Source organism: Sciurus vulgaris, assembly GCF_902686455.1.
Source record: "Sciurus vulgaris genome assembly, chromosome: 10".
NCBI classification, from domain to species: Eukaryota; Metazoa; Chordata; class Mammalia; order Rodentia; family Sciuridae; genus Sciurus; species Sciurus vulgaris.
This window is the reverse complement of record NC_136470.1, coordinates 47,258,774-47,319,721: the sequence shown is the minus strand read 5'-3', so window position 1 is coordinate 47,319,721 and position 60,948 is coordinate 47,258,774. Positions and strand designations below refer to the sequence as shown.

General features: G+C 37.7%; 1 protein-coding gene and 3 pseudogenes across 4 annotated transcripts; all 4 read left to right on the top strand.

The window, feature by feature from the left end:
- Positions 1-2,269: 2,269 nt before the first annotated feature.
- On the top strand, positions 2,270-3,199 carry LOC306637617 (olfactory receptor 5K3-like; annotated as a pseudogene). Its single transcript has one exon. The product of its transcript is annotated as an olfactory receptor 5K3-like (transcript).
- Positions 3,200-5,362: 2,163 nt separating this feature from the next.
- LOC306637616 (serine/threonine-protein phosphatase 1 regulatory subunit 10-like) lies at positions 5,363-8,617 on the top strand (the record flags this gene model as incomplete). Its single annotated transcript, XM_079100417.1, is given in 4 exon segments — positions 5,363-5,388; positions 5,612-5,685; positions 5,688-6,795; positions 6,797-8,617. Coding segments are annotated over 4 exon segments (1,932 nt in total). The 3' UTR covers positions 7,521-8,617.
- A 15,656-nt stretch (positions 8,618-24,273) lies between these two features.
- Positions 24,274-25,217, top strand: LOC306637615 (olfactory receptor 5K3-like; annotated as a pseudogene). The gene has a single exon. The product of its transcript is annotated as an olfactory receptor 5K3-like (transcript).
- A 15,643-nt stretch (positions 25,218-40,860) lies between these two features.
- LOC306637779 (olfactory receptor 5K3-like) lies at positions 40,861-41,690 on the top strand (annotated as a pseudogene). The gene has a single exon. The product of its transcript is annotated as an olfactory receptor 5K3-like (transcript).
- The last annotated feature ends 19,258 nt before the right edge of the window (positions 41,691-60,948 follow it).

Genomic DNA, 60,948 nt, shown 5'->3' with positions numbered 1-60,948 from the left:
CAAAGAATTATGATCGTGATCCATAAACTGACTTTACTCATGGCCATTTGATTTAACCTCAGAAACTCAACATGCATCCCTCTAATTAATGTTGCTTGGCCAACATGTTGTGGGAACCATGTCTCTCAGATTGGGAATCTGTGCAGAATTACCCCGATGTCAGTGCCAAGGAAATCCCTTTAGAATTAATGGACAACTTTACCTGAGCCCTATGGCTAACCTAATTGCTGTCTCAGACCTATGAATAGAGAAACTTTCCTAGATTTTCATAATTTATTCCCCAATGTTTTAAAGACCACATTTTAAATCTTGATTGCCCTGAAAATATAAACATCAGGTGTCCAAGAAGCTATGATAAAATATTCATCAGAGAGCTCAGTGTGAGAAATGGATAACTAATGTATTTATAATATGAACTTGAACATATTTCTTGAAAATTCTTCAGTATTTTTACTGTGTTGTCATTTTATCCACTTAATTTTTTATGTTTGTCTCTAAATTTAAGACACTATGGAAAGAGCTAATGACACACAGTAAGGAACTCATTCAGAGTGTTCTGAGTGCAAAAGTACCATTGTTTTATCACCAAAATACAGGTAAGTCTATTAAGGACCCTGTAAAATAATTCTGGCTTATCTAGTAAAGTAATTTCTGATTCAGAGGAATAATTACACTGTGCATTGGAGAAGAGAAAATTTGTTTTCACTAAGTGTTTTCTGATAAATTAGCTCCTAGATTAAATAACTTTTGAAAACTAAACCTATTTTTCAGAATACAGATAAACATTGTCAGTTTACTTACAATAAGTGTTGCTAAGATAATGACAGAACAGCATTTTATATTTTCACCATTTTTTTGAAAATAATAAAATTTTGAGGGGTATTTTAAAAGCATAGTGGCCCTCAAATATAATGGGCAAATTATGCATTGATTATAAGTGTCTAGTGATAAAACTCTAGCACCTCACCATATTATGTGAGCAAAACAGTTAATGAAATTCAGTGTAGATGAATAAGAGCACAAATACTTTTAAAAATTTTTAACACAATGCATATTTTGAAAACTATTTTGACTCATCAATAAAGAGATAACTTAAACATGCTGAATCCAAAGACTTATAGAAATTTCTGGGAGAAAAGATAGCTAATCTTACAATTTTTTTTAATTTATTTATTTTGATTCATTGTAAAATGGGGTAACATTTCTCTGATTGTACATGAGGTAGAGTCATACCATTTGTATAATCATACATGTACATAGGGTACTGATTTGTGTCAATCTGTTATTTAAAACTCATGTTGCTTCCGCATTTGAAACAGTTGTCAAGCAGTAGTAAATTTGAAGTAAATTGATGTGAGCATTAAATTCCAATAAATACACAGCAGATTGGGAGTAATTGAGTTTGTAAATTTAAATAATCAAAAAATATGAAACCTCTGGGGCACTCAACACAAATATAGACATTAGTTTCTAGACAAGTTTGAGAGTGCATGAGACTATATATGAGATAATATTCATTAAGTATATGTACATTATGAATGGAGACATTCTCAACAATTCTCACAATGTTAAATGTGCATATAGTACACTTAAAACTAGAGAAAATATTAGGAAAAGAGGATAATTAAGAAGGATTTGGCAGAAAACAATGAGGGTAGGGTACAAAATGGATTAAAATGAAATAAAATAAACTTTACAACTCATTATGAAATTTAAAGATCTTTGATGTTTCTACCCTATTGCAGTAGACAGAGCTATCTATAAAATATTCCTAGATAATATTATCTGGTAAAGCTTAAGAACTAGAGAAACTTTCTCAAACTCACTCAGATTTTAAACAGTTTTTCAAAAGTAGGCCAATTGACTGTTTAACATATCAAAGAACAATTACCATAAAATAGTTCATCAATCCCATAAAGCAATATTTGTATTATTTTTAATTTATAAAAAGAAACTTGCCATGAGAAAATATATTTTAATTTGGAAATGGCATGTTAATTAAATAAACTAGGAGTCATTATATAGACATAGGACAACTGATGTAGAAAGAACTTTTTCACATAATGAATTCATGCAGACATTTCAAGGCAATCCTGTGTGAGAAGACCATCCTATATGTCACAGACCTATTTTCAGGGAGAGCACAGGGTGAGTTGAGGAGAGATGCTACTCTTTGACACACATGACAATTAGGGGAGGTGAATTAGACATTTCTATTTACTGTATCAATTCAATTTCTTTACAATTTATCTCATCAGAGAAGCCAGGAATGCCTGAGGCAAATCACTCCACAACAACTGAATTCATCCTCATGGGACTTACAGATAACCCAGACCTGAAGGCCCTCCTGTTTGGGGTGTTCTCTGCCATCTATCTGGTCACCATGGTGGGGAATCTAGGGTTGGTGGCCTTGATTTACATGGAGCGCCGTCTTCATACACCAATGTACATCTTCCTGGGCAACCTGGCTCTCATGGACTCCTGCTGTTCCTGTGCTGTCACTCCCAAGATGTTAGAGAACTTCTTTTCTGAGGACAGAAGGATTTCCCTCTATGAATGCATGGCACAATTCTATTTTTTCTGTTTTGCTGAGACTACAGACTGCTTTCTTCTGGCAGCAATGGCCTATGACCGCTATGTGGCCATATGCAGACCACTGCAGTACCACACCCTGATGTCAAAGAAACTCTGTGTTCAGATGACCACAGGAGCCTACATAGGTGGAGTCTTGCATCCCATGACACATGTAGGACTTCTATTTAGGTTAGCTTTCTGTGGGTCTCATGAAATCAACCACTTCTATTGTGATATCCTTCCGTTATACAGACTCTCCTGTGTTGACCCTTCTATCAATGAATTGATGATACTTATCTTGTCAGGTTCTATTCAAACTTTTACTATTAGTGTAGTGCTAATCTCCTATTTCTGTATCCTTTTCACTATATTCACAATGAAATCTAAAGAGGGAAGGGGCAAAGCTCTATCTACCTGTGTATCCCACTTTCTCTCTGTGTCAATATTTACGGTTCTCTGCTCTTCATGTATGCTCAACCAGGTTCTGTTAATGAAAGTGATAAAGATATACCTGTGGCTATTTTTATACTCTAGTCATTCCTTTATTAAACCCTTTTATTTATAGTCTAAGAAACAAGGAAGTAACAAATGTTATGAAAAGAATTATGAAGAGGCACTCTTGTAATTTTCTATAACAAGTATCATCTCCCTAGAAAGATTGATTTTGATTTGATAGTCCTTTTTCTAAACCTCCAAATACTGAGAAAGTAGACAAGTCACTTCATAATAAAGTTTTAAATTGTTAAAATATTAACAGCATTTGAGTGGAATTACCTACATCATAATAAGTTTCAGGTTGGCATAATCATACACACATGGAATACAATTTGGTCAAATTCAGTCCCCAGTGTTTCTCTTTCCCTTCACTCTGACCTGCCTGTTCCCTTTCCTCTGTTGTACTGGTCTTCTTTCTAGTTTTTCTTGGTTAATATAAATTAGTGCTTTACAGGTATACCTAAAAGTGGAATTCTTGTGTTATAAAATGTTATAATATCCAACATAATCTGGTCAATTTCATTCTGTAGTTCCTTCCTTTTCATGTCCCACCTATATCTCCCATAGTCCTCGCCTTTTCTCCACTGCTCTACCCTCTATTTTTATGGAATCTATGCTTCCCTGCCTTTTCCCTTTACTTTCCTCTAGCTTCCCCATAAGAGAGCAAACTATTGACTCTAGCTTTCTGAGTCAGGCTTAGAATGGATGTTCTTCTGTTCCATCCATTTACCAGCACATGTCATAAATTTATTCTTTTTTTATAAAAGAGGAAACCTTCATTCTGTACCTATACTACATTTTCTTGGTCCATTTACCTATTGTTTGATACCTGGGCTGGTTTATAACTTGGTTATTGTGAGTTGTACTTCTATAAATATCCATGTGCCTATATCACTAAAGAATGCAGATTTTAGTTCTTGGGGAAAAATAGGAAGGAGTGGGATAGCTGTATCATACGGTGGTTCCATTCCTAGTCCTTTGAGGAAACTTCATACTGCTGTCCACCACACTCATTCTAATTTTCATTCCCACCAACAATGTATGAGTGTACCTTTTCCTTGACAGCATTTATTTCTGTTAGTATTCTTGGTTGTTGCCATTCTCACTAATGAGAAATAATACCTTGATATAGTTTTGATTTGCATTACCCTGATTAGTAGGAATTCTGAACATTTTTTTTTCATTATTTGTTGGCCATTTGTATTTCTTCTTTTCAGAAATGTCTGTTTATTTCTTAGACCATTATTTGGGTTGTTTGATTTTTGGTGATACTTTTTTTTTAGTCTGTGTACATCCTGGATATTTAATAAATATACAATATAAAAATCATATGTGATACTGTAATATCATGTCATGTTTGAATACATGTATCAATTGTATGTGATAAGAGTTTCTTGGATATGTACTTATCTCCAAATTATTCAGATGGATACAGTAAACATTTACATGCCAGTCATACTTGAATAAGTAGTTTTTTCCCTAGTTGTCTTGTGATGCATATGCTAAATAAAGGAATGTAACATCAGAGTTTCAGAGAATCAATTTATAGGATTGGTCAGATTCATTGGAAGAAGTAAAAGAAAGGAAAGTAGCTTTGGTTGATCATACCACATTCTTCATGTTTCCAATTCTCTCTTCAAATCTCTCTTTTCTCCTAAGCATTATAGTGTTTATGTAAACTAGATTTGATGTAGAAAGACACTTAAGTGTATAAAAAATCAAGATGATGCTTACAGCTGACTTTATTTATGGTCATTTGGTTTAACTCAGAATCTCAACATGCATCCCTATTTAATTACTCTTTGGCTACTGGTGTTTTGGGAACCATGTCTCCAGGATTAGGAATCAGTAAGAATTCACTCTGAGGTTCATTCCAAGGATATTCCTTTAGAATCAATGGACAACTTTAACTGTGCCCTAAAGCTAACATAATTATTGTCACTGACTTATGAGTAGGAAGGTTATCTTAGATTTTCATAATTTATAACCCAATGTTCTAAAGACCTAGTTTTTCATATTCATATACCATAAAACAGAGATTCACATGTCTAATAAGCTATTAGAAGGTGTTCAACAGTGAACTCAGTGAAAGAATGGATTTTCTAATTTATTTTTAATAAAAATGTGAATATGTATTTCTTTAAATTATTTCAGTTATTTTTATTGTTTTGCAATTTATCTACTTTTTTTACTTTGTCACTAAATCAAAGATACTGTGGAATGACTAATGAGACACAATCAGTGGCTCTTTCAGAGTATTCTGAGTTCAAAGGTAACAGTTTTATCATCCAAAATGCAGGAAAGTCTTCAAAGGACCCTGTAAAATAATTATGTGTTGTACAACAATGTTGTTTCTGATTAAGAGGAATAATACTTCGAGTTTGGAAAGAGAAAGTTAATTTTTACGTATTTTACCTATTATTTTCTGATGTAATATCTTCTAATAAAATTACAATTACTAAAATTTAAGCATATTTTCCAGAGTCCATGTAAAGATTTTCAGGTTATATGTCAATAAGCATTGTTAAAATAATGACAAAAGCAGTAAAGAGATCAAAGTGAAGATCATCCCTCCACAGCCTATGGAGGGCCTGGGCTTTCTGGATGCTCTCAATTCGGCCCTGTTCCAGGCATCAAAATTAAAAAGAAGAAGAAGGTGCTGTCACCTACTGCTGCCAAGCCCAGCCCCTTTGAAGGGAAAACAAGCACAGAACCAAGTGCAGCCAAACCTTCCCCAGAACCAGCGCCCCCTGCTGAGACAATGGACATAGACCGCCCAGGCACCCCAGTGCCACCTGTTGAAGTCCCTGAGCTCATGGACACAGCGTCTTTGGAACCAGGAGCTCTGGATGCAAAGCCAGTGGAAAGCCCTGGAGATCCTAGCCAGCTGACCCGGAAGGGAAGGAAAAGGAAAACTGTGACGTGGCCTGAGGAGGGCAAACTGAGAGAATATTTCTATTTTGAACTGGATGAAACTGAACGAGTAAATGTAAACAAGATCAAGGACTTTGGTGAGGCAGCTAAAAGAGAGATATTGTCAGACCGACATGCATTTGAGACGGCCCGGCGTCTAAGTCATGATAACATGGAGGAGAAGGTGCCCTGGGTGTGCCCTAGGCCCCTGGTTCTGCCCTCACCTCTTGTCACCCCTGGAAGCAACAGCCAAGAGCGATACATCCAGGCTGAGCGGGAAAAAGGGTTACTTCAGGAGCTCTTCCTGAACAAGGAGAGTCCTCATGAGCCTGATCCTGAGCCCTATGAACCCATACCTCCTAAACTCATTCCACTAGATGAGGAATGTTCCATGGATGAGACCCCATATGTTGAAACCCTGGAGCCTGGGGGGTCAGGTGGCTCACCTGATGGGGCTGGAGGCTCCAAGCTGCCTCCAGTTCTAGCCAATCTTATGGGAAGCATGGGTGCTGGGAAAAGCCCCCAAGGGCCTGGAGGAGGAGGCATCAATGTCCAGGAGATTCTTATCTCTATCATGGGCAGCCCAAACAGTCATCCCTCAGAGGAACTACTGAAACAGCCAGACTATTCAGACAAGATCAAGCAGATGTTGGTGCCACATGAACTTCTAGGTCCTGGTCCAATAGCCAATGGTTTCCCACCAGAAGGCCCTGGGGGTCCCAAAGGCATGCAGCACTTCCCTCCTGGGCCTGGGGGACCTATGCCAGGTCCCCATGGAGGCCCTGGTGGACCAGTGGGTCCACGTCTTCTGGGCCCCCACCCCTCCCAGGGGTGGTGATCCCTTCTGGGATTGCCCAGGTGACCCCATGAGGGGTGGCCCAATGCGGGGGGGTCCAGGACCTGGTCCTGGACCATACCATAGAGGCCGAGGTGGCCGAGGAGGAAATGAACCACCACCGCCACTTCCATTCCGAGGGGCCAGAGGAGGTCGCTCTGGAGGAGAACCTCCAAATGGACGAGGGGGTCCTGGTGGGGGTATGGTTGGAGGTGGTGGGCATTGTCCTCATGAAGGCCCCGGTGGGGGCATGGGCAGCAGCAGTGGACATCGTCCTCATGAAGGCCCTGGCGGGGGAATGGGCAGTGGCAGTGGACATCGTCCCCATGAAGGCCCTGACAGTGGCATGGGTGCCAGTGGTGGACATCGTCCCCATGAAGGCCCTGGTGGGAGCATGGGTGGAAGTGGTGGACATCGCCCGCATGAAGGCCCTGGACACGGGGGACCCAATGGCCACCGACCACATGATGTTCCTGGTCACCGAGGCCATGATCATCGAGGGCCACCTCCTCATGAGCACCGTGGCCATGATGGCCCTGGCCACGGGGGAGGAGGCCACCGAGGGCATGATGGAGGCCACAGTCATGGAGGAGATATGTCAAATCGCCCTGTCTGTCGACATTTCATGATGAAGGGCAACTGCCGCTATGAGAACAACTGTGCCTTCTACTACCCGGGTGTCAATGGGCCCCCCTTGCCCTAGGGACCACCTGCCAACCCGCCCACATGCCCCCCTGTGAACTGCAGCCTTGCTCCTTCCACCCTGTTATGGCTTCTGTGAGGCCCAATTTCCCCTTTCCCCAGCTGATGAGGAGCCGGCCCCCTCAGTTCCCACCTGCTTGGGTTCCTGAGGATTTTCTGATCACTGGTGCGCATTGATGTACATATTTTCTCCAGTCTGGGGAGGAGAGAGACTGGACACATTCTGTAACCTGGACTGCTGAAGAGGAGACCCAGTTGGCTTCACTTTATGAGGAGATTCGCCCTGTGTCCCAAACCCCATTCCAGTATTACCCCTAATGCCTGAGAACCTAAAGCTGGTTATCCTGGAGAACACCTCTACTCTCCTATTGTGGGTCCTCCACATGCACACAGAACTCAGACATGGGATCCGCTGCACTTAGGAATATATCCCAGCCAAGTTCATTATTCCTCATGGGGTGGGGAGATGGTAGGGGTATTATATATCCCATTGCACTGAGGGCTCAATCAGGCTGGATTTGAGTTCTGAAACACATCATCCCCATTCCTGCCCCAACTTGGGCTTTGTACTCTTGAGTTCTTTCTCAAGACTTTGCAACTTTCTTTCTACACCCAAGTTTGCATCTTGGGTCTGCTAGGTTTGATGATGGCAAATTTATATCTGCATCTATCCAGTGAAAGTTTTATCTGGCAGAGGTGTGGCACGTGGTGTCGGTCTGCCCTTGCCAACCTGCTGTTCTGGAGACTTCATAAAACACTTCAGTGAGACCAACTTTTCATCAATTTAAGCCCACTATGCTGGGCCCGACAGTCACACTACATGCACTGCCTTTGGGAGTTTGCTTGCTCCTTACCCCCACTTGGAACCTTGTCAGCTGTGAGACTTCCAGCAATCTTGCCCTGTCAGCCACCTCTGAATCCCCATCAGGTGCTTCCTGGGTGGATTCAATAAGATGATTTTTGCCCCTTCCCAGTCCCTCCCTTCACCTGTCTTGGCATCAGTTGTTTCTATGAAAACAGTGAATTGGTTGGGTTTTGTGCAGGGTCTTTGGTTAGAGCCACAATGGATTTGAGGATGAGTATTTCTTTTTCTTTGGTTTTGTATATTTTGTACATTAATAATAAACAGTGGAAAGAGAAGCAGCTTATTTAAAAAAAAAAAAGAATCTTGCATAAAAACATCACCACATTAAGCTGTTGTTCCTTTTACGCTGGAGACTTCCTTCCTGGTGCACTGTGTCCTCCTGCTGTAGTCCAGGCAGGCCTCTCTCTAGGTCAATGCTATCGGTTCTCTTAGGCTTTCCCTGGAAGATTTCCTGTGTGAGATACTTTTCAAGCTCTGTCATCCACTTAATGATTTTTACTCTCATTTTTTCTAAGGACTCTTGAATGCCTTTTGACAATCTTTCTTTATACATAATTAAGAATTTGGATTTCTAAGAATTACATTTTACTGAAATGTGACCACATTCTTCATTTATATTCTAGCAAGCTGTGTAACTTTTTAAGGAATTGCATGTTGTTGTTTTTTTCTCCATTACACTTTTGTCTCTCTGATGATTTTTCTGAAATGTTTCCTTATCCTGGTCTTGATTAGATTCAGAATGTATGCTTTTTTTGTTTTTTTCATTAATTAATTAATTAAGATTTTTTTACAGGCTGCATTTTGATTCATTGTACACAAATGGGGTACAACTATTTCTCTGGTTGTACACTATGTAGATGCACACAATTTATGTAATCATACATGTACATAGGGAACTAATGTCTGTCTTAGTCCACTATCCTTTCCTTCCCCCACTCCCCTCCTGCCCCATTTCCCTCTACACAAGCCAAAGTTCCTCCTTTTTTTCCTTTACATCCTTGACACCCGCCACCCCCCATAATGTATCATCATCCACTTATCAGAGTAAACATTTGACCTTTGGTTTTTTAGAATTGGCTTATTTCACTTAGCATGATATTCTCCAACTCTATCCATTTACTTGGAAATGCCATAATTCATTCTTCTTTATGGTTGAATAGTATTCTATTGTGTATATATAACACAGTTTCTTCAGACATTCATCAACTGAAGAGCATCTAGGTTGAATTCAAAATCCAGCTGTCATGAATTGAACTGCTATAAACAATGAGGTGAGTGTGTTACTGTAATATGCTGATTTTAAGTCCTTTGGGTATACACAGAAGAGTGGGAGAGCTGGGTCAAATCTCCATACTGCTTTCCAGAGTAGATGCACCAATTTTCAGCTTCACCAGCAATGTATGAGTGTACCCTTTTCCCCACATCCATGTCAACACTTATTGTTGCTTGTGTTCTTGATAATAGCCATTCTAATTGAAGTTACATGAAATATTCAGGTGGTGTTGATTGGCATTTCTCTAATTACTAGAGATGATGAGCACTTTTTCATATATTTGTTGATCGATTGCATTTCTTCTTCTGCAAAGTGTCTTCTCAGTTCCTTAGCCCATTTAATAACTGGGTTCTTTGTACTTTCGGTGTAAATTTTTTTAAGTTCTTTTTAAAATTTGGAGATTAGTGCTCTATCTGAATTGCATGTGGAAAAGATTTTCTTCCACACTGTAGGCTCCATTTTCACATTATTGATTGTTTCCTTTGCTGAGAGAAACCTTTTAATTTGAATCCATCCCATTTATTGATTCTTGCTTTGATTTCCTATGCTCTTGGAGAGGAAGTCCTGATCCTAAGCCAACATGATGAAGATTCGGGCCTACTTTTTTCTTCTATTTGGTAAAGGGTCTCAGATCTAATTCCTAGATCCTTGATCCACTTTGAGTTGAGTTTTGTGCAGGGTGAGAGATATGGGTTTAATTTCATTTTACTGCATGTGGATTTCCAGTATTCCCACACCATTTGTTGAACAGGTTATCTTTTCTTCATTGTATGTTTTTGACACTTTTGTCTGTATGAGATAACTGTACTTAGAGGGTATGTCTCTGTGTCTTCTATTCTGCACCATTGGTCTACCTGTCTAGTTTGGTGCCAATACATGCTGTTTTTGTTACTATTGCTCTGTAATATAGTTGCAGGTCTGGTATTGTGATACCTCCTGCTTCACTCTTCCTGCTCAGAATTCTTGTAGCTATTCTGGGTCTCTTATTCTTCCAGATGAATTTCATTATTGCTTTCTCTATTTCTATGAGGATGTCATTGGGATTTTAATAGGAATCGCATTGAATCTGTATAGAGCCTTTGGAAGTATGGCCATTTTGAGAATAATAATCCTGCCTATCCAAGAACATGGGAGATTCTTCCATCTTGTAAGGTTTTCTTTAATTTCTTTCTTTAGTGTTCTGTAGTTTTCATTGTAGAGGTCTTACACCTCTTTTGTTAGGTTGATTTCCAATTATTTTATTTTATTGAGGCTATTGTGAATGGAGTGGTTTTCCTAATTTCTCTTTCAGAGGATTCAGCACTTTTGAATAGAAAGTCATTAGATTTATTAGTGTGGACTTTATATCCTACTACTTTGCTGAATTCATTTATTAGTTCTAGAAGTTTCTTGTGGAGATTTTTGGATGCTCTAAATATAGAATCATGTCATTGGCAAATAGTTTGAGTTCTTCTTTTCCTATTTGTATCCCTTTAATTTCTATTGTCTGTCTGATTGCTCTGGCTAGTGCTTCAAGGACAATGTGGAATAGAAGTGGTGAGAGCAAGCATTCCTGCCTTGTTCCAGTTTTTAGAGGGAATGCTTTCAGTTTTTCTCCAGTTAGAATGATGTTGGCTATAAACAGCCTTTACAATGTTGAGCTATGTTCCTTCTATCCCTATTTTTCTAGTGTTTTGAGCATAAAGAGATGCTGTATTTTATCAACACTTTCTCAGCATCTATTGAAATAATCATGTGATTCATAATCTTAAGTCTATTGATGTGATGAATTACATTTATTGATTTCTGAATATTGATCCAAACTTGCATCCTCAGGATGAACCTCACTTGATTGTGGTGCACTATCGTTTTAATATGTTTTGTATGTGATTTGCCAGAATATTGTTAAGAATTTTTGCATCAATGTTCATTAGAGATATTGGTCTAAATGTTTCTTTCCTTGATCATCTTTGTCTCTTTGGTATCAGGGTGATACTAGCTTCATAAAGTGAATTTGGAAGAGTTCCCATCTTTCCTGTTTCATGGAATACTTTGAGGAGTTTGGTATAAGTTCATCTTTGAAGGTCTTGTAGAACTTGACTGAGAATCTGTCTGGTCCCAGACTTATCTTCGCTGCTAGGTTTTTGATGGCTTCTTCTGATTCATTGCTTGAAATTGATCATTTTAAACTATGTATGTCCTCCTGATTTTGTTTGGGAGGATCACATGTCTCTAAAATTTGTTGAAGTCTTTGAGATTTTCTATTTTGGTGGAGTATAGATTTTCAAAGTAGCTTCTTATTATGTTTTCTATTTCAATGGTGTCTGTCATGATAATTCCTTTTTCATCACAAATGTTAGTAATCTGTGTTTTCCTCTTGTTAGTGTGTGTAGGGTTTATCTATTTTGTTTACCTTTTCAAAGAATCAACTTTCTGTTTTGTCAGCTTTTTAAATTGTTTCTTTGTTTCAATTTCACTGATTTCAGCTCTGAATTATTTCCTGCCTTCCACTACTTTTGACATTGATCTGTTCTTCTTTTCCTAGAGCTTTGAGATGTAATATTAGGTCATTTAGCTGTTGACTTTTTATTCTTTTCTTGAATGTGCTCCATGCAATGAATTTTCCCAATAGTACCACTTTCAGAGTGTCCCAGAGATTTTGATATGTTGTATCATTTTTCTCATTTACCTCTAAGAATTTTTTATCTCCTCCCTGATGTCTGCTATTATCCATGCTTCACTCAATAGAGTATTATTTAGTCTCCAGATGTTGAAGTAGTTTCTGTTTTAATTGTATCATAATTTCTAATTACTTCCATTATGATCTGATAGAATACAAGGTAGTATCTCTGTTTTTTTCTATTTACTAAGGCTGCTTTGTGGCATAGCATATGGTCTGTTTTGGAATACAAGAGGCTTACAGAACACTAAATGCACAGGATTACAACAGATCCACATCAAGCACATTATAACAAAAGTGCCTAACATTTAAAATAAAGATAGGATTTTAAAGGCTGTGAGAGAAAGGCACCAGATTACATATAAGAGGAAACCAATACAGATATCAGCAGATTTCTCAGACAAAACACTAAAAGCTAGAATGGCCTGGAAAAATATATTTCAAGCTTTGAAAGAACATGGATGCCAACCAAGAATCTTATACCCAGGAAAACTAACCTTCATTTTTGATGATGATATAAAATCTTTCCATGATAAACAAAACTTAAAAGAATTTACAAATAGAAAGTCTGCACTGTAGAACATTCTCAGGAAAATATTTCATGAGGACAAAGTGAAAAATAACAATACAAGTCAGCAAAGGGAGGAACTTCCCTGAAGGAAAGCCAATCAAAGGAGAAACCAAGTTAATTTAAAAACCAAAAATAAGCCAAAATGACCAGGAATACAAATCATATCTCTATAATAACCCTGAATGTTAATGGCCCAAACTCATTAATCAAAAGACGTAGACTAGCAGATTGGATTGAAAAGAAAGACCCAACAATATGCTGCCTTCAAGAGATCCATCTCATAGTTAAAGACATCTGTAGACTAAAGGTAAAAGGATGGGAAAAATCATATCCTGCACACAAATTCAGTAAAAAAGTGGGAGTTTCCATCCTTATATTAGATAAAGTGGACTTTGAGTCAAAGTTAGCCAGAAGGACATTTCATACTACTTAAGGGAATCATAGATCAGAAAGACGTAATGATCATAAATATTTATGCCCCAAACAATGGCAAACCCATGCACATAAAACGAATCCTTCTTAATTCCAGGAACCAAATAGATCACAACACAATATTCTGTGTAACCTTAACACACCACTCTTACCACTGGATAGATCTTTCAAATAAAAACTGAACAAAGAAACTATAGAGCTCAATATAACAATTAACAACTTAGACTTTAACAGACATATATAGAATATTCCATTCATCAATGAGTGAATACACTTTCTTCTTAGCTGCACATGGATTGCTCTCTAAATAACTTCAGGTTCTTGAGGAAAGTCTCAGCATATTGAAGAGTGCCCTTAATTATAAAGGTGATCACACCCGGGCAACCTGTGCACTGACGCTTTGCCACCTCATGCTGTGGATGGGAGGGCAAACCAGGATAAATAACTTTTTCTACCTGGGGATTAGATTCTAGGAATTGGGCAACTGCCATTCCACTTTTAAAATGCTTCTCCATTCGGATTTGCAGAGTTTTCAGGCCTCGATTGCAGAGGTAACAGTCCATAGGAGACGGAACTGCTCCAAGAGCGTTTGGTAGAAGTCTATTATGGAGGTCTTCAGAATTAATAGACGCTAAGCCCATTACAACATCACTGTGGCCATTCATATATTTTGTTGCAGAAGACATACAAATATCAGCTCCCAGAGCCAAAGGTCCCTAGAAATATACTGACATAAAAGTGTTATCCACGACCAGAATAATGTCTCCATGCTGTGAGAGACACATTACATATTCTGTATAGTCATATGAGTAAGTAGTTCTAAGACGGCGGCTGGCAGAGAGCCAAGAGGTGGTGCATGTGTGGCCTTAGTAGGGCTTGCTTATATGTAATCTCTACTTTGATTGGTCAGGTTTCCTTCCATACTCGTGGACAACTCTTGCTCCCTATTCTTTCTTATATAGTGCCTGTGCTTGTGCACTGATCATGCGCAGGCTATTCTAAGAAGATTGACTGTGATTGTATATTAGACGCACCTTCCCTGGTGCAAGGGAAGGAAGTAACTTCGGGCTAAATAAATATACTGCTCATTCCCAGTCTGCCTCCGATTTTCAGTCTCGAGGGGTTGTTGCTGCGGGCAGGGACACCGTGCTTATGGACAGTATGTGCACAGGCTTCAATGTCAATCAGCTTCAAGTTAGGGTTTGTGAGGGTTTCAATCCAAACCAGCTTGGTTTCTGGTGTGATTGCTGCCTCCAGCAGTTTGGTTTTGGTACAATCAACAAAAGAAATCTTTAATCCAAATTCAGCAGTCACCTTCCTAAAATACCTGTTTGTACCTCCATACACATCATCCATGCAAATAATTTGTTCTCCCGCTTTTAAAAGATGAGTAATAATCAAGGTGACTGATAAACCCAAAGCAAAGGCCAAACTGCACTTGGCCCGATCCAGTGCTGCACTGCTTTTTCCAAGCACTTCCTGGTGGGATTTCCAGCGTGGCTGTATTCAAAACGCAAGTGCTGGCCAGGTGTGTTTTTATTTTTTAAGATGGTGATGGCTTACTTCTTTCCTTAGTTCCTTTCTTCCCAGTTGTTTTATCTTTTCATTTTACTTTTGCCTTCATTGTCTTCCTTCAACTTTTCTTCCTTTTATTTCTTTCTTTTTGGTCTCCCTTCTTCCTTCCTTAATTCCATGCTTTATCCTTCCTTTTTCTTTATTTTTTCCTTTTTTCTTTACTTTCTCTCTTCCCCTAATTCCTACTTCTTGTTTATTTTTTCTTTATTTTCTACATTCCTTTCATTTCCCTTTTTCTTTATTATTCTCCTAATCTTCCTTTTTTCCTTTCTCTCTCTAAATATTTAAAACTTTACTTCCTTAGTGAGAAAAATTCTAACAGTACAAAACAAATATGTTTTTACATAGAAAAAGTAGAATATATAAATCCATTTATCAGTTTTCAGAGTAAGTGTATAACTTACTATCCCATGAAAATCTTTAATATTTTAAAATTATCATGAATTTGGTTTTCAGCATATTTCCTTAAGTGACTTATAATTATTACTCTTTTACCAGTGGGAACTCCTCTCAAAATGTTCATGTTTGTTCCAGAATCTTTCTGATATCATTCCAGTAGTCTCTAAAAGGTTTCCCACTCCATGACATCAGAAATATAGTCCAAGGCAGTGTAATTTCTGTCCAGAATGAGAATCATACATTTCTAAAGAGAACTTATACAAAATAATTTTCACTATTTTCTGGTCTATATTTTGTTTATTTTAAAAATATGTAAACAAACAAATCATGCACAAAAGTATGCATATCCTTATTTAACTTTTTTACTCAAAAGGTCATGTGCGGGGTGCTTAGACATCCTGGCATTGCTCTTAATAACTTTGCAACATAACCATAAATCACTCCATACCAGTAGCTAAATCTGGTAAAATGTCATTGATCCCTTCTTTGTAAAAATATATAATATTTTGTTATCTGCTTATTTAGCTATTTTTATGCATAAATATTGAAATTCTTACCAATATTTTTCCCGAAATATCCCTGCTGATCCCTTTATTTTAGACCATTTAAATTTACACATGCACACACACATATTTTATTTTCATATATACACATATATACATATTCGTGTGAGTGAAACCTAAATAAAAAACCAGTATCTATTGTCTTTATGATCTATAATATATATCATAATATAAGATGGAGGTTTTCATTTAATAGAAAAAATAAATAAGAAAATTGCCTTGAAGGCATCTCAAGAATCAGCAGGACCCAGCCATGCGCAGAATAAAGGATTCAAATGCAAAAATTCATTTAAGAGACAATGGGGACACACTGTTCACACAAGAGTGCCCAGGAAGTAGATTTCCCAAGACTCCATTTACCATGCTCAGTCACACAGTTACTCAGTGGCTACTGCAAAAAAAAAAAAAAAAAAAAAAAAAAAAATGCTCTCAGAGGTTTGGGCTGCTGTTTCAACTGGAAGCAGTCCTTGACTCTTTCCATGTGGTGTTGTTCTGCAGGACTGTAGGATGCTGGAGTTAGGGGTCACATAGTCTTTCACTGATATTTCAAAGGTTGGGCTGGGAAGTTGGGCAGTGTGATTCCTGGTCAGAATTCATGGAACTATTCCCTGACAAGGGGTTGCATACAACTGTGAGAATGAAGCTGAAGATACAATGGAGATCCCTTGACTTATGAGATGCCATGGAATATCTTTTGAGGAAAGTTAGCAAACTATGGACAGATTCAGCCTAAGTAAGAGGGCATGTGGGCTGCAACTAGTAAAGACATGGGGATGGGGCTGCCCAAGCCCTTTGAAGATCACATCTTGCTACCATGTGCCCCATATGCTGGAGGTGAGGCTACAGGACTTATTTGCCTATATGGATTTATTTGATTGCATCATACATTATTCCTTCTTTTGGAATAGCAATGTTTACTCTGTGCCATTGCATATTGAACGTGTACAGCTCCTTATGATTTTTTTCAGTGTCTCACAGTCAAAAATTTGCCTTTATTCTCAGAATAAACTTTCAAACTGCACTTTTGGGTGGTATTGGAATTCTTAAGATTATGAGGACTCTTGGAGATGGACTAAATGTGTTTGCAGTGTGAGCTGGACACAAGCTTTGGGGGCCAGTGCCAAAGTGTCATGGTTTAGTTGAGGTATCTCCCTAAAAACTCATGTGGCAATACAGGATTGTTTAGTTGAAATGATTAGATAAATAGAACTGAAACCTAATCAGTGGGTTCATCCACTTAATGGATTAATTATTTGACTTACTAAGTGGTAAAAGTAGACAAACGGGGCATTTCTGGAAGAAACTGGTCACTGGGGAACTCAGCTTCTCATATTCATTCATTCTCTCTCTCTCTCTCTTTCTCTCGCTTTCTCCTTCACTCCCTCCCTTCCTCTCCCTGATTTCCAGCTTCCATAAACTGAGCAGCTTTCATTTGTATGCACTTATGTTCTGCTTCATCTCAAGGCCAGAGTGATGGAATCTTCTGACCATGGATGAAATCTCTGTGTTATGGTTTGAATATGAAGTATCCCCAGAAGCTAATGTTTGCAACAACACTGGAATGTTCCAAGATGAAATGATTGGATTATGAGAGTTGGAATTTAATCAGATTAGTCCTCATAGATTAATGATTTAAATGGATCTTGGCTGCTGGAATTTACTCAATGGGTGCATGCCTTTAGGGTTTATATTTTGTTCTTGATGAGCAGAGTTCTTTCTCTCTGCTCCCTGTCTGCCACAAACTGAACAGTTTTCTTGCACCATGCCATTCTTCCATGTTGTTCTGCCTCATTCTGGGCTGAGAGGTATAGAATTAGCTGACCATGGACTGAATGAGAGGCACTGTGAGCCAAAATAAACTTTTTCTCATCTACATTGCTCCTGTTAGGAATTTTGATCACAGAGACAAAAAACTAAAATATGATTATTTACTTAAAATTTTGGATTGTTACATAAAAAAAATTTTTTTTAGTTCTTCTTTTTTACAGATATCTGATTTCTCTCTGTGTTGTACCACTCCAGTTAATTTTTTATACCCATCTTGTTCTCTGTACTCTTTTTGACGCTTTTTTTCTTATCATTTTTATTATCTTACTCATTTTATTTCTTCTGTTTAATGAGTTTTATTCAGCTTAGGCTATTTCCTGGACAGGGGCTCTTTGCGTACCTGTCAGTTGACAGTTTACTCACACCTAGGAAAATAAGGTGATTTCTAGGTTGTGAATGACAGATCCATTGCAGGACACCTCTTTAACTGTTCAGAATTACATAATACTCATAAATTCTAGGAACAGACCCTCCCCCCATGATTTGGATATCTCTTCTTAGGACTTTTATGAGATGAAGTCTAATAGAATAATGTGCAATCCTCACTTTTGATCTAGTAGCAAAGCTATACTAGAAGTAATCTACTAGTCTCTTTTGATTCCCTTCATATTTGCCTAAATCCTCTCCTAGTCATGTGTTAGATGTCTACCATGGTGGCTTTCTGCAGACCAGTTCCTAAGGGATTTCAGCATCATACCAACATGACTTTTATAATTAGTGTTTTGACATTCATCAATTTATTGTTAAATTTAAGAACCATGTGATGCCTTTGGATCATATGGTGCTAAAATAATATTGTAAGTGCAGCTCTACTTCTTCCTGATTATCAGTCAGTAATTTCAGCAAATCTGTGACTCCTTTTCTTAATTGATAGTCTTGTAGAAATATGAACCCAAAGTACAGGCACAGATTTATATTTAATGGGACCCTAGCAGAATTTCCTGGTGAGAGTATATCTTTCTGAGAATCAGGACTTCTAGTCCCTTACAGCTCAGAGATGGACACAGAGTACAAATACTTCAGGAGAGGTGCTCAACACAAGTACTAAACCTGCTGAAGACATATCACCCTATAATGACCATTGACCGTTGGTGTATATTGCCTTGGTTGGACCCATTTTAAACTAGCATTTTCTCTGATTTGGACAAATACATCTATATATAATATATTTTTAACTGTGTCAGATATTAAGAAACATTTGAATATAGGACAGCAAAAAAATTAATGGCCAGTGGTACTTGGTATATTTCCCAAAACAAAAAGGAGCAAAAACTATGAAAACTTAACTGCTATTTCACTGGATTGTTTGAGTGCCAGAGTCCACAGGGGATGTGGCTAAGACAATATGGAACATGGAGCTTATGATGGTATTATAACAAAGGTGTGAAAAAATGTTTAACATCCCATCTCTCTAATTGAGATCAAGCTTAACTAAGAGGGACTTCACAAGATATGTAATCAAGAGGTTCCCAGTAGCCCCTAGTCAGGCATGGAGACCTGAAATATTTATTGCTGGAAAAGACTGCAACCCTCTCAGACTCTGGACCCACATTCAGGAGCTAGTGGTAAATGACACTATTACATTGCCATGAAAAATCTGAGCCTACACCTTACCTCACTATAGGCTCCTACCACAAACTGTTATCTTGGTTCCTCACCCCCCTCAGATACTAAAACAGCCACATTGGCATTCAAAATGGTTCAACCTTCCTATCCACCCCAATACTAAGAGGAGACTGGTAGCTCTATTTCTCTCATTACCTTAAGGAGAAAGTCGGCAGCCTGCCTTGAGAAAAGTGGCCTCTGAAAGCCTGACAAAGCTACCTGCACAACTATTAGAAATAGGCACCACTCTCTATTCAACTATTGAAAGCCTCCCTCCATGCAGTCCTCAGACCCTTCAGGTGCTCACCCCTTGTTACTGGGCACACTGCAACATTCCTGCCTTGATCTTCCAAAGCAACCCTAGCAACTGACAGATACCCCAACTCTGTCATCATGCCAGTTATCCCTCGCCTGTTTGGACAGTACTCACTTTGACAAAAGGCACCAAAAATAAACACAGGACAAAAGATTACCTCTTCAATAAAGGTGAAAATTGGATATCCACATGCAGAAAAATCTAGACCTTTATTTTCTCACCATATCCTAAACTAACCTCAAAATAGATCAAAGAACTAAATGAGAGGCTTGAGTGTATGAAACTACTAGACAATAATGAAAGGGGGGAAACAACTCAAGCCAACAGTATAGGCAATTGTATTTTATAACACCCCAAAATCACAACAGCAAAAATAAAAATAGACAAATGAAATAATGTCGAGCTAAGAAGTTTCTGCATGTGAAAGGGAACAAGAAATTGTGAAGAAATAAGTTTAAGGGTTGGATAAAATATTTGCAAGTTAGCCATATGAAAAAGAAAGGATAAACACAATATAGGAGGAAATCATATAATTCAAAGCAAAAATATGAATTTTATACAACATTCTGTGTCACTCACAGAAAAAATTTCATGTTATTTATTCACCCAATCTTATTTCTTTTTCATTTTTACTTTTATGTTTTATAATGTACATAGCATTGTATATATCAAATATGTAGGAGAATAGTCAATATTTAAATAATTTTCAAGTGATTTTACTGATATGAATGTACAAAGAATTCGTGGCAATCTGCCTTCTGCTGAAGTCCCTAGCAGATACAGGACAGTTGAATCTCTAGATGAGCTAGATAATGGAACAGGTCAATTGGTGGAGAAGTGTCTTAGTTGTTCTTTCAAATGACATTTAGAGTTGGATGTCAACTACCAGAGAAAAGTTTCAGTGAAATGGCAGAGGCACAAAGAATAAACAGGAAGGAACCTACCAGAAAATTTTCCAATTAAACTCTCATTTCCTTTATGTCATTTGTAAGTTTTCCCTTATATCATACTGTAAGTTTCGGCCAAACTACTTTTCTATACAATATCTGATTATTTCTTACACTTTCTGATATCTATACATTGGTCCTGAGTTTTCCTTCCTTACTTTATATTCTCATGCTCTATGCTGTTTATAGCATTCTTACCCTCAGAAGTTTACCTGAAATCACAAATCCATTGGGAAAATATATTTAAAATATGAATATTGAAATAATATGTGTTAGGAATTTAGCCCAGCTGGCTGTAAAGAGCCAAGAACTATGAAATGATACCTATCTTAAGGCTGTTTAGAACATAGGTACAGAACAATCCAGGGACATATAAGTGACACCTGATAAATTAAATACTGAGATATAGAAAGAACAATTTAGGAAATGAAGAGGAAGTTCTCACATAAAAGGTGACCATATCTGACCTTAAATATGAGCAGGATTGAAATGGAAAAAGAGGGAGAAGTTATTTTGGGTGTGGGAAACAGCTTAAAGCAGGTGCACAAGAAACGGAAGTGAGGCACATGGTCATCTTCCCTCTGGTGCACTGGAGAGAGCAAAGTGACAAGATGCAGTCTTGGGAATATCTAGAATTCCAAATTAGGTACATGGATCTGGTTTGAGAAATAATGAGGTTCTATTAAGAACTCTTGAGCAGGGAAGTATTGCTTTTTAAATTCATTCAACAAACAATGAGTACTACAAAATGACAAACAATTCAGAGCATTGGAAATACAGGATTAGACATATCGAAGAAATCCTTCTCCCTAAACCAGGGCACCAGTTGTGGGGTGGGGAAGGAACGACCAATTACTGATGTACTCACAAATGAAAGCATAATATTACAGAGGGTTTAGTGGGATGAAGAAGAGGACACAGCAGGGTAAGAAAGGTAAGAGACATGTGATATGAAGAGAAAAAACAGGAGGACAATCACAGAAATCGTTATACAGGACAAATAAAAAAAATCAAATTTCCATTGAGTGTGTTGTAGGACATAGGCACTCAAGGCACAGAGTGAAAAGTTGATTTCCCTAACTCAACTATCAGGCCTTCCAGGTTCCTCTCAAAAGTTAATTATCTTTCATACACCATATTAAATTCTACTTCCTCCAGAAAGGGGTTCGAAGAACCCAAGACTATTTTTCTGCCTGTTCTACCTTGTATGGACAGTATGGTGAAGAGAATTGTAAAAACTGAGTCAGTTACATACAAATTGGCAGGATCAAACAGACTTTAGTAAATGTCATTTGCTTTAATCTCACTATCTCATGAGACATCTTTAATGAATGACAAGTGGTTCATATGCTTTTAGGATTTAATATCACACAGAAATACAATGATGTAAGTGCAAGGAAATCCCTTCAGGGTTTGATGGAAAACTTTAACTTGGCAGTGAAAGGACACATTATTAACGCTGACCTATAGTCTCTGAGATTTGTGTTCTCTTAATCCCAAATGTTTTTGCAAGAATGTACACTTATATATTCTTAAATTCTGAGACCTTCAACATAAACATCATAAAGCAAAAATTGCACTTGCCAAAAGTTCTTATAAAAATCTATCTAGAAGTGTTTGAATTTTTTTAAATTTAAATTTTGACATATTTGAAAATTTACTTCCTAGAATTATTTATCATGTTTGGTTATTTCTATATTTTAATTGTTTATTTAGTGCTGTAGCTCTACTCAATATTTAATAGCATTGTGAAATCGGGAAAGGTACAAAGCTGTGATTCATGTGAATCTCTGATTATAACATAGAACTTCAAAATATATAGGTAAGATGCAAAATTTTGTTAATTTATCTAGGAATATACATTGAAAGTTATTTGTAGTTTAACTGAATTGCTACACTGGTATTTACCTTATTTTAATATTTTAGGAAAAAAATAAGTTTCTACTGTTTTCCTTTTAGTATCTTATTTATGGGAAATAAAAACACAGTTTGGTCACAGAATTTATATGATCAGCTTTATCAGTGAATCACTGCTCAGTGATCAACTTTATCACTAAGTAATGGAAAAAATAGCCCTTTAAAGTAAACTGAAATTTGTAATAAAATTTTCTATCAGAATTTAAAGGTTTTCCTCTTTTCCAAGTGGTGAAATTGAAGTATGAAGATGAATCTGCTTTTATCCAACTGGATATCTACTACTGTAAATTTGGAAAGCCTTATGAAATCTTATAGTAAAAATATATAGTTTTGACAAAGGAAATATACCTTGGTTTCTTAAGAAGATGATTTTTAAAATTTTCCTTGTGGACCTTTCTTCAAAGCTAAGAGTCTGAGTTTGTAGAGGCAAAGAGGTCAGTTGGGATCATGAGTAGGAAACAGAAAAGAAGTCATAGCATGGAGCCAGGATTGGACTTCATTTGGCCTTTTTCTTAGAGCTCCAAACAGAAGTATTTAAAATTTATCCTCACAATGATTATAAGTAACACTCATGTACATGTGAAAGAATAATGCAATGTAGATGACACACATAAAACTGTAGATTGTGTTGAACGTCTAACATATGCACCATAAGTCAAGTGTGGTCAATGTGGTCTGGGATCCTCAGTTAAAAGTTTATTGAGTGATGCTTTATGCAAACTATGCTTTAGCAAAAGAGGAAGAGCTTAGAATTAGGAGAAAATCAATGTGAATAATTTAATGGACAGAATCATTGTTCATGAAAAGGGTGTAACAGTAGGTTATGCAAAGGTTATGATCTGTGGACATTTATACCTTTAGCTTTTTCTGTTAATTTTCCTTTTAGATAAAATATACTCCATATTCCTTACTGATCTTTGTGCCATCTTGAACATGTTGATTTAACATATGTATAAAATATTGTAAACCATTCATTCCCCTAGAAGAATAGATGAAGATCATTATCACAGTAGAAAAACATGACTTTATAGGAAAATTGATTTAAATTTTAGTTTAGGATTTTTTTGTGTGTTTTGTACTGAGGATTAAACACACATTACCACTGAGCTGCATACCCAGGTTTTCATTATTTATTTTGTTAACACTGGCCTCCAAATTGTGGGTCCTTCATCTCACCCTCCCCAGTTACTGGGGTTGCAGGTATATGCCACTACAAACATCATATTTAAGGTACATTTTTAAAAAAACTGACACAAATTATTTGGGAAAATGAATCAAATATGGGTAGCTTAAATGTTTATATGAATATGATTAAAAATTTAAAGATGTCATTTCTGTGTTTTTCTTTTGTACCAGAGATTGAATCCAGGGGTGTTTAACCCCTGAGCAACATTTTCAGCCCTTCTTTTTTTTTTTTTTAAACAGGGTCTTGCTAAGCTGCCTAGGGCCTTCCTGAGTTGCTGAGACTGGCTTTGAACTTGCAATCCTCCTGCCTCAGTGTCCAAAGCCACTCGGATTATGGGCATGCACCACTGTGCCCAGCAACTTTCTGTTCTTTAACCATCCTCCCTGGAATTATAATATCCTTGTTAATTTTGAGAGTCTCAGCTTGAGGCCATAGTTGCTGACTCTTCAAAAAGACAAATGATCCCTGGAAGTATGTGGCATTTTGGACTGGGCATAACAGGGTTTGGTAAAGAAAAAAATTCTCTACCCACATAAAAAGAAAAAAATTAATGGAAAATTATATGGTGTTAATGAGAATTTAAGTCTCATTGATATTTATCTCAATAGGCAAGACAGAGATGACTAAAGCCAATCATTCTTTGACAAATGAATTCATCCTCATGGGACTTACAGATAACCCAGACCTGAAGATCCTTCTGTTTGTGGTGTTCTCTGCCATCTATCTGGTTACCATGGTGGGGAATCTAGGGTTGGTGGCCTTGATTTACATGGAGCGCGTCTTCATACACCAATGTACATCTTCCTTGGCAACCTGGCTCTCATGGACTCCTTCTGTTCCTGTGCTGTCACTCCCAAGATGTTAGAGAACTTCTTTTCCGAGGACAGAAGGATTTCCCTGTATGAATGTATGGTGCAGTTTTATTTTCTCTGTGTTGCTGAATCAACAGACTCCTTTCTTCTGGCAGCAATGGCCTATGACCGTTATGTGGCCATTTGCAGACCACTGCAGTACCACACCCTGATGTCAAAGAAACTCTGCATTCACATGACCACAGGAGCCTACATAGGTGGAGTCCTGCATCCCATGGTAGAAGTGGGGCTTTTGTTAAGGTTGGTTTTCTGTGGATCTCATCAAATCAATCACTTTTTTTGTGATATCCTTCCATTATACAGACTCTCCTGTGTTGATCCCTATATCAATGAATTGGTGGTACATATTTTGGCAGGGTCAATTCTAACATTTACTATCACTGTAGTGGTAATCTCCTATCTCTATATTCTTTTCACTATATTCACAATGAAATCCAAAGAGGGAAGGGGCAAAGCCATCTCTACCTGTGTATCCCACTTTCTCTCTGTATCAATATTCTATGGTTCTCTGCTCTTCCTGTATGCTCGACCAAGTTCAGTTAATGAAGGGGATACAGATGTACCTGCTGCTGTATTTTATGCTCTAATAGTTCCCTTATTGAATCCTTTTATTTATACTTTAAGAAACAAGGAAGTAATAAATGTTATAAAAAGAATTTTGAAGAAGGGTTCACATTGTAACTTTCTATGACAAGTATCATCTCCCTTGAAAGATTGATTTCAACTTTATAGTACTTTTTAGAAACCTACAAATACTGAGAAATTAGATAATTATCCCTTCAAAATCAAAATATTAGATTGTTAAAACCTTGATGGTATTTGAGTAAAATTAACTCCAAAGGGAAAGAGTATGCAAAAATATACTTCAAAATCAAACATGGTGAAATCTATTAGGAGTGGATCAGATAATTATTCACAAATTTTATAGTGCAATTAGACATAATTTTCAACAAAACAAACAAATGCTAGAAGTAAAAGTTAGTATACAAAGACGTAGCTTCCCTTTAACAGTATTAGCAAATTTCTTGTATCCCAAAGAGTAATTTTTACTATCCCAGGCATACTCTAGGTTCTCAAATCCTAAGTTTTTCTTAGCAATTCCATCTGTCTAAGTAAACGATGTATTTGAATTTGATTTTGAACTAGACTTTAGTTATCTCAAGAGATTATATTTCAGTATGTATGTATAAAATATTAATTCTCTAAATAATATTTTCATATTTAGTTTTATTCAATTTTACTTTCAAATTCTCTAGAGTATCTTCATATTGTGATTTAACAACATGTAGTTTAAAATGATGCTTTTTGAGAAAGGAAGATGATAGAAGGAGAAGGAAGGGAGGGGCATGTGGAAGGATGGGGGATTGCAATCTACAAAATTATGCTCTGTCCATGCACCAATATACCATAATGAATCCCACTTATGTATATGTAATTATAATGCACAAATTAAAATAAAAACAATTGTAATAGAAAGGAGAGCAGTAGAGTAGAGCAACAGATTATTTGTGGGGAAGAGGGGAGATAGGGAATGCACTAGTGAATGAGATTGATCAAATCATGTATGTGCATGTAACAGGCATAATGAACCTAATTTTATATATGGTTATAAAGCACCATGAGAAATGCTATTCATTATAAATCCTGGTCAATTTTAATTTTTCATGTAGTTTATTTCTCCATCACATAACAATGTAATTAATGAAAATATCGACGAAATGAAGTGTGGCAGGCGACGCCTGGAGTCGCGCCACAAAGACCATGCTAAGACCAAGCTAAGATGGTGGCTGGTACAGCGCCAGTGGGCATGTAGTTTGTCTCTCGCCTTAAACAGGAAGATGAGCACACTGGCTATCCCTGTCAGACCATGCCTAAGCTATCGATAGTAATATTCCAAGACTTACTTCCCCTTGGCAACAAGTTTCTGATTGGTTTGTTAACTGTATATAAATCGGTGTTCTTCCTAATAAAGCCCCCTTTTTTCCCCCCCGCTCAAGAAAAAGCACGTGCTCCTTATGTCCCGCTGGATGGCGACAATGAAGATTTTTTCTCCCTGACATCATTCTTTGTCTTTTTATTCAATAGGAGTGTGAGAACCCTTTCCTGCTTCCTATGAAATGTATTAATATATTCACAGAATTAATAAAAGTTGGAAATATTGTTCAAAAATAAATAAGAGGGAACAAAGGAATGAACATCCTAGGTACATGACAAAATATTTATATACTAAATAAATTAATAAACACAAAAGAAAAATAATTTCCTGAAATATACTACCTGCTAAACACAGACTTGACTTTTCATGTGCACTAAATAACTAACTAAAGAGATATTCTTTTTGTTGTTTTCTTGAATGAAAACCTCATATATTGATATGTTGAGTAGCTTGCCTGAGTTCAACTGAGTAAGCCAGAAGAAACCAGAGTGTAAATCAATAATATTTTTTCCACATGCTTGGGGGTTCAGGAAATGGAGATAATATTATTTGATATATTTAGTTATTAAGTGAAGTGAGACATAAACTGTACATTTAAAGATTTGTTAAATCTTTGTTAAATTTGTTAAAAATTCGTTATCATTGAAGTAAAACAGAAATTATCATGACCAGAATTAATGTTTGTGAAAATGAGTGTGTCTCTGCATATGAGAAGAAGAGTGAACAGTGGAACAGAACAATCATAGTGGCTGACTGTTGGACAGATTCTTGGTGAGTTTGGGAAGGAAGTGGGAAAGTGTGCAAGATCACTGAAAATCTTACATGCCATTCTAAGAATCTGAATTTACTTAGAGGCAACAGACATTGGTGTCCTCCTGGCAGCAGAGTAATATGCTTGACTCAGCAAACCAATTTGGTGATTGATTAAAAAGAGACTAACTTCAATAATTCACATATTAGGCAAAGAGTTTAGAAAACAAGCATAGTTTAAGAAAAAAAATGGAGTACACATATTTAAACTTTTTTTAAATATTAATTTTAAGTGTAGAAAATAAAATGAAGTCCTACTTCTTTCTGTGACTTCATCACGTCATATCTGATTTTGTATTATCAATACTCAAACAGTGCCTGACATGCATACAGCACATATTTCCTTCAAAATGTTTTAATGGATTATGTCAGTTAATGTATAATGGGTTTATTATTTTTAATTTTAATGACTAGAACATTTAAAAATTTTTTTCAGTATTAATATCTAATATGTTAAATACTGATCAATACAACCTTTGGAGATAATAGCTCTTTAGGGCAATAATTACATTTTAAGAGTGTGAACAAAATGAACTGATCACAAAATTGAGAAACTAAATTGAATAGAGAGTGCACACACTATTTTTATGGACATTTTCAGTTATCAAAATTATATTCCTTGATTCCTTTTCCTTTTTCTAATGATACTATGATTTATGTCATCCATTTTCAAATAACTCACACCTTGTCCTTATGAACGCTGTTCCCACACAAATTTAATGGAAGAGTATGTGATTTATTTGGGACCAGTGAGATAAAAGAGGTGATGTTTATGGAAGTTTCTGGGAAATGAGCTACCTTTGTATTTAAGGAGCTCCACAAAAAAATATATCTGGACAGGAGAGAGAGGCTCCTTTCTTTTCACCAGGTAGCAGCCATCAGGTAAATTATGATGGTTTCATACAAGTACGTCCTGGAGCTGGGCAGGAAGAAGCAATCTGATGTGACGTGCTCTTCTTGTGGGTCCCTGCTGGCAATACCACCTGCTCTCTGTGCGTTGTGGGGCTCTCTACCCAACTCATCCAGGTAAAGTGTGCAGACTGGGGTACAAGTCAAGCAGAGTCATGTCATATGGAGGATTCATGTGTGCCTTAGTGGCTGCAAATGCCCCGTTTTGAAAAGTGCAATGTATGGCAAGCCTGTCCATCATGCTGTTAACCAGGTAAAATTCACCGGAAACCTTCAGAAACCTGTTGTTGAGGATCAAGCTACAAGCAACTGTGGGCTCTGAGAGTCCTGAGTTCTAACCGGGTTGGTAAAGAATCCACATAAAAATTCTTTCATTTAATTTCTTTAATTGCGTATAAATTCTTTCACATTGTTCATGGATCCATTCCAGAGAGTTATCATAAGAAATCCTGACACTCAGTGGATCACCAAACCAGTCCAAAAACACAGGGAGATGCTGGGGCTGATGTTTGCAAACCACAAGAGTGGTGGCCTTCAAAAGGACCACAAGTTCCACCACACTCTTGTTGGCTCCTTGAAATTTAGAGAAGACACAATATTCCTAGATTCTATTTTCTTTTTTCACCACTTAATGTAAGTATAATATTTGTTAATTTCATACCTAATAAAGAATTTAGCACAGTCACGTCTGCCTAAAGGTATTTCTGTAGAAAGTAGTTTGCAGAATATTCCATAAATATTTAGTTAAATTATAGAAGTTAAAGTGCAATGATTTTGAAGTTAATAAGGAAGTGTGTACCTTCTTTCTAAAAAAAATAAACTTTTCTTGTCTTTGCATTATTATTTTAGATAGTTACGTCAGTGGTTAATACATTCTGTGTGGTATAAGAGGTGTAAAATAAATTTTCTAACAAAGGAAAATACTTCCCTAAATTTTCATAAGACTAAACCTGTGGCAAAGTGTTTCTCACAAATCTAGTTTACACTAAACACAATTGTCTGTCTCTATAGAACAGTGTAAATTCACCTAAAGGATGAAAGCTGATTCAATCCTATATCTCTGTGGAATCTAGAATCCTGAATTTGTTGCACAGTAGTCATTCCATGATATTCATACCAGTATCCTTAAAATTGAGGGGAATTTACCATTAGTTATTTTTTCCCTTAAGATTTTAAGGTAGGGTGTGGATCCAAGATGGCGGACTAGAGGGAGGCTGCGTTCCTTGTTGCTCCGTAATGCTGGTTTCAAGCAGAGGATATCTGTTTCTTGGTGAGGCAGTTTTTGCTACTTATCGATCCCCTGGTGTTTACCCATTTGTCTGCTGTGATGACCTGCAATCTGCCAGCATATTGACGCATTTTTTGAGAGCAGATGGCTCACTGTCAGGTGTCTATCATCCGCCACTTGCCTGCCTCTCATGTGTCCATCGCCTGCCTTACCCCTATCCATTACCCAACGCTCGAGGTTCACCTCCCGATCGTCTGACAACTGCCAGCAGATTGACCGCAGACCGCCAGTGGAGAACCAGCTGCCTGCTGTCGCCTGGAAGTTCACTGTTACAATACCTGCAGGTTTGATTACACGTGGCTGCTGCCATTTTGAGACAACAGCCAGGCCCCTTAGAACCCCTGGCTGGACTGACTGAGCCCTGTCTCCAGGATCCATCAGCCCAACCGATCACTCCATGCCTCTGGGGCCCTCACATCGACTGACTGCTCCCTGCCGCCAGGACACCCAGACCAACTGACTGTGCCCTATCACCGGGAACCCAGACTGACTGCACCTGGCCTCCAGGATCCCACAACCACACCAAACACACCGACCTCCAGGACCCCTGCCGGACCAACTGCATCCTGTCTCCAGGACCTCCAGCTGACCACATCCACCCCTGAGCTGCAACTCCCCATTTGCCAACACATTTCAAAACCAGAGCAGCCATCTTGGATAATCCTGGAAACTGTAGCTCTGATCTTTGGGTGGGGCAAATCCCATCCTGAGTTGCCTGCTGGAGGCTTGAAGCTCATTGTCAGGTACCTCTCATGCATCAGGCTACTGAACTCTGGGAGGTTTCATTACTATATGACTGTTATACTGTAGATTTTCTTTTTTCTCCTTATTGGAAAATTTGTTTTTATTTCTTCACTTTTCTTGCTTTCTTTTCCTTTTGTTTAAGTGTTCCCTCAGAGTCTCTTTCTCCCTTTTTTGCACACTAACATCCGATTTCTTTTGATTACACTCTCACCCTCTCTATTTTCTAGAACTTCTGTATATTCTTGTCTTGTCCCATTAACAGCCACATTCTACATCCCTCTGCAACCTCTTTGTCCTCCATTAGAAACTGCAGACCTTATTTCAACCTTTTTGTTTTACTGAAGATAACATTTGAACTCATTTTGTTTATTATGACAATTTTGTTATTGTCCCCATAGGGGCTATTTGGTCTAGGATTGCATAGTGTCTGATTTGGGCACTGCTAATACTGATCTCCACTTAAAGAAAGGGTTGTAGAAACCTATAGGGCCACAATAAGCCTATAGGGGGAAATCTGCCATACCCCAGATCTGCACTGCTAGAGGGGAAGATACATGAACAACATGAAAAAACAAGGGAAGAAAATGATCCAAACAAATCAAGATTTTATAGTAATAGAATCCAATGACAGTATGTTAGAAGAAATGTCAGGAAAGGACTTCAGATTATACATGATTAAGATGATTTACGAAGCAAAGGAAGAGATAAGAGAGCAAATGCAGGCAATGAATGATAATACCAATAAGCTGAAAGAGCACCTGCAGGAAGCAAAAGATCATTTCAACAAAGAGATACAGATTCTCAAAAAAAAAAAACAAAAAACAAAAACAAAAAAAAAAAAAAACAAAAAAAACAGAAATCCTTGAAATGAAAGAGACAATAAACCAAATAAAAAACTCAATGGAAAGCATCACAAAAGGACTAGACCACTTGGAAGACAGAACCTCAGACAATGAAGACAAAATATTTCATCTTAAAAATAGGGTGGCCCAAAAAGAGAATATGGTAAGAAATCATGAGCAGAATCTCCAAGAACTATGGGACATCATGAAAAGACCAAATTTAAGAATTATTGGGATTGAGGAAGGCACAGAGATCCAAACCAAAGGAATGAACAACCTATTCAATGAAATAATATCAGAAAATTTCCCAAACCCGAAGAATGAAATGGAAAATCAAATACAAGAGGCTTACAGAACATCAAATGCACAAAATCACAACAGATCCACACCAAGGCACATTATAATGAAAATGCCTAACATTCAAAATAAAGATAGGATTTTGAAGGCTGAGAGAGAAAAGCATCAGATTACATATAGGGGGAGACCAATACAGATATCAGCCTACTTCTCAACCCAGACTCTAAAAGCTAGAAGGACCTGGACCAACATAATTCAAGCTCTGAAAGAATATGGTTGCCAACCAAGAATCCTATACCCAGCAAAACTAACCTTCAGATTTGAAGATGAAATAAAATCCTTCCATGATAAACAAAAGTTAAAAGAATTTACAAATAGAAAGCCTGCACTTCTGAATGTTCTCAACAAAATATTCCATGAGGAGGAAATGAAAAACAACAATGTAGGTCAGCAAAGGGAGGAACTACCTTAGAGAAAAACCACTCAAAGGAGAAACCAAGCCAACTTAAAAACCAAAAATAAGCCAAATGACTGGGAATACAAATCATTTCTCAATAATAACCCTGAACATTAATGGCCTAAACTCATCAATCAAAAGACATAGACTGGCAGAATGGATTAAAAAGAAAGACCCAACAATATGCTGCCTGCAAGAGACTCATCTCACAGAAAAAGACATCCACAGACTGAAAGGATAGAAAAAAAAACCTACCACATGCATGGACTCAGTAAAAAAGTGTGGGTTTCCATCCTTATATCAGATAAAGTGGACTTCAAGCCAAAGTTAGAAGGGATAAAGAAGGACATTTCATACTGCTTAAGGGAACCATAAATCAGGAAGACATAACGATAGTAAATATTTATGCCCCAAACAATGGTGCATCCCTGTACATCAAACAAATCCTTCTCAATTTCAGGAATCACATAGACCACAGCACAATAATTCTGGGTGACTTTAACGCACTGCGGTCACCACTACATCGATCTTCCAAACAAAATCCAACCAAAGAAACCATAGAACTCAATAACACAATCAATAACCTAGAATTAATAGACATATATAGAATATTCCATCCATCAACGAGCAGATACACTTTCTTCTCAGCAGCACATGGAACCTTCTCAAAAATAGACCTTATGTTATGCTACAAAGCAGCCCTTAGGAAATGAAAAAATAGAGATACTGACTTGTGTTCTAACAGATCATAATGGACTGAGAGTAGAAATCAATGACAAAATAATAAAAGGAAATTACTCCAACACTTGGAGACTAAATAATATGCTATTGAATGAAACATGGAAAACAAAAAACATCAGAGAGGAGATTAAAAAATTCTTAGAGGTCAATGAGAATGATGATACAACATATCAAAATCTCTGGGACACTATGAAAGTGGTACTAAGAGGAAAATTCATTGCCTGGAGCACATTCCAGAAAAGAATGAAAAGTCAACAATTAAGTGACCTAACATTACAGCTCAAAGCCCTAGAAAAAGAACAGAATAACAGCAAAAGTAGTAGAAGACAGGAAATAATTAAAATCAGAGCTGAAATCAATGAAATTGAAACAAAAGAAACTATTCAAAAAATTGAGAAAACAAAAAGTTGGTTCTTTGAGACAGTAAACAAAATAGACAAATCCTTAGCCACACTAACAAAGAGAAGGAGAGAGAAGACTCAAATTACCAAAATACATGATGCAAAAGGAAATATCACGACAGACACCACTGAGATACAGAACATAATGAGAAGCTACTTTCAAAATCTGTATTCCAACAAAATAGAAACTACCAAAGACATTGACAAATTTTTAGAGACCTATGCTCCTCCCAAACTGAACCAGGAGGACATACATGATTCAAACAGATCAATATCAAGCAATGAAATAGAAGAAGCCATTAAAAATCTCCCATCCAAAAAAAGCCCAGGACCAGACGGATTCTCAGCTGAGTTCTACAAGACCTTCAAAGAAGAAATCATTCCAATACTTCTCAAAGTATTCTAGGAAATAGAAAAGGAGGGTACCCTACCGAACTCATTCTATGAAGCTAATATCACCCTCATACCCAAACCAGGAAAAGACACATCAAGGAAAGAAAATTTTAGACCAATATCCTTGATGAATATAGATGCAAAGATCCTTAATAAATATTGGCAAACCGTATTCAAAAACATATTAAGAAAATTGTGCACCACGATCAAGTGGGGTTCATTCCTGGAATGCAAGGATGGTTCAACATTCATAAATCAATAAACGTAATCCATCATTTCAATAGACTTAAGGATAAGAATCATATGGTTATTTCAATTGATGCAGAAAAAGCGTTTGACAAAATATAACACCCCTTCATGCTCAAAACACTAGAAAAAATGGGGTTAGTAGGAACTTACCTGAACATTGTAAAGGCTATTTATGCTAAGCCCATGGCCAGCATCATTCTTAATGGAGAAAAACTGAAACCATTCCCTTCAAAAATGGGAACAAGACAGGGATGTCCTCTTTCACCACTTCTATTCAACATTATCCTCGAAACTCTAGCCAGAGCAATTAGGCAGACTAAAGAAATTAAAGGGATACGAATAGGAAAAGAGGAACTTAAGTTGTGACTATTTGCAGATGACATGATTCTATATTTAGAGGATCCAAAAACCTCCTCCAGAAAACTTCTAGACCTAATCAATGAGTTTAGTAAAATAGCAGGCTATAAAATCAACATGCATAAATCTACAGCATTTTTATACTCAAGTGACGAAACAGCTGAAAGGGAAATGAGGAAAAAACTCCATTTGCAATAGCCTCAAAAAAAAAAAAAAATACTTGGGCATGAATCTAACCAAAGAGGTAAAAGATATCTACAATGAAAACTAGAAAACATTGAAGAAAGAAATTAAGGAAGACCTTAGAAAATGGAAAGATCTCCCATATTCTTGGATAGGAAGAATTAATATTGTCAAAATGGCCATACTACCAAAAGTGCTATACAGATTCAATGCAATTCCAATTAAAATCCCAATGACATACCTCACAGAAACAGAGCAAGCAATCATGAACTTCATCTGGAAGAATAAGAAACCCAGAATAGCTAAAGCAATCCTTAGCAGGAAGAGTGAAACAGAGGGTATCGCAATACCAGATCTTCAACTATACTACAAAGCAATATTAATAAAAATAGCATGGTATTGGCACCAAAATAGACAGGTAGATCAATGGTACAGAATAGAGGACATGGACACAAACCCAAATAAATACAATTTTCTCATACTAGACAAAGGTGCCAAAAACATACAATGGAGAAAATATAGGCTCTTCAACAAATGGTTCTCGGAGAACTGGAAATCAACATGCAGCCGAATGAAATTAAAACCCTATCTCTCACCCTGCACATAACTCAACTCAAAATGGATCAGGAACCTAGAAATTAGACAGGAGACCCTGAGCCAAATAGGAGAAAATGTAGGCCCCAATCTTCATCATGTTGGTTGAGGATCAGACTTCCTTAACATGACTCCCAAAGCACAAAAAATAAAAGCAGGAATCAATTATTTGGATAGATTCAAACTAAAAAGCTTTTTCCCAGCAAAGGAAACTGTCAGCAATGTGAAGAGAGAGCCTATGGACTGGGAGAAAATCTTGGCCACACATACTTCAGATAGAGCACTATCTCCAGATTTAAAAGAACTCAAAAATCTTTATACCAAAATTACAAATAATTCAATAAATACATGAACTAAGGAACTGAGAAAACACAGAACACTTACAAGCAATCAACGGATACATGAAAAAAATGTTCAACATCTCTAGTAATAAGAGAAATGCTAATCTAAACTATCTTCAGATTGCATCTCATCCCAATTAGAATGTCTACCAGCAAGAATACAAGTAACAATAGGTGTTGGTGAGGATGTGGGGATAAAGATACTCATACATTGCTTGTGGGGTTGCAAATTGCTTCAGCCACTTTAGAAAGCAGCATAGAGATTCCTCAGAAAACTTAGAATGGACCCATCATTTGACCCAGTTATCCCACAGCTTGGCCTATACCCAAAAGACTTAAAATCAGCATACCACAGTGATGCAGTCACATCGATGTTTATAGCAGCTCAATTCACCATAGCTAGATTATAGAACCAACCTAGATGCACTTCGATAGATGAATGGATAAAGTAGAATATATACACAAAGGAATATTATTCATCCATAAAAAAGAATAAAATTATTGCATTTGCAGGTAAGTGAATGCAGTTGGAGAATATCATGCTAAGTGAGATAAGCCAATCCCCAAAAACAAGGCTGAAAGTTTACTCTGATAGGTGGATGCTGATATATAAATGAGGGGAGGGCATAAGTGAAGAATGAATGAATGTTGGATGATATAGAGGGATATAAGGGCAGGGGAGAAAACAGGGGGAAGGAAAGTTGGCCGAATGTGACAAACATCATTACCCTGTGTACATGTAAGATTACATGAATGGTGTGACTCTACATTGTGTACATCCAGAGAAATGAACAGTTGTACACCATTTGTAGACAATGAATCAAAATGTATTCTGCAATCATGTATAACTAAATAGAACAAACAATAAAAAGAGAAACTCAATGTCAGATTTAATCAAGATTATAAAGTCCTTATCTGTAACACTAATATTAACAAATATGAATCATGGCATTTCTAGCATGTTCCCACATTCTGGCTTCCTTGGTTTATTCTTCATTGAGTAGATATGTTTTGTGCTTTGTTATTGCTTGGATATAATATATCCTCCAAAAACTCCTGCATTAATGTAAGAATATTCAATGATGAAATGATTGTATTATTAGAAAATTAATTAGTCCATCCTAATTTTAATGGGCTAATTGGGTGATAAGTGTAGGCAGGTGGGACAGGACTAGAAGAGGTAGGTCAGTGATGGTGTGCTCTGGAAAGTTTCATCTTCTCTTTAACCCCTTGCCCTCTCACTATGCTTTCCAGGACCCTTATCCTTCTGCTGCTAGGCACAGAGCAATGGAACCTGCCAACATCGCCTGAACCTCTAAAACCAGGAACTCAAAATAAACATGTCCTCCCCTAAATAGTTCTTGTCAGGCATTTTTAGTCACATTGATGAGAAACTAAAACAAATTGGTACTGACAAAGTACTTTGCACAGAGATATTCGGAAAGGTGCCTTCAGGCAAGATCACACCCATGAGAGTCTCCAGGGTGTTAAAGCAAAAGTCAACTTAAGAGACCATGGGGGCAGCTTGCTTGCACAGGGATGCTCAGAGAAAAATTTCCCCAAGATTCTTCTTGTTGTTCTCGTCACCCAGCACATGGAGAATCTTGCAACCATGTGTCTAGATGGCCCACCTGCTCAAGCTGGCAGCAGACCTTGGTTTCACCCACATGGTGTTGGTCCTTCAGGAATTCAGGATAGTGAAGTAAAAAGGTCAGGGAAGCTTCCACCAAGATTTCAAAGGAAGGTCAGGGAAGCCAGGCAAAGTATAGTGGGGATGAGATAGAATCCAGTTGGCAGAATCTAAGAAGGTGATGCGTGTGGTCATGAGAAGAAAGTCAAAGCTTCAGTGGAGAATCCCATGATTAAGATGACTGTCTACCAGTCACAGGAAGAAGCAGGTTTAAAGAGATGACATGTGGGCTGAAATCAGCAAGGCCAAAGATGGCAGGCAGTCTAAGTTGTTTGGGTATCACATGTGCCACCATGTGACCCAGATGCTGGAGGTAGAACTACATATAATGTTTACCTGACTGGATTTAGGTCTTGCCTTGGTCCCATGGTCTCTTTCTATGACCTACTCCTCCCTTTTAGCATGGGAAAGCTTTACACAGAGCTATTATATTTTGGTTGTATATAACCTACTTTTTATTTTTATAGGTACTCAGAGCCAAAAGATTGCCTTGAATTTTAGATGAGACTTTTGATTTGTACTTCTGGGCAATGCTGGAACAGTTAAGACTATGATAACTCTAGGAGATGAACTAAAAGCGTTTTGCATTGTAGGATGGACTTAAGGTGTGGGATCGATGCGCAGAATGTAATTGTTTGGATAAATTGTGGCTGTAAAAACCCCTATGTTAATGCAGGAAATATTCAGAGGTAAAATGATTGCATTATGAGAGTTGTAACCTAATTAGTCCCTCATAGTTTGAATGAATGAACTGTGTGGTAACTGTAGGCATGTGAGGCATGGCTCCAAGAGGTGGGTCACCTGAGTTATTTCCCAGAATGGTTTATCTTCCCTTTGGCCCTTCCCCTTTCTTCTCTGCTCCTTCATCACGGTGACCGAGAGTTCTCAACAACTCCCTTCCATCATGATTTTCTACCTCACCTTCAGCTCAGAGCAATGTGAATTGAACCTGTGAAACTGTGAATTCAAATAAACTTTTCATTTTATAAATTGCTCTTGTTGGATATTATGCTCACAGTGAAGAAAAGCTGAATAACACATGCTTTGAAACATATATACTTTTAAAATTATCATACTATTCCTTCACTTTTTAATGCTGTGACACATACTTTCTGCCTGTTGAAATGTAACTAATCCTTCAAGAACCATGGGAAATGTTTCTTTGATCATTTCATCCCTTAGAACTCTAAGTTTATTCCTCTCAGTTTTTCCATGTTTCCTGCTTTAAGTTCTATATGTTTTGTTTCTTTAAAAAAATGAATTTTATTTTTTATTTTTTTTGACTGATTCACAGAAACATAAAAAATTCATGTATTACTAGGGTACTATGTCAGGTTTCAAAACGTGTTTCCATTTCGTATGATGAGAGTTTTCAAAAAGTATATTTATCTCCAAATTCATGAAGATGCATACTGTAAAATTTGACAGCATTTGCAAGCTAATCATTCTTTAACCAGTGACATTTTCTAGTCATCTTATGATGCATGAATTAAATAACGCTGACACGAAGTCAGCGTTTCAGAGAATGAATCTAAAGTGTTTGGTCAAATTCATTGTAAGACGTGAAATAAAGGAAAGCAGTACTAATTGGTCAAGTTACATTTTGCCTCCATGAATCCAACTCTCTCTTCAAATATCTCTTTAACTTCCACATCAAGTAATAAGTACAAATCTTTTTTCTGCCCATTATACTTTTCATGTAAATAAACTGTAGAGAACGAGAGAGAGAGAGAGAGAGAGAGAGAGAAGAGAAAATCAAAAACAAAAAATAAAAGTAAAAACCAAAGAATTATGATCGTGATCCATAAACTGACTTTACTCATGGCCATTTGATTTAACCTCAGAAACTCAACATGCATCCCTCTAATTAATGTTGCTTGGCCAACATGTTTTGGGAACCATGTCTCTCAGATTGGGAATCTGTGCAGAATTACCCCGATGTCAGTGCCAAGGAAATCCCTTTAGAATTAATGGACAACTTTACCTGAGCCCTATGGCTAACCTAATTGCTGTCTCAGACCTATGAATAGAGAAACTCTCCTAGATTTTCATAATTTATTCCCCAATGTTTTAAAGACCACATTTTAAATCTTGATTGCCCTGAAAATATAAACATCAGGTGTCCAAGAAGCTATGATAAAATATTCATCAGAGAGCTCAGTGTGAGAATGGATAACTAATGTATTTATAATATGAACTTGAACATATTTCTTGAAAATTCTTCAGTATTTTTACTGTGTTGTCATTTTATCCACTTAATTTTTTATGTTTGTCTCTAAATTTAAGACACTATGGAAAGAGCTAATGACACACAGTAAGGAACTCATTCAGAGTGTTCTGAGTGCAAAAGTACCATTGTTTTATCACCAAAAATACAGGTAAGTCTATTAAGGACCCTGTAAAATAATTCTGGCTTATCGAGTAAAGTAATTTCTGATTCAGAGGAATAATTACACTGTGCATTGGAGAAGAGAAAATTTGTTTTCACTGAGTGTTTTCTGATAAATTAGCTCCTAGATTAAATAACTTTTGAAAACTAAACCTATTTTTTCAGAATACAGATAAACATTGTCAGTTTACTTACCAATAAGTGTTGCTAAGATAATGACAGAACAGCATTTTATATTTTCACCATTTTTTTTGAAAATAATAAAATTTTGAGGGGTATTTTAAAAGCATAGTGGCCCTCAAATATAATGGGCAAATTATGCATTGATTATAAGTGTCTAGTGATAAAACTCTAGCACCTCACCATATTATGTGAGCAAAACAGTTAATGAAATTCAGTGTAGATGAATAAGAAGCACAAATACTTTTAAAAATTTTTAACACAATGCATATTTTGAAAACTATTATTGACTCATCAATAAAGAGATAACTTAAACATGCTGAATCCAAAGACTTATAGAAATTTCTGGGAGAAAAGATAGCTAATCTTACAATTTTTTTTAATTTATTTATTTTGATTCATTGTAAAATGGGGTAACATTTCTCTGATTGTACATGAGGTAGAGTCATACCATTTGTATAATCATACATGTACATAGGGTACTGATGTTTGTCTCAATCTGTTATTTAAAACTCATGTTGCTTCCGCATTTGAAATACAGTTGTCAAGCAGTAGTAAATTTGAAGTAAATTGATGTGAGCATTAAATTCCAATAAATACACAGCAGATTGGGAGTAATTGAGTTTGTAAATTTAAATAATCAAAAAATATGAAACCTCTGGGGCACTCAACACAAATATAGACATTAGTTTCTAGACAAGTTTGAGAGTGCATGAGACTATATATGAGATAATATTCATTAAGTATATGTACATTATGAATGGAGACATTCTCAACAATTCTCACAATGTTAAATGTGCATATAGTACACTTAAAACTAGAGAAAATATTAGGAAAAGAGGATAATTAGGAAGGATTTGGCAGAAAACAATGAGGGTAGGGTACAAAATGGATTAAAATGAATATAAAATAAACTTTACAACTCATTATGAAATTTAAAGATCTTTGATGTTTCTACCCTATTGCAGTAGACAGAGCTATCTATAAAATATTCCTAGATAATATTATCTGGTAAAGCTTAAGAACTAGAGAAACTTTCTCAAACTCAGATTTTAAACAGTTTTTTCAAAAGTAGGCCAATTGACTGTTTAACATATCAAAAGAACAATTACCATAAAATAGTTCATCAATCCCATAAAGCAATATTTGTATTATTTTTAATTTATAAAAAGAAACTTGCCATGAGAAAATATATTTTAATTTGGAAATGGCATGTTAATTAAATAAACTATGAGTCATTATATAGACATAGGACAACTGATGTAGAAAGAACTTTTTCACATAATGAATTCATGCAGACATTTCAAGGCAATCCTGTGTGAGAAGACCATCCTATATGTCACAGACCTATTTTCAGGGAGAGCACAGGGTGAGTTGAGGAAGAGATGCTACTCTTTGACACACATGACAATTAGGGGAGGTGAATTAGACATTTCTATTTACTGTATCAATTCAATTTCTTTACAATTTATCTCATCAGAGAAGCCAGGAATGCCTGAGGCAAATCACTCCACAACAACTGAATTCATCCTCATGGGACTTACAGATAACCCAGACCTGAAGGCCCTTCTGTTTGGGGTGTTCTCTGCCATCTATCTGGTCACCATGGTGGGGAATCTAGGGTTGGTGGCCTTGATTTACGTGGAGCGCCGTCTTCATACACCAATGTACATCTTCCTGGGCAACCTGGCTCTCATGGACTCCTGCTGTTCCTGTGCTGTCACTCCCAAGATGTTAGAGAACTTCTTTTCTGAGGACAGAAGGATTTCCCTCTATGAATGCATGGCACAATTCTATTTTTTCTGTTTTGCTGAGACTACAGACTGCTTTCTTCTGGCAGCAATGGCCTATGACCGCTATGTGGCCATATGCAGACCACTGCAGTACCACACCCTGATGTCAAAGAAACTCTGTGTTCAGATGACCACAGGAGCCTACATAGGTGGAGTCTTGCATCCCATGACACATGTAGGACTTCTATTTAGGTTAGCTTTCTGTGGGTCTCATGAAATCAACCACTTCTATTGTGATATCCTTCCGTTATACAGACTCTCCTGTGTTGACCCTTCTATCAATGAATTGATGATACTTATCTTGTCAGGTTCTATTCAAACTTTTACTATTAGTGTAGTGCTAATCTCCTATTTCTGTATCCTTTTCACTATATTCACAATGAAATCTAAAGAGGGAAGGGGCAAAGCTCTATCTACCTGTGTATCCCACTTTCTCTCTGTGTCAATATTTTATGGTTCTCTGCTCTTCATGTATGCTCAACCAGGTTCTGTTAATGAAAGTGATAAAGATATACCTGTGGCTATTTTTTATACTCTAGTCATTCCTTTATTAAACCCTTTTATTTATAGTCTAAGAAACAAGGAAGTAACAAATGTTATGAAAAGAATTATGAAGAGGCACTCTTGTAACTTTCTATAACAAGTATCATCTCCCTAGAAAGATTGATTTTGATTTGATAGTCCTTTTTCTAAACCTCCAAATACTGAGAAAGTAGACAAGTCACTTCATAATGAAGTATTAAATTGTTAAAATATTAACAGCATTTGAGTAGAATTACCTACATCATAATAAGTTTCAGGTTGGCATAATCATACACACATGAAATACAATTTGGTCAAATTCAGTCCCCAGTGTTTTCTCTTTCCCTTCACTCTGACCTGCCTGTTCCCTTTCCTCTGTTGTACTGGTCTTCTTTCTAGTTTTTCTTGGTTAATATAAATTAGTGCTTTACAGGTATACCTAAAAGTGGAATTCTTTGTGTTATAAAATGTTATAAATATCCAACATAATCTGGTCAATTTCATTCTGTAGTTCCTTCCTTTTCATGTCCCACCTATATCTCCCATAGTCCTCGCCTTTTCTCCACTGCTCTACCCTCTATTTTTATGGAATCTATGCTTCCCTGCCTTTTCCCTTTACTTTCCTCTAGCTTCCCCATAAGAGAGCAAACTATTGACTCTAGCTTTCTGAGTCAGGCTTAGAATGGATGTTCTTCTGTTCCATCCATTTACCAGCACATGTCATAAATTTATTCTTTTTTATAAAAGAGGAAACCTTCATTCTGTACCTATACTACATTTTCTTGGTCCATTTACCTATTGTTTGATACCTGGGCTGGTTTATAACTTGGTTATTGTGAGTTGTACTTCTATAAATATCCATGTGCTTATATCACTAAAGAATGCAGATTTTAGTTCTTGGGGAAAAATAGGAAGGAGTGGGATAGCTGTATCATACGGTGGTTCCATTCCTAGTCCTTTGAGGAACCTTCATACTGCTGTCCACCATGCTCATTCTAATTTTCATTCCCACCAACAATGTATGAGTGTACCTTTTCCTGGACAGCATTTATTTCTGTTAGTATTCTTGGTTGTTGCCATTCTCACTAATGAGAAATAATACCTTGATATAGTTTTGATTTGCATTACCCTGATTAGTAGGAATTCTGAACATTTTTTTTTTCATTATTTGTTGGCCATTTGTATTTCTTCTTTTCAGAAATGTCTGTTTATTTCTTAGACCATTATTTGGGTTGTTTGATTTTTGGTGATACTTTTTTTTTAGTTCTGTGTACATCCTGGATATTTAATAAATATACAATATAAAAATCATATGTGATACTGTAATATCATGTCATGTTTGAATACATGTATCAATTGTATGTGATAAGAGTTTCTTGGATATGTACTTATCTCCAAATTATTCAGATGGATACAGTAAACATTTACATGCCAGTCATACTTGAATAAGTAGTTTTTTCCCTAGTTGTCTTGCGATGCATATGCTAAATAAAGGAATGTAACATCAGAGTTTCAGAGAATCAATTTATAGGATTGGTCAGATTCATTGGAAGAAGTAAAAGAAAGGAAAGTAGCTTTGGTTGATCATACCACATTCTTCATGTTTCCAATTCTCTCTTCAAATCTCTCTTTTCTCCTAAGCATTATAGTGCTTATGTAAACTAGATTTGATGTAGAAAGACACTTAAGTGTATAAAAAATCAAGATGATGCTTAAAGCTGACTTTATTTATGGTCATTTGGTTTAACTCAGAATCTCAACATGCATCCCTATTTAATTACTCTTTGGCTACTGGTGTTTTGGGAACCATGTCTCCAGGATTAGGAATCAGTAAGAATTCACTCTGAGGATCATTCCAAGGATATTCCTTTAGAATCAATGGACAACTTTAACTGTGCCCTAAAGCTAACATAATTATTGTCACTGACTTATGAGTAGGAAGGTTATCTTAGATTTTCATAATTTATAACCCAATGTTCTAAAGACCTAGTTTTTCATATTCATATACCATAAAACAGAGATTCACATGTCTAATAAGCTATTAGAAGGTGTTCAACAGTGAACTCAGTGAAAGAATGGATTTTCTAATTTATTTTTAATAAAAATGTGAATATGTATTTCTTTAAATTATTTCAGTTATTTTTATTGTTTTGCAATTTATCTACTTTTTTTACTTTGTCACTAAATCAAAGATACTGTGGAATGACTAATGAGACACAATCAGTGGCTCTTTCAGAGTATTCTGAGTTCAAAGGTAACAGTTTTATCATCCAAAATGCAGGAAAGTCTTCAAAGGACCCTGTAAAATAATTATGTGTTGTACAACAATGTTGTTTCTGATTAAGAGGAATAATACTTCGAGTTTGGAAAGAGAAAGTTAATTTTTACGTATTTTACCTATTATTTTCTGATGTAATATCTTCTAATAAAATTACAATTACTAAAATTTAAGCATATTTTCCAGAGTCCATGTAAAGATTTTCAGGTTATATGTCAATAAGCATTGTTAAAATAATGACAAAAGCAGTATTTTCATATTTTTACAAATATTTCTTCAAACTATTAAAATTCTAAGGGATATTTTATAAGGATAATAGACCTAAAATATAATTTATTTTTCTCATTGATTATAAGCCTCTAGTGATAAAACTTCAGACAACCTCACCATATTATTTGAAAGAATAGAAATATTATATATAAAATTCAATGCAGAAAAGAAAAAGAAATGGATAACTACTAATCAAAATGTATTTTAAGACAGTGCATATTTTGAACAATTATAGACCTGTATCCAAAATTAATATCTGAAACATTTTTAAAGTCAAAGACTTATGGTGATTTCTGGGAGATAAGAAAAGTAATCTTACAATTCTTTAAAACCCAAATTGTTTCTGCCACTGAAATATTGTTGGCAAGTGATATGAAATATAAAGTAAATTTGAGTAAGCATTGAATTAAAATTAATGTATAGCACATTAGTATTTTAAAAAGTATATGAATGTAAAGGATGAAATGAAAGAAGAATCTCCATTGGACTGAATGAAAATGTAGACATTAATTTTTAGAGAAGTTTGAAAGCATAAAAGACTGGGCATTTATCATGAATGAGGTGCACACCATGAATGGAGACTTTCTCAGCAAGTCTCATAATGTTAGATTTGCATAAAGGACACTTAAAACTTGGGGAAAATATTAGTATGAATGCATAATGAAGAGAAATAATTCCTAGGGAAATTTGGCAGACAAGATAGGAGTAAGATCCAGAATGTGTTAAAATAAATATAAAACAGATTTTTATCTTAGTAAGAAATTTAAAGATAATTTATATTCTTACCAGTCTTAAAGGATAAATAGAGCTTTCTAGAAAATACCACCAGGTGACATTAACAGAGAAATGTTAATTAGGTAGAGAAAAACCTTGACAAACTCATGATGATTCTACACAGTTTTAAACAATCAGACAATTAATCATTTAATTGGTCAAAAGAGCACGTTAATTTTAAACAGTGCATCATTCCCAAGGGATTATTCTAAATTCCTGGAGAGAAAGTTACCCTCAAAAAATATCTTTTAACTTGGGAAATGGAAATTTAATTATACTAACAATGAACACAGCCATTGGAAAATTCATGCAGAAAGAACTTTTCCACAATACAAATTAACATTGCCATTTCAAGACAAACCCTGTATGAACAATCCATGCTAAGACTGGACATGTTGTAACTGCTAGGTTTCAGGGAAGAGAATAGGTTGTTGATTTGATACTGTATTGGAGGCACAAATTAGATATGTTCTGTTTGTAATACATTTATAATTTATATCTGAGCAGAGAAGACAGGAATGGCTGAAGCCAATCAATCCATAACAATTGAATTTTTATTCATGGGATTTATAAAGCACCAAGACCTGAAGACCCTTCTACTTGTGAAGCTCTCTGCCATCTATCTGGTCACTATGGTGAGGAATCTAGGATTGGTGACCTTGATTTACATGAAGTACTGTCTTCATACACCAATGTACATCTTCCTGGGCAACCTGGCTCTCATGGACTCCTGCTGTTCCTGTACCATCACTCCCAAAATGTTAGAGAACTTCTTTTCTGAGGACAGAAGGATTTCCCTCTATGAATGCATGGCACAATTTTATTTTGTTATCTGCTGAGACTGCAGACGGCTTTCTTCTGGCAGCAATGGCCTATGACCTCTATGTGGCCATATGCAGCCCCCTGCAGTATCACACCCTGATGTCAAAGAAACTCTGCATTCAGATGACTATAGGAACCTTCATAGCCAGTAACCTGCATTCTGTAATTCATGCAGGACTTCGATTAGGGCTAATTTTCTGCAAATCTCATCAGATTGATCAATCTTTTTGTCATATCTTCTCCATTTTAGACACTCTCCTATACTGACCCTTTTGGTAGTGAACTAATGCCAATTTACAATTTTCGAAATTAAATACAAGGATGGTGCTGGGGTTCTAGCTCAGTTGTAGAACCCTTAACAAGCACAGGCGAGATCCTATGTTTGCTCATCATCACATTTAAAAAAATAAAACTCATAAAGTTTAAATTCTTTAAAAAAAAATTCAATACAGTCTCTCTGTAACTCCGGTTTCAAGCAGAGGATACCTGTTTCTTGGTGAGGCAGGTTTTTCTGCTTATCAATCCCTTGCTGTTTACCCCATTTGTCTGCTGTGATAACCTGCAGTCTGCCAGCATATGGACGCGTTTTTTGGGTGCAGATTGCTCACTGTCAGGCGCCTATTGTCCGCCATTTGCCTGCCTCTCGCCTGTCCATCACCTGCCTTACACCTATCCATCACCCAACACGCAAGATTCACCTCCCGATTGTTCCACAACAGTCAGCAAACTGATCACCGACTGTCAGGGGAGCACCAGCTGCCTGCTGTTGCCTGGAAGTTCACTGTCACAGTACCTGCAGGTTTAATTACACGTGGCTGCCGCCATTTTGAGACAACAACCAGGCCCCATAGGACCCCTGGTCGGACTGACTGAGCCCTGTCTTCAGGATCCCTCAGCCCGAACAATCAAGCTCTGCTTCTGGGGCCCTCACATCGACTGACTGCTCCCTGCCGCCAGGTCCCCCAGACCAACTGATTGCACCCTATCACCGGGACCACAGATTGACTGAATGCAACCGGCCTCCAGGATCCCACAACCACACCAAACACACTGACCTCCAGGACCCCTGGCTGACCAACCGCATCCCGCCTCCAGGACCTCCTGCTGACCACGTCCACACCCTGAGCTGCAGCTCCCCATTTGCCAACACATTTCAAAGCCAGAGCGGCCATCTTGGATAATCCTGGAAGCTGGAGCTCTGATCTTTAGGTGGGGCAAAACCCATCCTGAGACGCCTGCTGGAGGCTTGAAGCTCATTATCAGGTAAATCTCATGCATCAGGCTACTGAACTCTGGGAGGTTTCACTACTATATGACTGTTATAATGTAGATTTTCTTTTTTCTCCTTATTGAAAAAATTAAGTTTTTATTTCTTTACTTTTCTTGCTCTCTATTCCTTTTGTTTATCTGTTCCCTCAGAGTCACTTTCTCCCTCTTTTGTATGCTAACATCCAATTTTTTTTATTACACTCTCACCCTCTCTATTATCTAGAACTTCTGTATATTCTTTTCTTATCCCATTAATAGCCACATTCTACATCCCTCTGCATCCTCTTTTGACGCCATCCAGCGGAGTCAATTTGGCACGAGGGACAGAAGAGTAGCGAGGCTCTTGAATTCAGAACAGTTTATTGATGAATCAGGAAACCTGGGAACTGGAACCTGGAACCTGGAACCTCCAACCTCGAACCTGGGGCCTTGAACTTCGAATCCCGGTGCTCGAGGAGAGCCGGCTTATATCCCCTCCAGGAGGTGAAGGGTAGGTCTGACACCAATTATGCAAAGATTAGGTGAGGAGCTAGCTGCCCAATCATGGTAAAGGTCAAAACGAGCAGGCATGATCAGGAGCACTTGGGAACACCTGTGCACGTGTTGTGTGCGTGGACTTAATTGGATACGGCCAATGACAAATCACCTGGGTATGCTTATGCTAATCAACCTCCTCACCGCCGATGTGATCAAAACAACTTCTGGCTGGCTACCAGGTGCCATGTTGGCATAGTCTGTATGGCATAGCCCCAGCATCTCCCCCTTCCTGATATGAAATGAAAATGTCTGTCTTAGGTCCCGGGAATCAACATCCTGTCCTTACCAGTCATCAAAGGATATCAAAGCGGGGTTGGCCCTTCTGTCTTAGGTTGGTACAGTGTTTTCCTGTGGTTATCCGTCTTTGACTACCGATCCAGCATACTAAGCCATATACTCAGAGATTGTCCTGCTTCAAGGGTGGCCATGACCTATTTTATGATCACATTATGAGACTGTTGACTGACTTTGAGGCGTTTGTAGATGTAGAATAGAATCAACACAAGCACACCCAAGCTTATCAGTGTGGGACTTAAGAGTCACCCAAATTTGGTGCCAAATTGTGTTAGTTTATCTAATGCTCCCATGATAAGCCCTCCCGGTCTTACCTCCACCTTAGAGGCATTCATGGCGAGGATTTGCCATCGAAGCCCTGTTACCTGCTCATTGAATAACGTCCATTGTTGTGTGATCTGCGAAAATAACTGTCTAGAAAAGTTCTCATTAAAAGTCACAAAAAGGAAAGGGAGAGCTAGGCACACAGGAGTATATGAAAAAGTAATTGTTTCACTCTCTCTACATATTTTAGTATTAAATCCATTAACCTTTTGATCAGTGCACTTTCCTTTACTTATAGACCCTCCTTTTACAAAAGTCAGGGGGCTTATATCCATACATGCCTTAGGCCCGCATAAGGACCAAATGGATATTATTAATAGCTTTGGGCATCTAACCAGAGACATTTGTATTGGAGTTGTTTCCTTTATTTAAGGTACTATCTGCCAAAGTACAATTGATCAACTGTACACAAGGTGTGCCACTGCCAAAGGTGAGGCATAATGCATTCTTTAGTGATAAATTCAGGGTAAACTTGGAGCCCAATGGTGGTGTGTACCTAAGGGTAACTTGCCCAGTAGATTAATGGAAAAGAACTGAGGAAAGACTGCATCACCTCGAGAGACTGGAACTAGTCAAGGCAATACCCTGACTATTGTCCAGAACTGTTCACCCTGGATGAAACTCACCACCATCATCAGTAGCGGCAGGATACCCAGAGGGCTCGGCTGCATCTTGACGAACCATCTTAACTGCTCGGACTAGCCTTTCTGGAATCCAAATTGGTGTCTTTTCTTCCTGTGGAAATACACACAGCGTGCCCTCTTCCCCAAATCAAGACCGGGGAAGGTCCTTTCCATTCTCCTGTTACAACATCTTTCCATAAAGCTTGTGACTTTATGTCAGTGTCAACTGCAGCATGTTGATCCACTGCTGATTTTCCTGATTTATGCAAATTAAAAAAATTTAAGGTATAATGGGCTATGGATAATCTGTTCTTAGGTGGATATGACTCCTCTCTTCCCCCTTTTTGTTTTATTAATAAGGTCTTAATAGTTAGATGAGCTCTTTCTATAATTCCTTGTCCCTGGGGGTTATAAGGAATACCTGTGACATGATATATACCAAATGTAGAACAAAACTGTTTAAAGGTTAAGGATGTATAGCCTGGACCATTGTCTCTTTTTATTGTTTTTGGAACGCCCAAAATAGAAAAGGTATATAGGCAGTGATTTATAATATCTTTTGTTTTTTAAGGAGGCCATAATAAATCCTGAACAAGTATCTATGGACACATGCATGTATCTAATCTTTCCAAATGCTGGGATATGAGTAACATCCATTTGCCATATATGGTTGGCTTGTAATCCTCTAGGGTTAACACCATTCTGAGGTACTGAGAGATAAGTGACACAATGTTGACAATTTTTGACAATAGTTCTAGCTTGTTCCTTAGTTAATCTAAAACATTTTTGAAGAGTGTTAGCGTTAACATGGAAGTTTTTATGAAAATTTTCTCCTTCTAAGAACGTGGAAAAAATATGTACGTCTCTAGTAGCTAAGTCTGCTAAAGTGTTACCCATACTGAGAGGTCCTGGTAACCTGGTATGAGCCCTAATACGTCCAACAAAAAATGGTTCCTTACGGTCCCAAATTAACTTTTGAATTGTAGATAATGAGGAATGAATGGTAGATGCTGAGGATATTTTTGGTACAATTTCTATGATATTTAGAGCATTGACTCTATATTTGCTGTCAGAGAATAGATTAAATGGCTGATTTGGGAACATTTGAAAAATTTGACAAAAGGCAAGAAGCTCTATCTTCTGGGCAGACTGTGAAGGATAAAGAAAAGTAAATATCTGTGTTGGTGTGACTATAGCAGCTGTTCCATTACTGGACCCATCAGAAAAGCAAATTATAACATTTGGCATGGGATCTTTTCTGGTGACTTTAGGAAATGTGAATGGGTGTCTGACAAACATTTGAATCATCAGGTCCCTGAGGTAGAGGTTATTAAAATTTGGATTATAATTACATATAATGGAAGCCATACTTCTGATTCTTGTGCAAACTCAATTATAGTTTCTGGTTTATAAGGAGTGATAATTTTTTTGGAACAATGCCAAAAATTCCTATAGCATTAGTTATTGCCTTTTCTATTAACTTTCCCAGTAATTCTGGATAACTCACTAGAGTTATCCTTCGGCTATAGGGAAGATGGACCCAGTAAATAGGTCCTTGTTGCCAAAACACTCCTGTAGGACTTCCTATGGTAGCTATGATTATCAGTAATATAGGCTTAGTTATATCTACCCGATGTAAATGTGCCTTAGTAATGGCATCTTCTACCTTACACAATGCTTTTCTAGCTTCTGTGGTAATTTCCCAGGGCGAGGCAGGATCACCACTTCCCTTAAGAATATCAAATAATGGTCCAAGGTCTTCAGTTGTTAATTTTAAATATGGTCTTACCCAGTTTATATCTCCCAAAAGTTTCTGGAAATCATTTAATGTTTTTAATGTATCCATCCTAAAGGTAACCTTCTGAGGTTGTATTAAGATTTTGTCAATAATGGCACCAAGGTAGGTAATGGGGCAAGAACTCTGTAATTTATCCTCTGCTATCTCTAATCCGAATTGAAGAAGATTTTTGGCCAGCCCATCATATACTCTGAAAAGTTTGTCCTGATCAGGATGAACTAATAAGACATCATACATATAATGATAGATCGTTAGGTCTTTATCAGATTTTCTAATAGGCTATAAAGCTTTGTCTACATAGACCTAACACATAATGGGGCTATTGGCCATGCCTTGCGGCAATACTGTCCATTCATATCTTTGATCAGGTCCTTCGTGGTTAGTAGCTGGTACAGTAAAAGCAAATCTGCAGGTATCTTCCTTATGAAGTGACATAGAAAAGAAGCAATTTTTTATGTCTAAAACTATAATTCTCCAATCCTTCAGAATAGCAGACAATTGAGGGACACCAGATTGAGCTGCTCCCATTATTACCATTTGATTATTAATTGCCCTAAAATCTTGGAGGAGTCACCACTTTCCTGATTTCTTTTTAATTATAAAGATAGGTGTATTGAAAGGAGATGTAGAAGGTTGTAGATGGCCTAAGGCCAGTTGTTGTTTAGTAACTCCCTGGCTGCTTGTAACTTTTGAACATTGAGGGGCAACTGAGGTATCCAAACAGCCTTTTGTGATTTCCATGAAATTTTTTTTGGCTCAGTGGGCCCTCTGAAAACCCAGTCCCTCTTTATTACTTCTCCTCATAGCTTGGATGGATTCAGTTATTCCCTGTGAATGTGCTCCCAGTCCTTTTCCAGGTATAAATCCCTGGTTCACAATGATATTACAAGCTATCAGTTTAATATGCATATGTTCATTGGTCAACTTGATCTGTAATTGTCTTAATATGTCTCTCCCCCATAAATTAACAGGTAAATCTCTTAAGACATAGATTTGGAAAGTACCGTAATTTCCTTCTGTATCTGTCCATTTCAATAACTGTGCACTCCGGGGTGGGTTTGAAGCAACCCCCAAACCTCATAATGTCTTGTCAGCCTTTTGAAGAGGACAATCTTTTGGCCATTGGGTCAATGTTATGATACTAAGATCAGCTCCAGTGTCTAATAACCCATTAAATTCCTTGTCATTTATTCTTATAGTATACATGGGGCGAGTACTTAGATCTAAGGCAAGTATGGTCATAGGTTCCCCCATGGATCCAAACCCCAATTTATTTCTTCTATTCTTTTTTGCTAAATATTTGTCATGTTCACTGGGTGTCACCAGTATTTGTGCTATTTTATCCCCCTGATTTATAAGAGAAATACCTTTTGGGGAACTGACCATTATTTTTATCTCTCTCTCATAATCTGGATCAATTACTCCCGGTGTTATATGGAGTCCTCTTAGGGCAGCAGTACTGCACCCTAATAGTAAACCTACTGTTCCCAATTTAAGAGGTCCATAGATACCCATAGGTATTAATTGAACTCCATTTCTGGAGTTAGTACTACTCTGGCAACAGCACAGAGGTCCAATTCTGTGCTTCCTGTTGTATGTCTGATGAGGGAATTAATGGGTAATGGGTTCGAGGAATCACTCTAATGGGATCCACTGCTGGCTTTCCTTCCTTCAGGGCTCCAAATATTTGTGGGGCCTGAGCCCGAGGGCCCCTCATCTCGTTTTCTGGGAGTGGTTTTCCTTTGTCAATTACAAATTTACATTCACTTGCCCAATGTTTTCCTTTTTACATTTTTGACATACTCCGGGTATTTTTTGTATGTACTATGACTTGGGTTTGGACAGTCCCTTTTAAAATGTCCTGGCTGTCCACATGAAAAACAGCTTTTGGGTTTGGCCCTCATAGCTTGAGATACTCCTTGAGTGACAGCAGCTGCTAGTACTTGACCCTGTATAGCTGACTCATTAATATCTCTGCATATTTTTAAATAGGTATTGAGATCCTTATTTTTCCATGGCTTAATCGCTTCCCTGCACCATTTATTAGCTTGTTCATATGCTAACTGTTTTATTAAAGGCATTGCTTGTTCTGAATCCCCAAACACTCTGCCTGCTCTTTGTAACAGATGGTCTACAAACTCTGCATATGGTTCATTTGAGCCCTGTATAACGTTGGATAATTGCCCTTCCAAGTCTCCATGAACTTGTAATGTTTTCCACGCTCTAATAGAGGCAGTAGCTATCTGAAAATAGACCACTGTATCATACGTAATTTGTTGCTGTTGTTCAGTGTATGGTCTTTGTCCCAGCAATATATCCAGGTTTCGTTGATGGAAACCTGCAACTACGTTTCTACGAGCCATCTCTGCACAGAGCTCTTGATTGGTTACTTTCCACATTCAGTATTGTCCACCATGCAAACCTGCTCAACACATACTCGCCCAATCACTAGGAGTCAGATTAAGTGTTGCGATGGATTCCACCATACTCATGGTAAACAGAGCTTGGGGCCTGTAAATAGCGACTACCTCTTTAAGATATTTTACTGTTTTAAATTCTAGGGCCTGATGAAATCGCTGCCCCTGACTGTCCACCAAGACTGGGCAAGACAGTCTTAATGGGCCTTCCACAGGGTCCCAGGGATCCCCAGTATCACTTGGGACACCACCATAACAAGGCCGACAAGAGTGCCCACAAAATGTCGGGGCCTCCCACCTTTTATCATAAGGGGGAGCTGGGGGGGTAATTATCTCATGATCTTTCCTGCCTTTTAGGAACTCTGCAGTGTTACCTCACCTATTTTCTAGTTCCTCCCCAGAATCTCTTTCCTCCTCAGAACCTCCTTCCTGTTTTTGGCTACTCCATATAACTTCCTCCTCAATCCCTTCTAGCACTTCTTCTCCTTCTTGTAATATATTTTTTATGCCTCCTTTTTGAATTATCCCTTCAGACTGATTTTGTGATATTTCCAAACCCATCTTTTACTAATAAATAATTTTGATACAGGACAAACAAAGACCACACTAACAGTAGTACAAACACACAAACAACACTAAATACACGCACTCCAGAGCTCCTTTATATTTCCTCACCTTGCCAGCTATCCTGAGTGCCTAACTGCCTTAGAAAGACAGGGCCTCAGCTTACCTGAGTACCTAACTGCCCTAAGGACTGGGGTAAACTGCCCTAGAGACAGGGTCTCAGCTTACCTGAGCACCTAACTGCCCTAAGGACTGGGGTTAACTGCCCTAGAGACAGGGTCTCAGCTTACCTGAGCACCTAACTGCCCCAGAGAGAGACACGGGCTCAGCTTTTGCTGGCAAGCTATCCTGAGCACCTAAGTGCCTCAGAGAGACAGGGCCTCAGCTTACCTCACTACTTAGAGCAAGACTCTTGAATTTGACAAACACACAAACAACACAAAATACATGCACTTTTGCGCTTCACTACCTGCCATCTATCTCGAGCATCTAACTGCCTTAGAAACAGGGGCTGCAGCTTACCACCATACTCACCATTTGAGTTCTCAGAAGGGGAGATGAACTCAGAATCCCCATACGGGCCAACATTTCATGCCATCCAGTGGAGTCAACTTGACTTGGGGGACAAAAGATTAGCGACGCTCTTGAATTTGGAATGGTTTATTGATGAATGCAGAAACCTGGGAACTGGAATCTAGAACCTGGAACCTCCAACCTCGTACCTGGGGCCTCGAACTTCGAACCCTGGCACTACAGGAGAGCCAGTTTATATCCCCTCCTGGAGGTGAAGGGTAGGGCTGATGATAATTATGCAAACATTAGGTGAGAAGCTAGCTGCCCAATCATGGTAAAGGTCAAAATGAGCAGGAACGATCAGGAGCACTTGAGAATACCTGTGCACACGTTGTGTGCGTGGACTTAATTGGATATGGCCAATGCCAAATCACCTGGGTGTGCTTATGCTAATCAACCTCCTCACTGCTGATGTAATCAAAACAACTTCTGGTTGGCTGCCAGCCACCATCTTGGCATAGTCCATATGGCATAGCCCCCAGCACTCTTTGTCCTCCATTTGAAACTGCAGACCTTATTGCAAATTTGTTTGTTTTACTGAAGATAATATTTGAACTCATTCTGTTTATTATGACAATTTTGTTATTTTCCTCATAGGGGCTATTTGGTCTAGGATTGCATAGTGTCTGAATTGGGCACTGCTAATATTGATCTCCCCATAAAGAAAGGGTTTTGGAAACCTATAGGGTCACTATAAGCCTATAGGGGGAAATCTTCAATACCCCAGATCTGCACTGCTGTAGGGGAAGATACATGAACAACATGAAAAAACAAGGGAAGAAAATGATCCAAACAAATCTAGATTCTATAGTAATAGAATCCAATGACAGTATGTTAGAAGAAATGTCAGAAAAGGACTTCAGATTATACATGATTAAGATGATTTGTGAAGCAAAGGATGAGATAAGAGAGCAAATGCAGGCAATGAATGATAATACCAATAAGCTGAAAGAGCACCTGCAGGAAGCAAAAGATCATTTCAACAAAGAGATAGAGATTCTCAAAACAAACAAACAAACAAACAAACAAAAAAACAAACGGAAATCCTTGAAATGAAGGAAACAATAAACCAAATCAAAAACTCAATGGAAAGCATCACGAAAGGACTAGACCAATTGGAAGATAGAAACTCAGACAATGAGGACAAAATATTACATCTTGAAAATAAAGTTGCCCAAACAGAGAATATGGTAAAAAATCCTGAACAGAATCTTCAAGAACTATGGGACATCATGAAAAGACCAAATTTAAGAATTATTGGGATTGAGGAAGGCACAGAGATCCAAACCAAAGGAATGAACAACCTATTCAATGAAATAATATCAGAAAATTTCCCAAACCTGAAGAATGAAATGGAAAATCAAATACAAGAGGCTTACAGAAGACCAAATGCACAAAATCACAACAGATCCACACCAAGGCACATTATAATGAAAATGCCTAACATTCAAAATAAAGATAGGATTTTGAAGGCCGTGAGAGAAAAGCATCAGATTACATATAGGGGGAGACCAATACGGATAGCAGCCTACTTCTCAACCCAGACTCTAAAAGCTAGAAGGACCTGGAACAACATAATTCAAGCTCTGAAAGAACATGGTTGCCAACCAAGAATCCTATACCCAGCTAAACTAACCTTCAGATTTGAAGATGAAATAAAATCCTTCCATGATAAACAAAAGTTAAAAGAATTTACAAATAGAAAGCCTGCACTACTGAATGTTCTCAACAAAATATTCCATGAGGAGGAAATGAAAAACAACAATGGAGGTCAGCAAAGGGAGGAACTACCTTAGAGAAAAACCACTCAAAGGAGAAACCAAGCCAACTTAAAAACCAAAAATAAGCCAAATGACTGGGAACACAAATGATATCTTAATAATAACCCTGAACATTAATGGCCTAAACTCATTAATCAAGAGACATAGACTGGCAGAATGGATTAAAAAGAAAGACCCAACAATATGCTGCCTGCCAGAGACTCATCTCATAGAAAAAGACAGCCGCAGACTAAAGGTGAAAGGAAGGGAAAAAAACCTTCCATGCACATGGACTCAGTAAAAAAGAGGGGTTTCCATTCCTATATCAGATAAAGTGGACACCAAGCCAAAGTTAGTCAGAAGGGATAAAGAAGGATATTTCATACTGCTTAAGGGAACCATAAATCAGGAAGACATAACGATAGTAAATATTTATGCCCCAAACAATGGTGCATCCCTGTACATCAAACAAATCCCTCTCAATTTCAGAAATCACATAGACCACAACACAATAATCCTGGGTGAATTTAATGCACCGCTGTCACTGCTAGGTAGAAATTCCAAACAAAAACCAACCAAAGAAACCATAGTGTCACTGTCCAGTGGGACATAAAGACACGTACACCTCAGATTGTCATGAAGGAGTTCTTTTTTATTTGGATTACACCCTCTATATATAAGCAGTCTCATGCATAAGTAATTTCAATCGGATAAGTCCACCAATCCTGTTAAAGGTCAAGCAATCACGAGCTCAAGCATACATGTAGCCAATTGTAATAGCTTCCTGTTTTTCTCCAGGCATACCAAGCATGCCCTTTGGCTCCCTGCCAGCTCACATCTCCCCATGTTTGTTTATAAAAAGACCGTGCCTGTCTTAGGTTGTCCATGACAAAGCAACATCCTTACATGTCATCGGAGAATGAAGCTTGCATCTTCATTCCCTGTCTTGGGTTGGTATGAGCTCTTCACGAATCTTACCTGTCTCTGACTACCAGTCTAGTATAGCCAAACTTGGGGGAGATTCCCACATAACGGGCTAAGTCATTTGGGAAGGGTTCTAAATCAGAAGAAAAGGGTACAGTAGGTAACCCTAATGTGGAATTAGTGGTAAGAGTAGGAGGATATAGATTGGAAGAGTTAATAAGGGGCAAAGGGCAAGGCCACACCTTTACTATCTCCCATAGGTAACGCATGGCTCCTCCATTAACATGGTGAGGTATCATCAACAACAGCAGTTGGAGGAACTTCCACATCTTCTTGTTGCTCTTGGTTTTCTATTGAGGAAGCCTTGATCAATCTTTCAGGCATCCAAATTGGTGATTGTGCGTCCTGCAGGAAAACACAAACAGATCCTCGGATCCAGATTAATACTGGATCTGGGCCTTTCCATTGTCCCGATGGAATGTCCTTCCAGAGCACTTGAGATAGATGTTTTTTATTAGACTCTGAATGATGGTCAGCAGCTGATCAGCCCTCAGAATTGAGATTTAAAAAATTTAAAATGAACAAGGCAACAGATAATTTGTCTTTTGGGGATCTGTATGATGCCCCTATTCCCCCTTTTTGTTTATAAAGCATGTTTTCAAGTGTTAAATGGGCACGCTCAACAATGCTTTGTCCAGTAGGATTATAGGGAATTCCTGTGACATGTTGAATACCAAAGGTGGAACAAAATTGTTTAAAGGCCTGGGACGTATATCTAGGACCATTGTCTGTTTTAATTTGTTTGGGGACCCCTAGGATTGAGAAAGAATGTAAACAGTGTGTTAATACATCTTTGGTTTTTTCTCCAGCATGAGCAGAGGCCGTAATAAATCCTGAAAAGGTATCTATTGACACATGGATGAATGGTAGTTTTCCAAATTCTGAATAATGAGTTACATCCATTTGCCAAATATGATTGGTCTGAAGCCCTTCTGGATTTACTCCTAACGAGGGGTTAGGAATAAGTGTAGCACATTTAGCACAAGACTTGACTATGTCCCGAGGTGTTGCCTTAGTAATCTGATAGTGTAAAAGTAGAGTAGAAGCATCTATGTGAAATTTGGAATGAAAATTTTTTGCATTTTCAAGTGCATTAAAGATATGTGGGTCTCTGATGGCTGTGTCTGTTACATCATTGTGTAAACTTAGAGGACCTGGAAGGCCAGTATGAGCCCGAACATGCCCAATAAAAAAAGGGCTTTTTCTATCCCAAATAAGTTTTTGTAAAGATTGTAAATACTTAGTGATGGTGGAAGTGAGGGAGAGCAGATCAGTTAATTCTAAATTTTGAATAGCATTAACAACGTATTTGCTATCAGAGAATAGGTTAAAGGGCTCATGGTGGGTTCTGAATACTTCTATAGCTACTAATAGTTCTGTTTGTTGTGCAGATAGAGTATTAAACAGCAATGTTTCTGTAACATTATTTACAGTAATAGCACCCATACCATTTTTTGATCCATCAGTAAATATAAGGGTAGCTCCTATAATAGGTTCTTTTCGGGTGACTTTGGCGAAAATTATAGGACATTGACTCCAAAATTGGAGAAGAGGATCAGACGGCAAATGATTGTCAAACACAACAGAAGTACTAGTAAAGATTATAGCCCATGAATTTGAATTATTAATAAGATATTGTTTCTGATCAGTAGTATAAGGAGTAGTTATTGTCGAGGGATGTGACCCAAAGATGGAAAGGGATACTTTTAACACCCTAAGGATTAATTCTGCCACAGATTCAGTAAAAAGGATAACACCTTGTTAGGGGCATAATTCATTTGAACCCATAGAATAGGACCCTTTTACCAAAACACTCCTGTGGGTAACTTATTTGTGGCCAAGACAATGAATGATGAAGGCTTAGGTAGGTCAATACGATCAAGATGAACCTTTTTCATAGCTGTTTCAACAAGCTTGAGAGCTGTTCGAGCCTTAGGGGTAAGCACCCGCTTAGAAAGGGGATCAGAATCACCTTTAAGAGAGTCAAACAGGGGGCCCAAACTTGAGGTGGGTAAGTGAAGGTAAGGTCTAATCCAGTTAATGTCACCTAATACTGCTCTGGCGGAGGCACAGAGGTCCAATCCTGTGCTTCCTCTTGTTTGTCTAGTTGAGGAGTCAAGGGGTAATGGGTCCAAGGTATGGACTGGATAGCCCCATATATTTGTGGGCCCCGAGGCAGGGAGCCCTGATTCCCATTTTTTGGAGGTAAAGGGTTACCATCTTTGTCTCTAGTTGATTTACAGTCACTTGCCCAGTGTTTCCCTTTTTTACATTGGGGACATAATTTTGGCACAGGATCCTAGGGTCAGTCCATTTTTATGTGTCCATATTGTTTACACCGATAACACTGTTGGCCTGGGGGGGCGGTTGACATTGCCTCTAAGACCATGTGCAAGCACTGCAGCCATCACCTGACCTTGAATAAAAGCCTCATTAATAACCTTACAAGCCTTTAAATAGGCTCCAAGGTCTTTGTTTTTCCAAGGTCTTATTGCTTCTTTACACCATTTATTTGCTTGCTCATATGCAAGCTGTTTGACTAAAGGCACAGCCTGGTCTACATCTCCAAATGTACGTCCTGCTCTTTGAAGCAATCTGTGTACAAAATTGGCATAGGGTTCATTGTTTCCTTGAATAACCTTAGATAACTGTCCTTGAAGATCGCCAGCATCTGAAAGCGTTTTCCAAGCTTTAGTGGCAGCAGCACTAATTTGTTGATACAACACAGGGGTTAAAATTAATCTGATTACCTTGCCCTTCATATGGTCCTAAGCCTGTCAGAATGTCTAGATTCCATTGAGGATTGCCCGCAACTGCATTATGTCACGCAGTATCAGAACATAACTCCTGGTTGGCCACCTTCCACATAAGATATTTCCTCCCAGATAAACATGCTTTTGCTAAATTACCCCAATCAGTCAGAGTAAGATTTTGACTTGCAACATTCTCTGATAAAGAAATGGTAAATGCAGCTTGTACTCCATAGGACATAATGGCCTCTTTTAACTGTTTCACTAATTTTATATCTAATATTTGATGATATCTCTGATTGTTTTGATCTTCAAATACCAGGAATATTAGGAACACTGATCGAGATTCTACATCAGCCCACTGTCTGGAGGTTGCTCCTGTGCAGCAAGTACATGCGCCCCTACAACATGGAAAAGAGTAGTGACCTGGATTATACGCCAGATGGTGTGGCATGGTAGGGGATAAATGCCACTGAGAGAACTTATTTTCTAGCTCTGTCTCAGATAGTTCCTGTTCTTCAGAGTCACATCCCTGTTCTGAGTCTGAACATCTACTTTCTCTTTCAGAAGCTTGACTTGATTGCTCTTCTTTTACAGTTTCTAATATCTCTTTCCTTTCTCTTAGCTGTTCTGGAAATTTTGGTCTTTTGAAAGTCAGACAGAAATGAACTAATGTCCATATAGGCAAAGTACCAAGAGGGAGAGGCGTTTTTTCATTTTGTTTATGGAGGTCCTTTCCCAAACACTCCCACTGAGGGACAGTAAGGAGTCCTTCTTCTAAGAACCAAGGACAGGCTTATTCTATAGTTTTAAGGAATGTCTGCGCAGTTTTAGACTTTAACGGAGTCCCATTTTCTCTTAACAATGCCTTAAGAGAGCCTTCCATGCGAATCCGTGAAATTTCTGATCCCATGGTTATAATATGGCCTCTCTGATCACCACCACCATAACAAACAGAAACCAAACAAGAAAAAGTAACAAAAATATTAACACAACTAACACCTTACACACATTCATTTACTACAGGACGTCCTTTGCTGTCTCTTGGGACAGCCTTCTGTTAAGTTCCCTCACTAGGGGAGCTTTCCATTAGTACCTTAAGGCCACTGTTTCCTCGAATAGGGAAACCTGCTAGATGACTGCTAGTTGATTGTGCTAGTGAAAAATTTTCAGCTTTATTATTTACCTGAGTGCTCACCTTGTCTCGTACGGGCCACCAAATGTTGCCATCCAGCGGGACATAAAGACACATACACCTCAGATTGTCAT